Here is a 68,869-nt window from a genome sequence, read left to right as displayed (position 1 = left end):
GTTGTGGCCTCTCCCGTTGCGGAGCACAGGCTCCGGACGCGCAGGCTCAGCGGCCATGACTCACGGGCCCAGCCGCTCCACGGCGTGTGGGATCCTCCCGGACCGGGGCACGAACCCGTGTCCCCTGCATCGGCAGGCGGACTCTCAACCACTGCGCCACCAGGGAAGCCCCATGTGATTCTTTTGCTTTCACCTCATTGGCCAGAACTTGGCACGTGGTCCCTTGCTCTCACACGTGAGTTCCAGGAAATCAGACTCTTGAGATGGAGATATGCATGGAAGAGGTTTATTGGACGCACTCTTGGATTCAACCCCTGTGGAGGGGAAACAGCTGAACTGGGCAGAGGGAGGAGGGAAGACAATACAGTCACAACAGAGGCTTGATGATCCCACAGGCAGCTCTAGAGTCAGAACGGCCTTGCAGACTCATCCCAAACAAGGGGCCCAGACCTTTATACACACACCAGCTGGCCACCAGATGCAGGCTGCCCTGGGGAAGGTGGCAGAACCTTGGGTGAGGCAGCTCTTCGGCTGAAGTAATTGCCAGACAAGAGACTCAATTGCAAGCTATCAAAAACGGCCACTGCATCCCCACTCTACAGACAAGGAACTTGAGGTACATTGAGATTAAACAGCTTGCCCAAGGTCACCGAGCTGGTAAATGGCTGTATCAGTTATCCATTGCTACGTTAATACTGCATTTTCCCAGAAAAATCATCCACCAAAAGTCTAATAACAGGCTAATAATAATTATTGGGTGAGTCTATGGGTCAGCTTGGTGGTTCTCTGACTTGGGCCAGGCTAGGCTGATTTCAGCTGGGCTTCCTCATGCTTTTGTGTCCATGGGGCGGCTTTACTTGGTCTGGCCTAGGAAGGCTCCCCTAAACATGGTCCTCCACAGGCTCTCCTCAGGTTGGTGGGAAGGTTCCAAGAGAGAAGGAAAGTGCACAAAGCCTTTTGAGGGCCAGGATCGGAACGGGTCCATCACTTCTTCCACTCTTTTGGCCAAAGCAAATCACCAGGCCACGCCCAGAGTCAGCCTGGGAGGATGCTCCACGGAGGCATGGGACCCGGGGATGACCTACCACAGTGATGGAGTCAGGATGCAAACTCCAGAGACCACACTCTTAACCCTCATCCCACGGACATGTCCCTGTCCAATCTTTAGTTAGTATCTATTTCAAGTTCCATCAGCTGGTGCAGCCAGCACCTTCATGGGCTCCGTGGAAGGGACAAGGTCCTACCTTCAAGGAGCACACAGCCTAGTTAAGGAGACGTGACACCCACCACGGAAAGTTTGGTAACAACAAAGGCAGGACGAGTGGCAGGGGTGATGAAAACAACAGGAATTAAAGGTAGGAAAGGGGGCTTCCCTGGTGGCGCAGTGGTTGAGAGTCCGCCTGCCGATGCAGGGGACACAGGTTCGTGCCCAGGTCCAGGAAGAGCCCACATGCCGCGGAGCGGCTGGGCCCGTGAGCCACGGCCGCTGAGCCTGCGCTTCCAGAGCCTGTGCTCCGCAACGGGAGAGGCCACAACAGTGAGAGGCCCGCGTACCGCAAAAAAAAAAAAAAAAAAAGGTAGGAAAGGGCGTGGAGACTGGAGGGTCGGCGGGCATTGATCTGGGTGGTGCAGAGCGTGCAGAAATGGGTCCTATGGTGAGTCAGGAGGGACAAATATCTCCCCTTCTTCCTCCCTCCGCGAGGTACTGATGGAGGGGAAAGAAGATGGAGGTGGGATGGGGGAGGGGGCCCTGAGGAAGGTAGTTCTCTAAATCACCTCTCGGTTGGCCCCTCAGCCATTAGGATTTTCTGTTGGCCTTGGACATGCACTGAGTCCAGATGCCAAGCACAAGCATGTTCCATTCTCATGTGAGTTTACTACCCGATTTTTTTTAAATCTATTTATTTATTTTTGGCTGCGTTGGGTCTTTGTTGCTGCGTGCGAGCTTTCTCTAGTTGCGGCGAGCGGGGGCTACTCTTCGTTGCGATGCGCGGGCTTCTCATTGCAGTGGCTCCTCTTGTTGCGGAGCACGCGCTCTAGGCGTGTGGGCTTCAGTAGCTGTGGCACGCGGGTTCAGTAGTTGTGGCGCACGGGCTTATTTGCTCTGTGGGATCTTCCCGGAGCAGGGCTTGAACCCATGTCCCCTGCATTGGCAGACGCATTCTTAACCACTGCACCACCAGGGAAGCCCTACTGCCTGATTTTAAGCATGGTGGCTTCCCAGAAAAATCTGCCGAAGAGAGGACCAAGGCAGGTGACTTTATAAAGGCAAGGGGATGGGGCTTTGGGACGGGCAATCAGGAAGAGGGCTTGGGAGGAGACAGAAGAGGGGAGAGGCTGAACAGATGCTGTGAGGAGTGATATTTTGGGGACAGGGGGTGATGTGTGAAGATGCTTTTTCACCGCACCGCGTAGCATGAGGGATCTTAGTTCCGCAACCAGGGATCGAACCTGTGCCCCCTGCAGTGGAAGCGAGGAGAGGGGAAGCTCGGAGTCTTAACCACTGGGCTGCCAGGGATGTCCCATGAAAATGCTTTTTTAAGGAAATCTCGCTGGTGGTGAGCCGCAGGTCCTTGTGCTGCAGGACGCAGCCCTGAGCAAAGGCCAACATCACTGCTCAAGGCAGTTTCTTTGAATGCTAAGCTGACCTTTAGGATGGAAACAAGGCAGCTGGTTTCTTCTGGTTTTCTTCCCCCACGGCAGGCTTACCCACAGTAGGCTTACCCACAGTAACCCACTTATCTTCTACAGGAGAGCGGTGAGAAGTGCAGGCTTTGGGGTCAGACAAACGTGAGTTCAAATCCTGGCTTTTCCTCTTGCTCACTTTGTCCTCTTGAGTGTGTTATGTAACCTCTCCGAGCCTGTTTCCTCATCTGTTAGAATGAGGATAATATCTAACTCATAGGGCTTTTGTGAGGATTAAATGAAATTACACATGTCAACTGCTAAATTATTCCTGCGCCTAGTAATTGCTTTATTAAAAAGCTAGCTGTTATTATTATAATGATCGTAAAGTGTAGTATTATTATCCTCATTTTACATACGAGGGTGGAGACTTGGGGAAGTCAAGTTCACCTGCCCCAGAAGCCCTTCTGAAGGGCCCTGCCTTTGAACAAAGACAGTGCCATGACTGAAGGTCAGCTAGGCAGATGGAAAGGATCAATGCAAAATCAGAGTGGAGATGAGCATAAAATGGGGGCGAGGTCGGAGGATACATGTGCCCAAATGCTCACAGAGGTCTTCTGGTGGAGGCTCATGGTTGGACCAAATGCCCGCTCTGAAGCCTTGTTGGATGTAGGGATTGGATCCCAGCTGTTCCACATGCTGGCTTTGTGTCCTTAGCCAAGTTACTTTACCCCTGAGACTCATTCTTGCATCTAGCGAGCGGGATAATACCAGCAGCCCTGCTCTGCTGGGTTGTGCTGAGGAGAAGATTGACTAGTCTACACTGAGCACAGCGCCGGGCACGTAGGATGGCTCCTGAGACCTAGGGGCTGCCCACGTGACCCCAAGCTGAGAGCCTGGGTCTCTGAAGGATGGGGAGAGGATCCAAGGCTTCTGGATGCTGCTAAAATGACCCGAATTGTGGTTCAGTTATCCAAAGAGGGGCCTGTGATACAGAGAAGGGTATTCCCCAGAGCATGAGGAAATTACTTTAAGCTTGAGCAGGCGGTATTTGGGTCAGTGATGAGAAAGAACTTCCTGAAATTCAGGTTTGTCAAATTAAATTAGAAAAAACAATTTGGGGCTGTTGTGCCCGCGTCTGCTCTAGGAGTAAAATATCTGCCCATCTTCCTGGGCTGGGCAAGAAGTGTCATAACGAGATGTGCCCACACAGTCTCTCTGGGCAAATGAGCCTCAAAATACACATGTCACAGCAAGGGCCGGCTGTGAGCCTGGAATCAGTGACAGGGGCCAGAGAGCTCATAGAAGCTGACCATGGTTTGTGGGCAGGGGGTAGGGCGAGCTGTTCTAGCTTTGAAAACATGTGCAAGGACTGACCCAAAGCCTTAAAGTTCTTCATTCCGTGTGCTTTTGAGTCACTCTGGGGCTGAGCAGGTGGACACCCAGTGTCAGCCCAGACCTGAGGGAGGAAACCAAATGACTGTTTGGAGAAAGGGGCTGTCACTGATCAGAGCCACTGGAACAAAGGCACAGACTGGGCAGCAGCCTCGCTGGCGGTGGTCAGGCAGCAGTGAGGACCATCTGCCAAGGACATTAGGCAGCCTTTCTGCACAGGGAGGAGTGTCAGGTTGTGAGACCACATGGCTGCCATCCAGCTGGGAAAGGCCACTCCTGGCCCCCAGACCAAGTCACATCTACCTGCACTTCCAGGAATTGCCACTAGGGGAGCACACGGCTCCCAAGGACAATGAGGCAAGTCAAGGCCACAAACTAAAACGCCTCCAGAGATTATTCACTTTTGCTACCTTCTCATCATTCTTGAAGGCCTGAGCTCCCTGGGAGGAGAAAGGAGTGGGGAGCATTCCCACAGGTGCGGACTCGGTGCCATCGCCTTGGCCTTCCTGCTGAGGAAGTGCCGGGGATCCTGAGCCACGGAGGCCCTCCTGGTCTTGCTGCGATGCCACAGCCCCTCCGGGGACCCATTGTGTCAAGAGCAGGAGGGGGCCTGGTCAGAGCACAGACCCGGACATTCACACACCTGACTCCAAGGTCTGCCTCAGGAGATCCCAAGAAGGGCCTTTTTGGGCCCCCAGCTCCGCTCCTATGCACTTTCCCCATCACCTTCCACCAGAGGCAAAGGCCACACTCACCCAGTGCCCCAGTCTTGGCTTAATGTGAGAAAAGCATCTGATAAGCTCCCTGAGGCAGAGGGAGCCCTTTGTCCCCACCAAGGCAGGCACTGCTAAGCCAGGGCGTTCTCTCTCCAGAGCCCTCATCATCCACAGAATCCTTCTGGACATAATATTCTAGGACACCCACTACTGATCCATCAGAATTGGCGCACAAGGTAAAACTTAGGGGGCATGGTTGTCTTAAGGGGCCAGAGGCCTTTAGAAGGAGTGCCACGGAAGAAATGCTGAAGGGGCGGTCATGAACCAGGAATGCACAACTAGAGTTAGGGAAGAATTCCAGCTACTTAAAAAACAAAGACCTTCCTTTTGGGCAGGGGCGGAGAGATGACAGCGTAGGCACAACTACCTGCAAGTCCGTTCTATCTGGGTCCTTTAGCAAGTCAAGGCCGTTCAACTCCGCAGACACCAATGCCAGGCCTGCACAGGCCCCTGTGCTAGGGGCTCCCTGCCCTCAAGGAGTCCAGTGAAGGGTGTGTGCACGTAAGCCAACAGCAGCAGAATTAGGCAGAATATGAGTGGTGCCTTCCAAAGCAACACAATGGCCAAGGCATTGAAAGTGGGGAGGAAAGTGGTCCCTCTGGTTGGAGGATCATCAGGGAAACCTCCTGAAGGAAGCAGGACCTTGAAGGAGGCAGAAGTGGAGATGGAGGCACAAGGGGTCAGGAACGTTAGTTATGCCAGCTGGGGGGAGTGCTTGAGCAAAGGCGTGGAGCCAGGGAAGCTCAGGCAGAGTCAGAGAATGGGGACACGTCCAGGGCCGGAGCGGGGGAGCAGAAAGTGAAAGCAGGAAGTATGGCTGGGGCCATGCCTTGGAGGTCCTTGCATGCCAGGAAGAGGTTTGTCCTCCGAAGCCACCACCCAGAAATCGGCAACTGCGGTGGGATGTCCCCAGGACAGGGGAGGCTCTCAGGAGGCTTTGGGAAGCCTGCCCTTTCCCTCTTTCTTTCTAAGCACTTCTCTGTGTCTTTGCTCAAGCTGTTCCCTCCTCCAGAAATGCCCCCTCCCTCCTACTCTGGTCAACAAACTCCTACTCAACCTTAGAGTCCCAGCACAAAGTTCACCTCCTCTATGAAGCCTTCCCTGGCTCCCTTACATTCCTTATAAGTAACTTATAGATCCATGTTCCGTTCCCCATTAGTCTATCTGTCTCCCCATTAGTTTGTAATTTCCTGGAAGTCAGGGGCGATCCCTATACTAGGAATTATACTATTCTTATACTAGTCCTCAAACTAGGAGTGCATATTCTGTATACTCCTAGCACCTTGCACAGAGAACACTGCCAGTAAGTGGGAGAGGGACGGAGGGCATCAGTTCTGGTCTGAGGCGCTGTCAGCTGTGCCCCGTGGCCTGGCCTCCTGGTTTTATCTGCTTCACATGACCTGGTACCTCCCAGCTGGAGCCCTCAGCTTCCCCCGCCCCCAGCTCTGGAGGGAGGAAGACACACCTCCCATCAGCTTCCTCACTGCCAGTGCCTGCTAGCACCTCATTAACCCAGCTGGCCCCCGCCCTGCCCTGAGAGGTGTGGGCTGGGCAGAGTTCAGGGATCAAGGGAGTCTCCCTGACCTTTCTGCCCAGGAGGAAGGACAGCCCCAGAAGTCACCCTCGTGCTGTACTGGACAGAGGCTTTTGATCCTCAGAGCTCTGCTCTTGGACAGACAGACACCTCACTAGCTGTGGGGTCCAGCTGGGGACTTGATGAGGACCATCTGCACTGGGGCAGAAACAGAGGCACAGAGGAGGGATAGGACTCAGGCTAGGGGGAACTCCCTGGCGGTCCTGTGCTTAGGACTCCTTGCTTTCACTGCCGAGGGCGCGGGTTCAATTCCTGGTCGGGGAACTAAGATCCCACAAGCTGTGTGGCACGGCCAAAAAAAAGTGGTGGTGGGGGAATGTGAGGGAAAGCGGGGTGGGAAGAAAGACGCGTACCCAGGTGCCCCCCAGTAGAGGCCAACCCGCCAACCTGCCAACTCTTCCAGCTTCATTCAGCTCCCTGAGCTGTGTTCCCCTCTGAGACTGTCGCAGGCAGGGGTCTTCTCTCCACAGCATGGAAGGGACGAGGCAGGCTGTGAGATGAACCATCTGACGAGGCCGGAATGGAACAGATAGAACACAGGAGTCCGGTCTCCCACCCCACACGTTCCTGTGGCCACTCCTCCGGCTTCTTTCCCTGAGAACCTCTCCTCCCAGAGAGGCTGGAGACCGACCGGCCCTGGGGCAGTGGCGGGTGGACATTGGATATCAGCCTCGAGACAAGTGAAAGGGTTAACGGTCCTGTGTCCACTGGCCCAGTGTAGCCAGCTCTCTCAGTGCCTGTAAGTCCGGGCTTGCCTCTGGTGTTCTCTCAGTTTCCATTCCTCTCTTACTCCTTCTACTTGGGAGGACACCCTTGGCACCAGCAGTGTGTGGGGTGTCATTTAATACTGCCAGTAATCAGCACCTCCTGTTTACTGGCTCTCTTTCCCTCATGGCTACTCTTGTCACTCCTAGATGCCTCTCTGTCTCTCACAGACACACACACGCACACACACACACACACACACACACACGAGGAATGGGAAAAAGGGCTTCTGTCCACCGCAATTCCTGCCCCACACAACTTCTCTCCCTAAAACGGATCCGGATCAACTGGGAGGCAGGAAGCAGGAGGTAGGATGCGGAGAGCTGGAGATGCCAACAGCTCTTCTGAACTAACAGAGCAATCGCATAACAGCAAGCTCAGAACAAGAGAATAATGGGGGGCAAATAGGAGGAGGGCAGACAAAATTAAAAAGTATCAAAGGATAAAGATTCCTCTTCCAAATCAAACAGAGTCATCAGAGTCGAGGATTGGAACACTTCAGATCATTTGTGGGTTTAATAAGCCAGCAAAGAGAGGCGAGAGATTGGACACCCTTTCCCCAGTGATACAATGACAGGATGTCTGTACACTTCACCGCATAGCCATTTTTAAAAATATATATATTTATTTATTTATTTTAAATTTATTTTTGGCTGTGTTGGGTTTTCGTTGCTGCACACGGGCTTTCTCTAGTTGCGGCAAGCGGGGGCTACTCTTTGTTGTGGTGCGTGGGCTTCTCACTGTGGTGGCTTCTCTTGTTGTGGAGCACAGGCTCTAGGTGCGCGGGCCTCAGTAGTTGTGGCTCGTGGGCTCCAGAGCACAGGCTCGGTAGTTGTGGCGCACAGGCTTACTTGTTCCGCGGCATGTGGGATCTTCCCGAACCAGGGCTCGAACCCGCCTCCCCTGCATTGGCAGGCGGATGCTTAACCACTGCGCCACCAGGGGAGTCCCCACGTAGCCATTTTACAGGAGGAAGAACCAGGACAGGGTGGAGGGCTGGAGGCACTCAGACCTGCTCCCCCCACCTCTCCCCCCACACTGGGTCTTCAGCTTCATGATTGTGAGAAGACAATGACCACACATCCATGGACACTTCTGATTCCATGTCCAGCGTTTCTGTCAGATGATGTATCCTGATCTGGGAATGTGAAAATGTGCCCTTTATTTTGCTGCCGGCTGTAGGTGCCGGGACGCCCTCCTGAAGCCTTCAATGTGGCTGTTTGCCAGTGAAGAGCGAGGGTGCCCCCATCTGATACCCCCGTCCTCCCACCCCCAGACTTGATTAATGGGAGAAGTGTTGGGTCAGCCTCAGCCTGGCACCAGACGCCATCCCTAGAGCAAAGGTGAAGTCCAACCTTCTACCAGATGGCTGGAGCCGGCAAGCAGAGATAAGGGTCACACTTTGGACTCCACAGCCGGGGGGGGGGCAGTGCCCCCGGGGTCCGTGAACCCCGACACCCCTTCTGCTGCGGGTCCTGCTCCCCTGCCTGGTTAAAGGAGGAAGACGGGGCCGAGACCAGGGCAGTGGGGGGCTAGTCAGTCACTCACAGCACGCGCAAAGCGAGGTGGGCACCTGCTGCGGGTCACTCGGTCATCACCGCCGCCCGCCGCGGGGAGGGGGCGCGGGGGGTTGCAGCGCGCGAGGGCGGCGGGCAAGCCAGGGTGGGTGCCAACTTCAGGGGCGAGGGGAAGCGGGGAGGGGTCCCTGCGGAGCGAGCCCTCCTCGGCGGGGGAAGGTGGTGGCCGCAGCCCGGGCAGAGCCGCTCGGTCCCCAGGGCCCCACGGGCGCCCAGTGCGCCGCGGGTCCGGTGCCCGCGGGAGAGGGAGGAGCCAGCCCGAGGCCCCGCCCCTCCGCCCCTTCCCTCCCGGCCCGGCCCGGCCCGGCCCCGCGCTGCGCTGCCCTGGTCCCGCGGGCCGCTCGGTCCCAGACCCGGCCGGGCCGCGAGGCGGGCATCGCGGGGGGAGCAATCGGCGACCGGGGTGCTGGCAGCGCGGGCAGCGGGCGCCGGGACACCTGCGGACACAGGTGAGTGGCGGGAGGGCGGGGGCGGGGCGCCGGGGCTGGGGGCGCGGGGCCGAGAGAAGGGGAAGCCGGGTCAAAGCTCGGAAAGGACCCCGGGGAGGAAGAGGGACTCAGGGCCCTAGGAGGGAGGATTATTGGGAGGGGGCCCGGGAGACAAGGAACGTTGTCCCCTGCTCATAAGTCAGAGGAAAATTAAGGGGCGGGCTGCGCGGGATTCTGGGGCCCACCTGGAGGGAGACCAGCACCTGCTTAGGAGGTCTCTCCTCTCCAGGCCCTGCCGCCCCAGAGAGCGGGTCCTCTATCCAGGTTTAGCGGGAGGGGATGGAGCCCCGCGCGCGCGGCTCCCAGCCCCACGGAGGAGGTCCCATTGGCTGGGGAAGACCAAACAGAGCCTGCTCCCCCTCGGCTTGTCTGTAAGGCCAGCAGCCGGATAGCTGTCTATGGCCTGGAGGGTCCAGGTAAGGGGTGGGGCAAGTTTTTCTCTAAAAGACCAGATAGTAAATATTTCAGACTCTGAAGCGGCTGTGGTCTCTGTCACAGCTAGCAGGAACGTAGTCACAGACAACTGGCCAAGGAGACGATGTGGCTGTGTTCCCATAACACTTTATTTATGGACATGGAAATTTGAATTTCACATAATCTTCGTATGTTGTGAAATATTCTTCTTCTTTTGACTTTTTGCAACTATTTAAACATGTAAAAAACATTCTTAGCTTGTGGGCTGTGCAAAAACAGGCGGCAGGCGGGGCTGTGTCCAACGGGCCCCCTCCAGCTTGCCACCCCAGACACTCATCCCCCACTCCCGTGTTTGGAGGAAGGGAGGGTGTAGCTAGGTGCACGCGGCATCCTGGATGCCGAGGGACCCTTGCTCCCAGCTACTCTTAGGACTTCAGCATCCTTTGAGGCCAGGGTAGGAGCTGGTACCCCAAATGCACAAATGTGAGGGAAGGGGCATGGTTCCAAGGGGCTTCCTACCCAGCATGTCGGGGTGTGCCCGACCCCCACCAAGTCATAGATGAGGCAGCTGTGCTCTCCAAACAAGTAGTCTTGGCCTTCCCCCTCCCTGTCCCCCTCTTCCCCTCCCCCTCCCCCCTCTGTCTCCAGCCTGGCGTCACCCACTGATGAAGGCTGGCCCTTCCATTCCTTATTTTCTCTCTGCAGCCTCAGCGGGTCCCTTTCTCCTGAACATTGGAATTATGACCCTTGGGAGGTGACCCAGGAGAGAAGGGATGCACGCCTTTGGTCCTCCCAATGAGGGTCGCCTCCAAGGACTGGTGGCCTCCCGCATTGAGACCTATGGGGGCCGGCTTCGGGCCTCCACCCCGAGTACTCCTGGTAGCCTCTGTCCCCGAGGAGGCCCCGTGCTGGTGAGTCCAGACTGTGTCCCAAAGGTGACCGGGGTGGGGCAGGGGGGAGGACACCCAGGCTTTCAAGTCTCTGTCCCCTTGCCAGGCCTTGGACTGCTCTATTCTTAGCCCGCACCCCTGCCTTCTTTCGTGGGTTGTGAGGGAGAGGATGGCCGTGCTGGGCCAGGCTCCCGGGACTCCACACCCATCCCAGACAGACGGGCAGGTGAGGCAGAGAGCCGGGAGGGGCCAGGCCCTCAGTGCTGTTAGACTGGTCACAGGCACGGAGCTGGTGGGGAAGGTCACCAAACCCAGGCTTTGGCACCTCCCCGACTCCCACCTCTACTTGGGAGGAACCGGTGGGCTCCTTGAAGCCTGCCTCCCTCTGAGTCAGGCCTGGAAGAAGAGCAAAGGTTCAAGGTGCTCCTACTCTACAGGTGGGAGGGGAGTGAGGGCCTGCCCACCTCCACCCCAGCTCCACCCTCCTGGCGGCCTCCAGTGCTGACCAAGGAAATGGGCGTGGAGGCTCAGCAGTCTTTCCCTCAGCTTCCAGGCTCTCCCTCCACCTTGAGGTCCGTTCTGCTTCCGGCCGGGGGTATCCCCTGCCTGACTGCAGGAGGGTTTGGCCCTGGGAGGCAGCTGAGGGTGGGAAGGGAGAATAGGATGTCTGTGGGGTAAATCAGGCCACGGGCAGATCAGGGAATGTGACCAGGCCTGCCCAGGAGGAGACTCCTGGCCCAGGCCTCAACTTCTCACACGGAAGGGCAACCACTCCCAACGGGCTGGGACGTGCCCCGGGGAGGAGGCCGCACATGTGAGGGCCCCCGTCCCCACGTGCGCGGGAGGCTGTGAGGGCCCCAGAATGCGTGTGCACCGGGCGCTGTGCACGCATGGCCGTGGTGCAGGGAGCACACACGGGAGTGGGGTTGGAGGGGGACACTGGGACCCACGCAGAGCCTGGGCACGTGCGTGCCTGTGCTCCTGCTCTGCACGAGGCCCCACTGTTACCCCCTGGGCCCCCTGGGGACCCGGGCCCGGCAGGCCCCTGCCTGGCTCAGCGGCCTCCCTGGCAGTGGCTGCTGTGACTCAGGGCCAGAGCGGCTCTCACCAAACTGGTTTGAGGGGAGAGGTGAGCTGGCCCAACTTGCCGGCCTAGGGGATGCTGTCCGTAGCCAAGCCAGGCCCCACAGCTTGTCTGGGACTTCTGTGGGGAGAGGACAACCCCAGAACTCCCCCACTCCTCCTCCAGGATCCCAGTGGCCGACACCTCCAAGGCTATGTCCGCTTTACCAAGGGTTCTGGCCCGGCCCGAGGCCTGTCTCCCCTAAGGCTGCGAGAACCAGAGCCTGAGAAGAGGCATGGAGGCCCCTTTGGGGCTGGGACACCTCACTTCCCCAAACTCAAGGTAAGCGGTCCCTCTCCTCCCATCCCCAAGCTCACAGCCTGAGCTGCGACGTCCTCCCGAGACCATCAGAGCTGAGAACACGGGAGCCCCTCCAAGAAGCAGTGTGTGGCTCTGTCTAGAGACCCTCTCAGGGGAGCATCTCTAAGCCAGGCGGCCTCGTAAAGATGTCCGCTTGATGGGCAAGTGTCAAAATGTTCCTGAGACCACTGGTTCCCTAAGTCCCATTCTGGTCTCCACCTGAAGGTCCCTCTGAAGGGTTGTGTCTCAGGAGAGCCCTGGAAGCTATCTTTCTGGTCAGGAAGCCCAGGTCAGACCCCTCTGTCCAGGGACCTTTCTGCAGACAAGGTGCCTCTCCATCCGTGTTCCGGCAACACCCTGTACCCTGTAATCCCAGCCAGGATTGATCCTCGTCCCTCGGGCCTGCGTGTCCTCACTCAAGCTCAGGGCAGCTTGCCAACACACACACACACACGCACACATGCACGCACGCACGCACGCAGCCCTTCCCGGGCCAGGAAGTGGCCAGGACTAATCCCTTCTCGGCGCCCCCAGGAAGTCACCAGAGCCCACGAGCTGGAGGTGCGGCTGCACACTTTTAGCATGTTTGGAATGCCCCGCCTGCCCCCAGAGGACCGGCAGCGCTGGGAGATCGGAGAGGACAGTGACAGCCGCCTGGCCATTGAGAAGTCCTGGAAGGAGCTGGTGCCTGGGCACAAGGTGAGCCTGGGACACAGTGTCTGTCCCCGTGGGGTCCTAGACACACACACACACACACACACACCCTTCACCTCTGCCCCGGCGGAGGGAAAGGCCTTGGGAAGTGGGGTCTGCAGGGACAGCACTTGGGGGCATCTTGCTGTAGCTTCAGATCCCGGCCCCGCCACGTACTAGCGAGACCTCGGTCAAGACAGCAAACCTCTCTGCGCCTCGGTCGCCTCCTCTGTGACTCGGGGATAACACCCCCTACACACTGGAGGACTGGGGGACGGTTAAAGGCTTTCTGTGCAGTAGATCTGGTAGCATTCAGCAGATGGCAGCTGCTGGTCTTGTCATCATTCCCCAGCTGAACCAGCCCTGTCCCCACCCAGGAGATGACCCGGGAGCTCTGCCACCAGCAGGAAGCGCTGTGGGAGCTACTGACCACGGAGCTCATCTACGTGCGGAAGCTCAATATCATGACGGATGTGAGCCGCCCTCCGCCCCCCGCCAGGCCCCGCCGCATCCCCGGCAGCCCCGCCCCCGGGCCCCATCCTTGGCCGTTTACCGTGTCCCTTGAATCAAGCCCCCCCCCCCCCGTTCTCCAGACCGGAAGGGACACGGCTGTTGGGGAGAAGGGGCAGGACACCAAGATCCCCCTGACCTGAGACCTGCCCGGGGTCTCGGAAGAGAGGCTCGCGATACTGAAGGTGGGGGTGGGGATGCTGTGAAGGGCTGGCTAGGCTGGGGTCTGAGAGGAGGAGGTCAGGCGCTGAAAGCCCTCCCTGCATCCAGCTCCTAGCCGCCGGTTTGCTGAACTTGCAACGAGTGGGGCTGCTGACGGAAGTGAGTGGGCGCTCGGGGTGTGGGACCCAGCGAGTGGGGGGCGGGGTCACAGAGCGGAATTGCCACCCCCGTTTACCCTGCCCTCCCCACTCCCCTCCTTGCTGTAGACCCCAAGCAGGGTGCAGGTCCCACCCAGCCCCTGCCACTCGGGCTTAGCCGTCCCTGCCTGCCCACCGCCCTGCCTGCCCACCGCCCGTGCTGCCCGCAGGTCACCTGCCGAGGCATGTTCCGCTCCCTCCTCCAGGTGTCAGCTGAGACCCTGTTTGGAAATGTCCCCAGCCTGATCCGAGCCCACCGGAGCTTTTGGGAAGAGGTGCTGGGGCCCACCCTGCAGGAGACGCGAGCCTCGGGCCAGCCTCTGGACCCTGTCAGCCTGCAAAGCGGCTTCCTGTCGGTGAGGCGGGGAGAAGGGCCCCATCTGGATGGGGCAGGACTGGGAGAGCCCCAAGGGGTCCTGTCCGCTGGAATGCTTATACCACTGGCACCCTGCCGTGACTAGAGGGGGGGTCCAAGGGCACGACCCCCACCCCTAAAAACCACCTCACCTCTTACCTTCATTCCACCAGTATGACCTCTGTCCCGAAGGCTCTTTGGGCTTCTGGAGCCCCCAGAGGGAGGGCAGCTATCTCAGGGAAGGGCTACACCTAAGCTCTCATCGACCATGAAATCTTATGTCCGGGGCAGAGACCCATCGACAAGTGGCAGGGGGCTAAGCAACTTGTCCCTCAGGGGCCTGGGGGGAGGGGATGTGAAAGGCTGCAAGAGGCCCAGGATCTGACTTCCTCCCAGTCCACTGGCCAGGGAAACGTGGCCTTGCAGAGTTGGATTCGGGTAGAGAGGCAGGGGGACAGTCTCCTGGGGGCCGTTGGTGGCCCTCTTCCCCAGGAGCGGGGCTCTGGGCAAGCCTCAGGCCACCACCCCGTGGCTGGGCTGAAATGGGATCCGCAGTGCCCTGAAAACGCTCCAGCTAAATTATTGATGGAGGGTGAGGTCCAGAGCAGCGGGGCATGGCGGGGGCTGAGGATGGAGCTCAGAGGGTGGCAGCGGGTCGGCCCCTCGGGACCTCAACTCCTCCTTGGAATCCAGAGAGGGGGGCTGGAAGTGGTGGGGGGCTGGGATTGGCGGGAGCTGGACTAAGGATCTAGGCCAGGCTCCGTCCCCTGCCCGCTCCCCGCCCCACACCTGTGCCTCCAGTTCAGCCAGCGCTTCCAGCCCTACGTCCTGTACTGCCTGCGAGTGAAGCAGACCATGGCCTACGCCTGGGAGCAGCAGGACAACAACCCTCTCTTCAACACCTTCGTGCAGGTGGGAGAGAGGCTGCTGGGAAAGGGGGATGTGGCGGACCTGGATCCAAGGCTGAGGGTATCCCCGGGGCGGGGCAGGAGGGGGGCCTGCAGCCCCCTGACCCCTGCCCACCTTCCCTGGCAGTGGTGTGAGAAGCACAAGCGCTCGGGGAGGCAGATGCTGGGGGACCTCCTCATCAAGCCCCACCAGCGCATCACCAAGTACCCACTGCTGCTCCAGGCTGTGCTCAAGAGGAGCCCCGAGGCCCGCGCCCGGGAGGCCCTGACGGCCATGGTAGGGGCCACCAGGGCTGTACCCTCGGGAGTTGGGGGCTGGTGAGTGGGAACGGATCTCCAGGGACCCTTGAGGTCTCTTTCCTTACATGTATGTGCCCGCGTGGCACTGATGTCGTCGTCTGGGTGGGATGTGCAGACGAGGAGCTGAGCTGTCCTCCTTCCACAACCCCCTCACCTAGATCGCAGCGGTGGAGTCATTCCTCCGACACATCAACAAGCAGGTGCGCCGGGGCGAAGAGCAGGAGAGCTTGGTGGCCGCAGCCCAGCGCATCGGGCCCTACGAGGTCCTGGAGCCGTCCAGCGAGGAGGTGGAGAGGGTGAGAGAGGCGGAGGGAAGGGGGGTCCAGGAGAGCAAGGCCCCCGGGAGGACGGATGAGGCCGAGGCCTGCAGCGGGGAGAGGCAGAGGTGCCGCGGGCTGGGTGCGCCCACCCTTCCTTCCCGAGGGTGAGGGTCCCCGGGGCCGGGTGCAGAGGAGGAAGACGACGGCACTGGGGTGCTTCCTGTCCTCCAAGAGGCAGGATACCCAGTGCCCTGCCCCTGTGCGTTCTGCGTCCCTCAGAACCTGCGTCCATTCTCCACGCTGGACCTGATGGCCCCCATGCTGGGGGTTGCTTCTGAGCACACCAGGCAGCTGCTGCTTGAGGGGCCTGCGCGCATGAAGGAGGGACGAGAAGGGAAGGTGAGGGGGCTGTGGGAGGAGCGAAGAAGACGGGAGAGAACTGGAGAGAAAGCAGGGAGAGGCGGTGGGACACAGGCTGCGCCAGAAGGCTGGAAGTGGGAGGAGGGGGTGTGTGTGTCTGTGTGTGTGTGAGTCTGTGTGTGTCTATGTGTGTATCTAGTGTGTGTGTGTATGTGTCTCTCTGTGTGTCTATGTGTCTCTGTGTATCTATGTGTCTCTGTGGGTGTCCGTATGTCTATGTGTGTGTCTGTGTGTATGTGTGTGTGTCTGTGTGTGTATCTATGTGTGTGTATGTGTCTGTGTGTGTATCTATGTGTGTGTCTGTATGTGTCTGTGTGTGTATGTATGTGTCTATGTGTGTCTGTGTCTGTGTCTATGTGTGTTTGTGTGTGTATCTATGTGTCTGTATGTGTCTATGTGTGTATATGTGTCTGTGTGTGTCTGTATCTATGTGTGTCTGTATGTGTCTATGTGTGTGTGTCTATGTGTGTATCTATGTGTGTGTCTGTGTGTGTGTGTGTCTTTGTGTCTCTGTGTGTATTTATGTATGTATCTGTGGGTGTCTGTATGTCTATGTGTGTGTCTATGTGTGTATCTATGTATGTCTGTGTGTGTGTCTGTGTCTGTGTGTGTCTGTGTGTCTGTGTGTGTGCCTTTGTATGTGTGTGTGTGTCTCTGTGCGTGTCTGTGTCTGTGTGTGTCTGTGTGTGTGTGTCTATGTGTGTATCTATGTGTGTGTATGTGTCTGTGTGTGTATGTAAGTGTCTGTGTGTGTCTGTATCTATGTGTGTCTGTGCGTCTGTGTGTGTTGGGAAGAGGACGTGGTTCTGGCTTTGCTCTGCTTGCTGGCATGGCCCTGAGTCAGCCACTTTCCTACCTATAAAGTGAGAGATGGGCCCAAAGCGACACGGCTCCCAGCTCTCCTATCTCAGCTCTGCACCCGCCCACACACCCATGCGTGAGCCCCGACCCCTGTCCCGCCTGCCCCCTGCTCCAGCTGACCCTCATCTCTCTCTTCGCTTGCCCCCAGCTGGATGTGTACCTGTTCCTCTTCTCTGATGTGCTCTTGGTGACCAAGCCCCTTCGCAGGGCAGACAAGGCCAAGGTTATCCGCCCGCCCCTCATGCTGGAGAAGCTTGTGTGCCGACCGCTCCGAGATCCAAGTATGTCTCTCCTGGGGGAACTTTTCCTTCTCCCTTCCCATCGGCTGGAGAAGGAGAGGTTGGGAAGGGGATCAGGTAAAGTCCAGCCCTGGAAGCAGACCTTCTCCTCCACCCAGGCAGCTTCCTGCTTATCCACCTCACCGAATTCCAGTGCGTCTCCAGCGCCCTCACTGTGCACTGTCCCAGCGCTACAGACCGTGCCCTGTGGCTGGAGAAGACCCAGCAGGCCCAGGTATGTGAAGCCAGGTGTGGGAGCAGGGGGATGGCGGGGCCGCGGAGCTCAGATCCAGTGCACAAGAGTGGAGGATGGGGAGAGAGAGGGTGGGGTGCACACAGCTTCAGACCAGACCTCTTGCCCCTCCGATGCACCCTCGAGAGGGAGACACAGCCTTGACCAACCTTAAGAGCATGGAAGAGGGACTTCCCTGACGGTCCAGTGGTTAGGACTCCATGCTTTCACCGCCGAGGGTGCAGGTTCAATCCCTGGTCAGGGAACTAAGATCCTGTAAGCTGCATGGTGTGGCCAAAAACAAAACGTATAAAAAAAAAAAGAGCACAGAAGAAAGCCTTTGGCCAGGTAGGGCACCAGTCCCTGGGAGAGCCAAGACAGCCTCCCCTGAAGGTTTCGAGGCTGTGAAACAACTGCTGAACTTGAGCTTCCGTTCAGCAAACATGAACGGGGCACCTGCTGGGTGTGCACAGGCTGGGTGCTGGGGAATCAGAAAAGAATATAACGCCATTTCTGCCCTCACAGACTACATGCTGCGGCCTAGGTAGACAAACAAGTATACAAATAACAGAAACATGTGGACGGAATGGAGTTAGGACAGGGAAGGGAGTGGTTCGCTCTGTCTGGTGGGTTGGTTGGGAGAGGGACTGTGCAGACGACAGGGATGCTTCAGAGGACAGAGAGGGCTTCACAGAGGAGCTACTTTCTGAGCACCGCGGGCGGGCATCTAGGAGCACGTCAGGGGACCAAGGTGGGCAGGAAAGGCATTCCAGATGGAGAGCAGAGTGTGCGAAGGTCGGAAATCAGAAGCAGCTGTGTGTGTTGAGTGCACCATCAGCTGAGTGGTTGACATTACCAGGGCATCAAGCACAAGGGCAGCACAACGGCAGAGAGGCCAGGAGGGAGGTGCCACCAGATCATGCCCATCCCTGGATGCCGTGCTGGGGAACTTGAACTTTGTCCTGTGAGTGACACAGGAGCAGTAAAAATGTTAACTAGTGGAGTGGAGTGATTGGGGGGGGGCAGATTCATGCAACAAAAGCCGAAGGAGTTCAAAGGAAGGGAGACCCGAATGGAGCCATATTGGTTACTGCTTGGTGCCTTAAAGCAACAGAAACATTCTCTCACAGTTCTGGAGGCCGGAAGTTGAAAATCAACATGTCAGCCAGGCAATGCTTCCTCTCCATAGCTCCATGCTCTCTAGGGGAGCATCCTTCCCGGCCTCTTCTAGCTCCTGGGGGCTCCAGGTGTTCCTTAGCCTATGGCAGCATCACTCCACTCTCTGCCTCTATCTTCACGTGGTCTTCCTCTCCATGTGTCTCTGTGTCCCAATCTCCCTTTCCTGTCTCTTAGAAAGACACCGGTCATTAACCCAAAATCCAGGATGACCTCATCTTGAGATCCTGCACTGAGGATCTATCCACATCTGCAAAGACCCTTTTTCCAAACAAGGCCACTCACATTCACACATTCTGGGGGTCAGGACCTAGACCCATCTTTCTGGGTCCACTATTCAACCCACTACAGGAGCAGAATTGCCAAAGAAGAGGGAAGATTTGAGTTGGACTTTAAGGATGGGGAAGACCCTGGGCAGAAGACTCAAGGGAGAAATTGGGCTGGGTTTATTCGGGGGACAACCAGCATGTCTGTCTGAGTCTGGAGGGAAGGGTTTTGTGTGGAGCCAGTGATGAGACGCCAAGTTCTAGGGGACCCCAGGGCCTGTAGAAGAGTGTGGACTGGACGAGACTGAATTGAATTGGGTTGGCAAGTTGACACCAGAGCCACTATAGATTCTTGAGCTAGGGAAGGCCATGGTGAAATCCGTGTGTTTTGTCTTGAATTGTCAGGTGGCATGTGACAGGTGGGCTGGGGGCGGGAGAGATTGGGGGCGGGAGATTTCCCGTACTAGTTTGGGTATGAAACATAGAGGTTGAGTGCCATGGCCTTAGGGACATGGTGCAGAAAAAGAAGAAAAGAAGAAGAAAGAAGAGACAGGTGAGCCTTAGGGAGACTGATAGAAGCCTCTACCGAACCCATGGTTCAGACCCCAGCTCTGCTTCTTACTAGCTGGGTGACCTTGGGTGAGTTATGTGGCCTCCCTAGTCTTCCGATTCTTCACCTGCAAGATGGATATAAATAATAACAGTCCTTGTCTCGTAGGGAAGATTCAAAGAAACCATTCAGATTAAGCAGGCAACATGGTGCCTTGGTAACTCAGGTCCACAAGGACAAAGGATGACTTGCTCCCGAGGTTCCTGTGTGAAAGGCTGCTTTGGCAATGACAACTGAAATCATTAGAAAGGGAAACCTGTTTGTCTAGTTGTTGCTTCCTGGGTGGCGTGGTGCATGGGTAGCAAGGTTTAGTTTTAAACAGAAGCACTTTGGAAATGAGGTAATGGGAGACAGCCAAGTGGAGACCTCTTAGGGGTTTGTGGAAATATGGAAACACAGACTAGAGTTCAGGCGAGAAATGAGGGTGAACTATGAAAACTGCTAAGAGAGCAGATCCTAAAAGTTCTTTTCGCAAGGAAAAAAAATGTTTGTAACAACGGTGACGAATGTTCACTAGACGTTGTGTGGATCACTTCATATGTACACAAATGTTGAATCATTATGTTGTACACGTGAAACTAATATGTCAGTTATACCTCGTTTTTATAAAAAGAAGAGGCATTTTGAACAAGTTAAGAAATCATAGTGTAGACGATTTCTAAAGAATGCAACTGCACTATTTTTAAAGAGTTTAAATCAAAGTAGTGCTTCTCATAGGACTTGCTTTAATGAGTAGATTATAATGATTTGTCGTTTGCACATCAGGTAATTAGGGCTTTGAAACTTTGGAGGATGCGTAAAAATAGTCTTGTTCTTTAAACAATTTTAAGCATTTCCCACAGTTTTACCTATAGCATCGTATCAAGATGTGGAGAGCTTATTCGAGAAAAGGAAAACCAGAGCTTAGTCTCTGTTTAAACACTATATTTAAATATTCGGAATTACAAGAGTAAAAAATAAATAGGAGGTTTATGCCATTAAAAAAAAAAAAGAAAAAAGGATGAGAGGCAGAAGCTCAGGGTCTTGTGTCCTCCAGCCCTTCGGGGCTGTCATTTCCTTGGATACCTAAACAAGATGGTGACAGCGCCCAGGAAGCCAGAGGTAGGGGACAGGGTGTGGGTCATCTGCCCTGACCCGTGCTCCAGGCCGGATCAGAGTCCCCCCTCTCGGTGCAGTGGGGCCTCCTCTCTACACCACCGCCCCCCAGCCCAAGAAGAGACCCGCCACCTTCTCCTTGGAACCCCCAGGGGAACCACTAAAGATTGCCGGTATTTTTTTTTTTTTTTTTCCGGTACGCGGGCCTCTCACTGTTGTGGCCTCTCCCGTCGCGGAGCACAGGCTCCGGACGTGCAGGCTCAGTGGCCATGGCTCACGGGCCCAGCCTCTCCGTGGCATGTGTGATCTTCCCGGACCAGGGCACGAACCTGTGTCCCCCGCATCGGCAGGCGGACTCTCAACCACGCGCCACCAGGGAAGCCCAATTGCTGGTATTTTATTACACAAATTAATTTAGCCCCCGGGAGTTTTACTCCACGCTAACTGAGGTAGAGAAGGCATTTCCGATACCTAACCAAGCAGCGCACAAGCTCCTTGCGTCCCCTTGCAAAACCAAAACCCCTGAAACTTGGAAATGAGTTTGTCCTGCTACTGCCTCACACCAAAGTCTTAGGGAATCCTTTTCGCAGTTACCACCAGTCCTTGTAAGCTGAAGAAGGCAGTAGAATACCTACTGATCCAAGGGGTCAGAGTGGTTTTTCTCCGCCTTACAGAATCGTACATATGTAGATTTATTCCCAGCGGGTCTGGCTGTGTGGCTTCAGCTTTTAGAGAATATGAGCTTCTCAAGAGGAGAGAGACTGAATCTTGGGAAATGCCCATGTTTAGGGGCTGGGAAGAGGAAAAGGAACCAGTGCCAGGAGCAAGGAGCTATCAGAGACGAGGCCAAGAGGTGAACGGAGGAAAGAGGCGGGCTCGGAGGGCCCGCAGCCCAGCCCTTACTCATCATCTGCAGCAATTCTCTCAGCTCCGGCCCCACCTGGGAACTGCAGGGGTGATGGGAACCACGTTGCAGGACAGACGGGAGGGTTATGTTTGTAAGCTGCTTGACACGTGCCCGGCACTTAATAGGGGTGTTTATCGTTGTCATCTTTAGAAGATGCCAACATCTTCTAAAGGCCAGGGGTGCCTGGCCGAGGGCACCTTCCAGAGATGGTTTTCGTCCGTGATGGGAGACTTGGGGAGGGCAGCGGGTGAATTTGGGAGCCGCTCCAGGGGCAGCAGGGAGAGGAGGCATTTCCTCCCAAGGCTTCAGTTCCCCACCAGGGCAAAGGAAGAGGAAGCATGGCGTGGGGGGAGCCCTCCCTTTTCCCGGCTTTGTGGGGATGTCACATTCAGGCCCAAGCACCAGTTTCCTCTTCCTTTCCCACCCTGCCCCCAACACGTCTCTCCTCTTACCCAAGCTGCGAAAATCCTCCCAGGTTTGCTAGAGAGCCTTTGGGGTGGCCGGGGGTGCTTCAACCAGCCCCGTCCCTGGTACCTGAGGTGTCAGGTCCTCCATCTCCACCCCACCCCTTGCCTCCCTGATTCTTCCCAGGTGGGCCCACGGGAGAGTTTAGTAGAGATGCTTGCATGGGACAGACGTTCCTTCCAGACCACCCCCCAGCCGCCTTCCTCCCAGTTCTTTTCCTCCACACACCATCTCTATCCTGGACATCCCAAAGATAAACCTGAACTTGAGTCATATGGGGCCAAAGGGCATCTCAGCAGGCTGCCCCAGCCTCACCCTGACCCCGGCCCCACCCTGACCCCAAGAGCGGCTCCTCCCACCCTCACTCTGCACAGCTGGCAGATGCGGAAAAGGTCACAGGACCTGGCCCGGTGTGCTGGTCTCCTGCCCCCAGACACCATCATCCCTGGCTCTGGCCAGCAGAGCAAGTCTTGTGAGACTGCTGAGAATCTTTGCATGAGACAGTGACTGGGAAGCCAGGGCAGGAAAACTGGAAACACAAGCCTGAGGTCATCTTCCTGTCCCTGTTCATCCTTTTCTCCAACATGTCTCTTGTACAGACCCAGCTACCCCCCACCCCGTTGTGTTTCTGGAGAGGCTTTGGGAAGGTCCAGAGTTGCCTAAGAATTGCTGGTTCATATACCTGAAGGGGGAAGGGGGAGGGGATATTCAAATTACTTAATAACCAGAATGGAATGGGCATCAACCAATCAGAGTAGAGCTTGGGGGGGGGGGCGTCCTAGAGGCCCCCTGCTGTGCCAGATGTTATCCCTCTGCTGCTGGATCTTGGAGGGCAGGGTAGTCCTGGCGAAGGAAGGTGGGAGGCTTGGGCAGTAGCCCTTTGCTCACCAGCATAAAAGTACTTCAATATGTGCACAATGATAAGGCCATTCCAGCCAGTGCTGGTATCAGCGCCGCCCCCAGTAGCCTCCACCACCTCTTTTTGCCAAGCCTCCGCCTTTGGGCTCTCCAAGGGTTCCCTTGCCATCCCTCCCCTCCCCCAAGAGAAAGTTGTCCTTTGGCAATTCCTGACCCTTTCTAAGGCTGCCCTTGAAAAATAGTGCAGTTACTGAACTAGGACTCACAGAGAAAGACCCAGTCCCAATTCTGCTTCTCTCTACCTGTGCGCCCTGGATCAAGTCCACTCATCTTTCTAAGTCTTGTTTTCCCATCTGTAAAATTGGCTAATATACTGCAGGGTGATGGTGTGTGTCAAATGACCGCCTGCATGTAGAGGTGCTTTATAAACCACTTCTCAGATATCACTATTTTATTCCGGTGGCGCCTGTATGAAAATGCTAAGGAAGACAAAACATAATGTATCCTCTCTCCATTCCTCTTGGGATGGTCTTGTTGTCAACTCTGAAGGACAACAGAGTCCTCAACCCAGGACAAAGCCTGCCCCTGCCTGCCCTGGTGGTAGGAGAAAGAGTAACCTGAGGGCCCAGCATCATTCAGAGCAATTATGCCACCATCACCACCAATCAGGGAGGACTTCCTGAAGGAAGAAACAGACCAGACCTTGGCTTGCCAAGGGGATGTGAGAGGCAGGAAGAACGTACAGGTAGGAAAAGGGGCCTTATGTTTACCCCACACATCCTAGGACCAGCTCAAGAGTTCAAATACTGGCTCCATCCTACTTTCCCGCGGCATGGCCTTGGCAGTTACTTAACCTCAGAGTCTCTGTTTCTCAGGAGTAAAGTAGGAGCAAAAAAATCTGCCTCATAGGGCGGTGGTGAAGATAAAGCAAGATAATGTATGTAAAGCACTTAGCATGGTGCCTGGCATACTGCAGGTGCTCAATAAATGAGAGCTCTTAATGAAAGTATCCCCACCCCAGGTCACCCTGCAAAAGCTGAAGGCAGAGGAGTACATCCAACAGAAGAGGGAGCTCCTGGCCCTCTATCAGGACCGGGACAGGGAGTCCCCAGGCCCCAGGCCCGCCACGCCTTCCGCGGAAGGCTCTGAGAGCAGCACAGAGGGAAGGTAAGACCTACAGGGCGTACAAGGCCTCCCAGAGGAGGGGGGCTGCAGGCAGGGAGGGAGGGCAGAGGAGCCCACCAGGCTACAGGTTGACACCAGCCGTGCGAAAGGCCACATGAGACAGCCTGTGGGGTTAGCCAGCCTAGGGCTGGCACAGGGTGAAGGAAACAGGCACGAGAGGCACAAATTCCCTGAGAGAATCAGGTTCCCCAGGCCAGGGATGGAGAGTGAAGTTCAGTGTGGGTTTGTGGAATGTCAGAGCTGCGGGGACCCGGCTAGTTCAAATCCCCAGAAAGCGTGAGAGTTTCACCCAAAATAACACGGCTGTTGAGCAGCACGGTTATAGAGAAGAAAAAGACTCCATCACTGGGGGATAACCTCAGGGGAGCTCAGGAAGCGCTCAGCAAATACTTGATAACAAGTTTCTGGACTGAGTGCAGGGGCTAAAATGCCTTAAAGGAGCTTACAGTCTAGCCAGTGAGATGAGAAAAACAATCAGTGCAGTGTAAGAGTGATACCAAAATAAGTTTGGAGGAGGGTCCATTTCTGGATGGAGGGATCCAGGGAGACTCCCTGGACTTGAACTTGACCCCTCAGCATCTGACTCTGACCATTTGCTAGTAACTCTAGGACTCCTGAGTCCTCGACCGTCATCCCCCAGCTGGTGGTGACAGAAGACACAGATGAAGATGCTCCCTCGGTACCAGATGATACCTCGGACTCTGGCTATGGCACTCTGGTCCCAGGCTCCCCCAAGGCGTCCCACTTCCTGCCAAACCGTCTACGCTCCAGGGCCCTTCGGCGGGACCCTCGCCTTACCTTCTCCACCCTGGACCTCCGAGATACTCCTTTGCATCCCCAGCCTCCTGACCCCCAAGCTCCCCAACGCCGAAGCGCCCCTGAACTGCCAGAGGAGTGTGTCCAGAAAGGAGGCAGCCTTCCCAGGGGAGACCCACCGACCTCGTCTGAGGAAGAAGACAGGACCTCGGTTGGAGAGAATGTGGTAGTGGAAACCTTACATAGCACCCGACTTCGGGGGCAACTCTCCCCCTCCCCGACCCACACTGACTCTGCTGGGGAAAGCCCCTGGGAATCCTCAGGGGACGAGGAAGAAGAGGGGCCCTTCCTGGGACCCAGCTACAGCCCCTCCCCTCATCCGCTCCGGGCCGAGGACATGCTCCGAGAGATCCGGGAGGAACTGGCCAGCCAAAGGATTGAGAGAGTTCCCGAGCCTGGGGACAGCAGACCTCGGAAGCTGACTCAGGTCCAACTGCAGAGGATGCGGGGGCTTCACATCATACACCTGGACACGCCCCTGTCCACATCGTAAGTGCAGAAGGGAAGCTGGCATGGGATGGAGCGGAGGGGAAGGCCAGTATGGAGCCAGAGGGGATGCGGGGGGGCGGGGCGGGTCAACACAGGAGGGCAGGACCAGAGGGGGGTCATGGCGGGGAGGGGCCTTTAGCCTCACTCTTCACCCCATGCCTGCCTACCTGACACCTGCCTCTTGCCTTTGCAGAGATGTGTGAGGGAATACCTCCCTAAGAGCGCTGGTCACCACCTCCACCCCTGGATTCTACCTCAAGGACACTTCCCCAGGCACCCTGCCCTTCCTGCTCTGAGGACTTTGGGGATCAAGAGCTGTGCATTGATGTGTCACAGACACACCAGAGTCCCACATAAAGTTGTACATAAAGATGGCCGTCCAGGGGCTTCCCTGGTGGTGCAGTGGTTGAGTCCGCCTGCCGATGCAGGGGACACAGGTTCGTGCCCCGGTCCAGGAAGATCCCACAGGCCGCGGAGCGGCTGGGCCCGTGAGCCATGGCTGCTGAGCCTGCGCGTCCGGAGCCTGTGCTCCGCAACGGGAGAGGCCACAACAGTGACAGGCCCGCGTACAGCAAAAAAAAAAAAAAAAAAAAAAAGATGGCCGTCCAACCAGCACTAGATGAGGGCGGAGCAAAGAGAACCTGGGGGGTGAGGAGTCACAGACTGAGCACAGGTGACTCCTCTGTTAGTAGGCTGCACGAGGGTGAGGTATCCCCCCGCCCCCCCTCCGCCAGGATCGCGGCTCTGGCCCCGCCTCCCACACGCACCACGCAGAAAGGCCACTCCCTCCAGGAGCGGAGCTTTAATTCCGGGCTTTTAGTGTATTTACAGAAGTCCACAGCTCCAGCGGGAGGGCCCTTTGTTCTGTGCCTCCCCTGCCTTGGGACACTTCGGCTAACTCTGTGTGCTTGTCCAGGCAGGGGGACAAAGGTTCTATTAGTGTACATAATGGATACAAAGATTGCTTATCTACTGTGAAACAGGCTCAGGGACCAACCAGGGGCCCCCAAGCAGCCTTGCTGGGTTCTCCAAGTCCAAAATGGGCAATGAGGCATGGCGCCCCTCATCCCCGCAGCCACCGCCTGGGCTCCTGGCACACTCAGCCGCTCTCACGAGTACACACACTCCACATCACACAGACACACACACTCTGACACACACACTACACACAGCTCACCCGCTGGCAGTGCTCAGGCAGCTGAGAAAGGCTATATACACTGAGGGAGTAGCACCAGGTTAAGTGGCTGCCAGATCATGCCTGCTCCGCCAAGACCCTTCCCCTCCAGAAAAACGGGGGTCCAGAGGGCATCTCGCAAGTCCTTCCAGGCTGCCTGGGGCAGGAAGCAGCCGTCTCAGGGCTGCCCGCAGGGGCCGGGGCGTGGCCTCATCGGGGAAGGCGGGGCTCGGGCGCGATGAGGGCGGGGCCGCCCAGCGCTTCCTCGATGTCCTCCAGGCAGCCGAGCAGGTCCATGTCGCGGAGTACGCGGCCCAGCAGCTCCAGCGTGGCCTCGCGCCGTGGGGTGCGCCGCCGCCAGGCCGCCAGCATGCTGTACTGCGCCTCGCGCAGGCAGCGTGAGTTCTGCAGCTCCAGCCGCTCGATTTCGTGATCACTCAGCCCCAGGCGCCGCACGAACTCCTTCCAGCGCAACGGGGGCACGCCGTCCACCACGGCGTACAGTGTCGCGGGGTCGGCTGCAGGGAGGCGGCGCGGTGAGCCCGGAGCGGCGGCCCTCCCCGCCCGGCCCACGCCCACTCGCCCCGGGCGCCCCGCCCACCCGCCTCCCCGGCCGGGGTTCCCTGCGGGGATGAATGAGGAACTCACCATCTGCGAGCAGAGCGGGGGCGCTGGGGGCGCCGTGGGCGCTGGCCTCCCACTTCTGCACAGGGGTGGGGACGGGGGTGGAGGCTGGAGGCGCAGGGAGGATGGGGCCAGCCCCTTGGTGGGGCGGGTCCATCTCTCTGGGGAGTGATGTGACTCTGAAGTTGGACCACAGGGAGTCACAGGGGGTGAAGGTGGGACTGGAGGCAGGACTGAAGCTCTGGATGGGACTGAAGCTTGGGGCCGAGGCCAGGGGCTCTGGCTCCCCCTGAGAGAGAGAGAAGGCACAGCATTAGCGGGGAAGAGGAAAAACAGCCCCAGCCCTCCGTCTTCTGGATTCCGGATGGGAGTTGGGGCTAGAGGGAATCAGGGGAGCCCCAGGACGAAGGGTGATTCCGGGTGATTTGGGTGTTACAAGATGACAATGGACAGTCAGGGAAGACGGAGAGTAGTTCCCCGGTTTAATCTTACCTCCTTTACAGGAGCCGACTGCCCACAAACTGAGAAAAAAGAGACAAAGCGTCACAGATTTCACTTCCTCTCTCAACCCTGGCGCCCATCATGGGGCTGGCGGTGGGTACTTGTGGTGACATGCTTCAGGGCCTATGTGGCCCCAGGGACGAGAGAGCTACTGATGCAGTATGAGCTCTCACCAGCCGTCCAAGACCACCTCGTGCCAGTGGGGTCCTCGCCAGCGAACTAAGGGGACACTCCTCATCTCCCTCCATGCCTGTGCATCCCTCCCTCCCGCCTCCTCTGAAGCCTCCTCCTGCATTCCTACCAGCACCCTTTCCCTTCCCAAAGGCGCCACTCACTGATGGAGTACAGCTTGGGCTTCCACCGCTGGTATCGGCATGCTAAAACAATGAGGAGGAAGGATGCCAGGCAAAGACCAAAGATGATCACCAGGGGCAACAGTACTGTGGTGCCTGGAAACAGAGCAGATTGTGGTCAGAGGAGAGGGGCTCTGGAGGTAGCAGGGCGGGATGGATGGGGAGGGGCATGACTAGGAAAGGGTCCATGGGCATGGGCACCAGGACAATTCTCCTCACCTGGGTCCTGAGAGTTGTTACTAGTTACAGGTAGAGCTGGACATAACTTCTCGCACTCCGTGTTCTTACAGCTAAAGGAAGAGAGAGTGCTGGTGAGCAGGGGCCCACCGTAAGAGGAATACAGGAAAAAAAAAGAAAAATAATAAAACCACACAGATGGTTGGAAATTCTTGGCTTTACAAATATTTTAGCCATCTCTTGATATAATGGAAATTAATCCTATCTTGGGAATTGATGCGGAGGAAAGAAACATTAGTTAATCCCCAAATCATTTCATTTTAGAGCTGGATTTGATCTTGAAGAAGCTATGTAGAAAAAGAGTTAAAAGCAGTCAGAGTCAGGTATAAATTCCAGCCCCATTCATTGGCTAGCAGTATGACTCCAGGCAAATCACTTCACCTGTAAGCCTCAGTTTCCTCATCAGTAAAACAGGGATCCTACCCACTGTCAAGATTGAGGATTAAGTGAGATAATTATGCCTGACATATAGTAAGCCCTCGATAAATGCTGTCATTGAATTGTTATTTTATCACTGTTTTACTGATGAGAATCCAGTGAAAAAAAGAGGTTAAAGAGCTTTTTCTCTAGATGACACTGCTGGTGACACCTAACTTTGAGAGAGGGGTCTAGCATGCATGTGAACAATTAAAAAACACATCTTGCTGGGGGCAGCCAGAGAACACTCTAGAACAAGCGCATCTTCCCGTTTTGGAGCTGGCACTGGGCAGCATGGACTAATGAGAACTACATCAGGGGTCCTAGAAGGAACTTGAGGAGGTGAGTTCTCAGCAGGAATCTGAAAGCAGGGAGAGGTCATTTTGCCCACCTCACAAGCTCATGGTGAGAACCACATGGAAGGGGTGTAGAAGTGCTTTTAAGGGGAAGAGACTAGTGGGAAAAAGAACATAGTTTCTTGTCAGACACTTTGTGGCTCTTTTTTGTGGTTCTTACAACTTTGCCAATCCGATGTCATTATCCTTACTTTAAAGGTAAAAACAACGAAGGCTCAGAGATGTTAAGTCACTTGCCCAAGCTCACACAGCCAATACGTGGCTAGCCTGAGATGTAAACCCAGGGCAATTCAACTTTAGAACCCTCAGTTTCCTCTTTGCAAGCAAGTGTGCAAGAACAGCCTCTGCAGAGCCAGAGGAGTGAGGAGGTGTGGTCAAAGGGACTGGGGAGGAAAGTGCATACTGCATTAAACCTAAGATCAATAATCAGAGACATCACGATTTACATCCTACACACACACACACACACGCGCGCGCAGGTGCCAACTGAACCACGATACACCGTCAACTGTTGTAAGATGCAGTATGATTTCAGAGAGGTGAAAGTGTATTCCTAGAATCCATAGTAGGGCCTGTTGCCCAAGAATCTGAACGTCTTCCCAAAAACATCTGAACGTCTAAAAAGAACTTCAAGTCCTTGCGGTATGCGCCTCTATCCCCAGAGACTTCATGAGATTTTAGGAAGAAGCTGGGGGCAGGGAGGACTGGCTGGTATCTTGACATGAAGTGTCCCCCATCCAAACAGCCTGGAGGAGCCAGAGCCCCTCCCCCAGTGCCCCCTCCCGTCCCGATCCAGAGCCCAGCAGCCGGCAGAAGTACTCACTGAGCACAGGAGACGCACTCAGCATCTCTCAGAAAGAACCCCACGTGGCAGTTGCAGATGGTGTCCTGTCTCTCCTTGCCTGTAGGGAGAGATGCGGCACAGCTGAAGGAGGATGGCCCAGCACCCCGAGGGCCGGAGGGAGAACCAGGAGGGGCAGGGGTACAGCAAGCTGGAGACCGCCCTCCGAAGACGGGGTGACCAGCCGGGTCGGGAGGGCCATGCTCACAGGAGTGGTGCACCGTGCCGTTGGGGCAGAGGCTGCAGTTCAGACACTGGAACAGAGTTTCACTCCAATACTTCCGATACTGGTTCTTCCTGCAGCCACACACGGTATCCTGGTCCACTGCACAAGGAGCAATCTCCACCTGGTACATTTCTGGTGCGGGGAGTAGATGGGGTATGAGCTCCCACTGTCCCCACCGGGTGTGTCTCTCTGGGTAACGCACGCTCACACCCATGCATTCGTTCACTTGTGCACACGCATCCCTGCCCACCCGCAGCAGCACAGCTTCGTACCTTCCCCTGGAGACAAGACGCGCACACCCCCTCTGAACACCCACCTGACCCAGTCGGTTTAGAGCCCCGCCCCCTGCTGAGACTCACCTTTCCGGCACTTGGAGCAGCTCAGGCATTGTCTGAGGTGGTTCTCCGAAGCGGTAAAGGTGCCGCGGGCACACACCCTGCAGTCCGTGTCCAGCCCCGGGCCCAGACAATCATTGTACAGGTGGGTGCCTGTGATTGGGGGGTCGGGGTTAGGCTGCAGCCCGGAGCCCCAGCCCCAGGACGGCCCGGGCACCTCCCCGAAGTCCCTGGGAGAGGAAAGGAGGGAGAAACTCCGAGCCCTGGAGAGGCAGCCAAGTCAGGGACCCCGCGTTCTGGAACATCTGGAAAAAGGAAAGGAAGAAGCAGGTCCCCCTAACTGAGGAGTTCCACGGTTATCCCTTTCTCCTACCTTTGTGGCACTTTGTGCAGCAAATGGAATTATTTTGAGGGTGGCTATATTTCCCTTGGGGACACGAACTCTCTCTCTTCTCCCGGTCCCCAGGGTGAGGGACCAGCCCATGAATCCCCGCGGGGTACACATCCACCAACAGAGCCCGGAGCACCTGGGGAAGAGTCAGATGGAGGAGGCCCCGTCAGGAGAGGGAGGGGTGGGGTCTCAGAGGGAGCGAGTCTAAAGCCTTCCCAGCTCCAGTCTTTTCTCAACGGAATATTCTCCCCAGGCCACTCCCGCTCACACGCCACATTCTCCTCTAAGCCTAGGCTGTCGGCACTGTGCCATCTTAACTGTTCTCTGGTTGTCCTGTGTATTCATTTCTGTCCTTCCAACTCAAGGCTGGTAAACTCCAGGCACGGGCTGTATCTTTTCCTTATTTCCCCAAAGCAGCTATTAGTGCTGGACACAGGGCAGATGTTCAAGGAGTTTTTTGGGTTGGGAACAGGCCCTTCCTTCTGACGAGTAGCCCTAAAGGTTGGGGTGGCGTTTCTCCATCTGGGTGCTGCATTCACAGTGTATTCACTTTGTGCACATTCACGGAGGTGAACAGTTAGAATCTGTGCACTTTCCTGAATTACGTTATGCCATTAAAAAGGTTTTTTGTAACATCAGATTGGAGTGGAGGTGAGTGATGTCCCTGTGGGGACCATTCCTGGACAGCGGGTAGAAACCAAAGGAAGAGTTTCTTTGTAAATCTGTACCAAAACCTCACTCAGGATCCTGCCCTCAGACTCCGTGCTGCATCCCCTTCCACCAGTAAACCTGCACGAATACCCCAGGTTGGCCAGGGCAAATGGGGAGCGGAGAAAAAGGGAAAGCTCGGGGTCAAGGATGGGGGTAGAAAGGTGGTGAGGCTTAGGTGGGGCGGGAGTGGGCACAGGCATGGAGGTTACCTGCAATCGGAGCCGGCTGGAGGCTGGGGATCTGGCTCAGAGACCACCGAGCCAGGAGCTGAGGGCGTGCCAGGGAGTCCCTCTGCCCTCTGCACAGCGGGGTGTCCCGGGAGCCTGTTTTCCGGCCCCAGGCCGGGCCCAGGCCGGCCCCCCCGCCCCGGAATCACTCGCCCAGCCCTGGCTTGAGAGCAGGGACGGCACAGCCAGGAGGCTGTGTTGAGCTCCAACCCAGACTTTGCTGTTTCACCTCCTACCAGCCTCTTCCTGGCCTTCCCTGGGCCTTGATTTTGTTTTCTCTGCTATAAAGGCCGCCTTATGTGAAGATAAGAGGATGTCCTCCAAGGATGTTAAACTTTGGGAGCAACAGGCTAATCAGATCCCGGAAACCCCAGCCCAGGACAGGAGGGCCTGGCAGCCCAAGGCTGTAGGCAGGTCACGCCCCAGTCCCCCGCTAGGTGTCGCTGCAGCGGTCCGGAAGCCCAAGCCCCCGCCCCAGCCCCAGACAGGGGAAGCCACACTCAGAAACCCAGCTGCCACCCCCCAGGGGCGTAGGGCGCCCTCCCCACCCAGGGGCAGCACCCTTCCCTGGCCACTCCAGCGCTGTGCCACCTCCCCTGAGAACAGGGCTGAGGCTTCCAGAGCAACAGGAAAAGTGTGGAGTGTTTATGGGAAAGACTTCCCAGTCCTGAAAGTGTGGTTCCTTTCCCCGAAGAAGTGCTCACAGCACCTAAGGTCGCTGGCGCTTGGAATTCCATCCAGGCGGCTGGGAGCAGAGCCAGCCGGCAGAGCCAGCATCAGGGAAAAGAACGGCGGCGGGTCGGGGTGGGGGGGCCTTCCCGGGAAGGAGGGAGAGGCACCTTCTCAGGCCACGTGCCTCCCACCGCCATCTCCAGCACCTTGGGGGTTAAGTCAGATCCGGGAAAGGGAAATCTTTTCCCAGCAGCTCTGCCCGGTGACTCAGGCCAGGGGAGGGAGGGAATCTAGGGGAGGGAGAGGGAACCAGCAGCTTCCCCAGCGCCTCAAGGGTCATGAGTCAGCAGAAAGGCTGAAGGGACCAGCCCGCAATTGGGACCCGATCCGATCCCTTCCTCCTGTGGGCCAGTCTCTCCTTCCAATCCCCACTCAGAGCCCGCTTTCCTCCCCTCCTCTTCCCAGGAGCCAGGCAATGGGCCTCAGTCCCTCTTGGCCCACTTTTTCGGGAAATGGCTCCCTATCCCATTCCATCCCAAAGGGAAGTCTCGGCCCGACCCCTTGCTTCCTCCCATCAGGTCACTACCCGCCCCTCCCTGAGGGCCACTCAGCTCCTTCCCACCCCTCAGCATCCTTCCTTCAGACCCAGCCCCGCCCAGGCTCCTCCTCCGGGTTCAGCCAGTCTCTCTGCGGGTTTGTCCTTTCCCTGGCTTCTCACGTGAGCCCCCCTGACACTTCCCAGTTCCAGAAGGGAGCAAACCGAGGCTGCCCTCCCACCCGGGTTCACTGCCTTCCCACAGCCTCACTGGTTCTGGCCAGCTGGGTTGGGCTTGGGCACCTCCCTGGGGTCCTCAAACAATCCTTAGGAAATGTGGCCAGTTCTGAGGCTCCACATCCCCCTCCCACAAGCCCACTGACAGCACAGGCAAAACTCCAGAGCCCTGAGCACCCAGTTCCGGGAGGTAGAGACCAAGACGGGATGTAAGACAAGCAGCACCATTTCCCCGCATCCCCCCCAGTCCCCAGCAGCCCCCCGAGCCAGCCCACTCCGACCCCAGGAGCCAGCAGGCACCATTCCTTGGTACTGGCTGGCTCCAGTGCTCAGCCGCTGCATCTTGCAGCAAAACAGCGGAAATAGGAGGTGAACTCTGGCCCAGACCCCAGGCAGCCTGAGTGCCTGTGGCCTGGAGCAGGGGAAGCGCAGGAAGCTGGGGTGCCTGTGGAGAGACAGTTGAAGGGGTGGCCCAGCACCCCTCCAACTCCCCCATAACTTCCGCCTAGGGAGGTTTTTAAGTGTGACTTCCTGTGCTGGGGCCGCAGCTTGGGGGCGGAGGAGCGGACAGCAGAGCGACCCTGTGGTCTAGCTCCCATTCAGCAGCCTCACTGTCCCGTCCTGCGTTAATCTGTTCATTAACTTAAAATGTCTTGTGTTCATTTGATGTCAAAATCTTTGGGGAGCTCATGACAGCTTCTCCTCCAAGGCCCAGTTGAGACCCGGCCTCCCTCTCTGGAAGCCCCCCATTAATGAGGCTTCCCCCCACTCCAGCTCATGAGATACACACCCACCCTGTGAACTTTAAAAATATGAGTAAACTATACCTATTTTGGGCTCTTTCCATAACTACGTCTGGTGAGTAGATATGATCTCCCCAAACAGACCATAAACCATGCGATGAGAGATGAGAATGAGTGTTTTGGTCAGAGATAATGTCTAATCCTCCGCACCCAGAACTGGAAGTGGGAAATAAATGTGGTTTGATTGGGTGATTTCATGACTATCTGTCTTCCACTCCAGTCAAGGCCAGTGAAAACCAAAGTGGGAAGATGGGAGTCAGTGCCTCGCTGTAGGCATATATTTATCTCCAGGGGAGAGTTCCCCCTCTCCTTCCCATACACATGCACAATCGCAAACACCCTCACAGCAGAGGCTGACAAGCCTTCCTCTCCTTTTGAGCATCTCTGGTGAGTGAAGGTTTTGTGTCACGAACGACACAAAGGCAGACATGAGTCTGAGAACCTCTGCTCTAGCCTGTTAGATGCCCACTTCACTTGGCTATTCTCCAGACCCTCAACATGCCCCAAAGGAAATCCATCGACCTGTGACCTGGACAAATGTCACACCATCAACTTCTCTTTGCCACCCTTCTCTCCTTAAGGCCCCCATCCCTCCTGTGCTGCCATCCAGTCTGTAGTCCATCTTGCCAGACCTCCCCTGTCATCTCTCAATCCTTTCCAAGTCCAGGGGTTGCCTCACACCCGGATCACTGCAACTGTCTTCCCGCCTTTTTCCTGCTCCAATCCATCCTACACGCTTTCTTATCTGCATTCAAGCTTCAACTTGCACCCACAGGTGTGGGAATCTTCCTTTCCGGGGCCGGACCTCAAACATCATTTCCATGGGTCACTCTTTCCCTGAATGAGAACTTGCAGAGGTACCTCACTGCTATTCTGGACACATGCCCAGGCGCAGCAGCCCTGAGAGAACCATTTATGAATGAATGAATGAATGAATGAATGAATGAATGAATTCCTCTACCTGGGACCACAGTCAGGATTCTCTCTCCATCCCTTCCCCCACTTCCTCCAATTTTCTCTTTCTCGCGTCTTCTTGTTCCTCAACAGGGTCCTTCCCCTGCAGCCAAGGTGCTCAGCTTCCTGCCACCACCAGCCCCCAACACAAAATCCCATCTCTCCGTTCCTCCACTCTACCTCAAACCCGTCCCCTTTCTTTCCAGCCTGCTGCCAGTGAGTGGCTTTAAATCTCAGCTCCAAAACCTCTCTTCTATGAGGCATTTCATCCCTCATTCCATCCTTTATTCATTCAACAAACAGTTAAAGAGCACGGTAGAGGCACAGGCCCCGCAGGGATGCTGAGGTGAATACATGGCTTGTGCTCTCAGTTGGGTCAGAGACGGGCGACTGTGGACTCTGCGTCTCTGCAGGGAGCACGGGCGCTGGAGCTGAGATCCGCAGAGCAGAAAAGGCAGCAGCACGGCACTCACACCCCTCCCGGTTCTGCCTCCCATGGGTGATCCAGGGCACCACATCGCAATGCTTTTGCGGGCATTTCCCCCCCCGAGTGCTCTCAAATCATTATTTTTTGCTGTAAGCTGTCTCGGCTCCAAGACTGTCAGCTCCTTGAGAGCAGCAAGATCTTATGTGCTCTATTACAGCCTCTCCTGCATTCTTCCCCCACCTCCACGCCCCCCCGCCACACAATCACAGCTCCCTGCATTGCCCATTGAGTGGCGGGCAGTTGGAAAGCCTGTGGACAGCCTCACCCAGCACTGCACAGCTCCTGTTTCCCCTCCAGCTCCAGGCTGAGCTTGGTCCCTTAGCTGTCACACCGTAACCCGGGCTGGATCAGCTGCAGCCCCAGACACATTCCTTTATCTGTTCAGCCTCCCCCGTGCCTCTGTTTTCCAAACGCAGAAGCCACTGAGTAATTACAACCACTACTGATACTATTAACAATAGGAAAGCTAAAGTTTATTGAGTGCTTTCTGTTTGCTATACCCTGTTCCTGTACTAGAATAGAGACTCCGTGAAGGCAGAGATTTTTGTTCACTGCTGTAAGTCCAGCACCTAAAAGAGTATCTAGTGCCGAGCAGGCACAAATGAATGGAATACTTAATATATATCTATTTCATCTTCAAAACGACATTACCAGGTAGTGACGATTCTGTCCATCTTAGAGATAAAGAAGCAAGGCATGAGGGTTATGTAGCCTGCTCAAGTCCAGGCAGCTAGTCCCTGAGGGAGTCAGGACAGGACCGGGTGATTTACTGCCAGGAGACAAGAGAAGGCAGGGCAGCTGGATGGGGAGCAGGGGGAGCCAATGGGAAGGACAGCCTGCAGAGGAGAGAAAGGTGGGCCTGGGGCCACAGGAGGTGGCGGGGTGCTGCGCAGGGAACTAGGGTCTAGAAACGTGGACTAGAGCAGAAGGAGCGGGAGGAACTGGAGAGAAGGGTTCAGAAAGGAGACTCGAGAAGTCTGAGGAGACAGGACAGAAGAGAAAGGGATGATTTGGGGACACAGTACAAGACCCTGGGGGGAGGAGAGGTGCGGGAGGAGAGGTGGAGAGAGGAGAGGTGGAGAGAGGAGAGGTGGGGGAGGAGAGGTGGGGGAGGAGAGGTGGGGGAGGAGAGGTGGAGGGAGGAGAGGTGGGGGAGGAGAGGTGGAGGGAGGAGAGGTGGGGGAGGAGAGGTGGGGGAGGAGAGGTGGGGGGAGGAGAGGTGGGGGAGGAGAGGTGGAGGGAGGAGAGGTGGGGGAGGAGAGGTGGAGGGAGGAGAGGTGGGGGAGGAGAGGTGGAGGGAGGAGAGGTGGGGGAGGAGAGGTGGGGGGAGGAGAGGTGGGGGGAGGAGTGGTGGGGGAGGAGAGGTGGAGGGAGGAGAGGTGGGGGAGGAGAGGTGGAGGGAGGAGAGGTGGGGGGAGGAGAGGTGGGGGGGGGAGGAGAGTTGGGGGAGGAGAGGTGGGGAGGAGTGGTGGGGGGAGGAGTGGTGGGGGGAGGAGTGGTGGGGGGAGGAGAGGGGAGGAGGAGAGGCGGGGGGAGGAGAGGCGGGGAGGAGAGGTGGGGGGAGGAGAGGTGGGGGGGGGAGGAGAGTTGGGGGAGGAGAGGTGGGGGGAGGAAAGGTGGGGGGAGGAGAGGTCAGGGAGAAGAGGTGGAGGAGGAGAGGTGGGGGGGAGGAGAGGTGGGGGAGGAGAGGTGGGGGAGGAGAGGTGGGGGGAGGAGAGGTGGGGGAGGAGAGGCGGGGGGGGGAGGAGAGTTGGGGGAGGAGAGGTGGGGAGGAGTGGTGGGGGGAGGAGAGGGGAGGAGGAGAGGCGGGGGGAGGAGAGGGGAGGAGGAGAGGCGGGGGGAGGAGAGGTGGGGGGGAGGAGAGGTGGGGGAGGAGAGGTGGGGGGAGGAAAGGTGGGGGGAGGAGAGGTCAGGGAGAAGAGGTGGAGGAGGAGAGGTGGGGGGGAGGAGAGGTGGGGGAGGAGAGGCGGGGGAGGAGAGGCGGGGGGGGGGGAGGAGAGTTGGGGGAGGAGAGGTGGGGAGGAGTGGTGGGGGGAGGAGTGGTGGGGGGAGGAGTGGTGGGGGGAGGAGTGGGGGGGGGAGGAGAGGGGAGGAGGAGAGGTGGAGAGAGGAGAGGTGGAGAGAGGAGAGGTGGGGGAGGAGAGGTGGGGGAGGAGAGGTGGGGGGAGGAGAGGTGGGGGAGGAGTGGTGGGGGGAGGAGTGGTGGGGGGAGGAGTGGTGGGGGGAGGAGAGGCGGGGGAAGGAATGGTGGGGGAAGGAGACGTGGGGGGAGAAGAGGCGGGGGGGAGAGGGGGAAGAGGCGGGGGGAGTGGCGGTTGGGCCGGGGAAGAGCAGGAACCCTGAAGAAAGTGACCAACGCAGCGCCCCCAGTTAGGTGGAGGCGAGGGGCTGGGTTTCTGCGCAGGACGACTGCAGGACGTGGAGGGGTCAGGGATACACTGAAACAAGCCTGAAGCAAGAGAAAGGGACATTTTCCAGTGACGAAAACAACTGTCTACCAACTTCCCCAAACTGAGCTGTGGAAGGAGAAAGCAAGTGCGCTGTTGTCTGGGTCCGTGGGAAGGGCTTGGGGAGCAGGTCCAGAGCTCTGAGGAGCGGGAGGAGGGTCAGGCCCGCAGACAGTGGCCACAGATCCAGGGTGAAGAGTGCCCCCCGGGTGGGAGGCCTGGGCCTGGGGAGGCCATGGCGTTGCCGGGTCCCTATCCGGCTACCGATCCCCCTCCCAAATGCCTCCAACACACAGCATCCCAAGCCTACCCGCCCCAAGCCAGGGCTTCTCCCGGACTCAGTTTCCCCACTTCGCTGGCGTCCAGTCCCTGCCCTCCAGCAGGGTGTGCTCAGCCGGGCTCACCGGCAGCCTCGCCTCTCCACGGCCCAAGAATGCTGACCTGCCAGACACAATTCAGAACCATCTGGACTTTGAGAGGACAGACCTTCTTTCTCCCACTCCTTTCGGTTTCCTAACAAACTCCCCCGCCCCCGCCGTGGGCACCTGCCCCCATCTTCCTGGCAGCCCGGGAACCCCTTTTCCTCCCTGCCTTTCAAACGCCTCCCTTGCTCCCGACTCAGGGCAGCGAATGAATGGGGCAGTGTCTGAGGTCAGGCCGCGCAGGCCCGAGGCTGGGGCCCGGCCCTCGGCTCTCTCCCGCCCCAGGCGCCGCTCGCCCGCCAGCCCACCCCGCCCTCCGTCCCCCGTCTCACCAGTGGCAGCAGCAGGCCAGGCACGGTGGGGAGGCCCATGTCCGGCCAGCTGTGGCCTCTCACTCCCCCATCAGGGCTCAGGCAGTGGTGGACAGAGGCGACAGTGGCAGCGACAGAGTCCCAGGATGAGCAGGGTCCGGAGTGGAGCCCGGGCGTCGGGCAGGGGAGTGGAGGGTTGAGACTGGGGCGCGGATCACAGCCGGGTCCCAGGGACCTCAAACCCGGAAGGCCGGCACTGCAGCCTGAGTTCGGAGAACTCCGAGAAAAGTCAAGCAGAGAGGAGGTGGGAGGGGAAGGGAGAGTGGGGTGTTGCAACTTCAGGGCAGGAAGAGCCGGGGTGGAGGCGGGTGGAGGCGGGTGGAGGCGGGAGGAGGCGGGAGGAGGCGGGAGGAGGCGGGAGGCGGGGGGCCAAGGTGCCAACCTTTCGTACCCAGTCCGAGCGCGGGCGCCCGGATCCAGCTGCCCTGCCACGTGCGCGGGTCTGACCACTCCCACCCAGACACCCAGGAGCGCCGGCCCCCTGCCCCTCCCCCATCGCCCGGCCTTTCCCAAACGAACCACAGTAGAAGGACTCGGGGCTTTGGAGTCAGATTCGCTGGGTTCCAGCTCAGGATTCTCTACTTTTTAGGTGGGTGGTGTTGGACAAACTCGGATGCTGGGTTCCAGTTCGCAAAATGGAGAGCCGCTGTCTCGTGAGGTTGCCGCAGGATTTACTGACACCGGCAGGTAAGCGTCTGATGCCGGAACCCTTCCCCTTTCCCCGGAGTTCTCCACTGACACCGTAATCTCTCACTTTCTTAGGAATTTACGCCTCCAACCCAAACCTCAGAGTAAAGCCTAACCCTGACTTGGGGCCCTGCCGCCCGGCACCTCCCTGCCCCTACCTCACCCCCCACCCCGCCCCCCGCCCCAGTTCTCATCCAGTCTTTGCTGGGCGATGCTCCCAACAGCGGATCCTGCCTCTGCCTCCAAACGATGGTGGGACCTCTCAAAAGACCTCGGTTTTGAAATGAGAGCGACAGTACCTGGCCTACCTTCGTGGGGAAGGTGATGTCATGAGGGCTCATGAGATCACATCCGTGACAACGCTGTGGAATTACAGCTCTCTCCGTCAGGTAGTGCTAGTACGCTCCCAGTGCCCCTTTCCCAAATATTCCGATACATCGATCCGAATTGCCCTCGGAGATAATCTACCACAGCCCCGTTGTTTTATAATCGAGAAAACTGAGGCCCAGAGCCACGCAGGTCATGTGCCCTGCAGAGCCAGCCCAGCCCCCAGACTCCTGACTTCAGACTAAGGGCCCATTTTGCTACGACCCATAATTACCGCTTTCCATCGGTCCTTCTGAGTCAGACCCCACCCCCTGATTCTTTGGGTATTTTTTTTAAATATTTATTTATTTATTTATTTATGGCTGCGTCGGGTCTTAGTTGCAGCACGTGGGATCTTTCGTTGCAGCACATGGGCTTCTCTCTAGTTGTGGCGCACAGGCTCCAGAGCATGTGGGCTCTGTAGTTGCAGGATGCGGGCTCTCTAGTTGAGACGTGCGGGTTCAGTAGTTGCAGCAGGTGGGCTTAGTTCCCCAACCAGGGATGGAACCCGCGTCCCCTGCATTGGAAGGTGGATTCTTAACCACTGGACCATCAGGGAAGTCCCTCTTTGGGTATTTTATGCCCTGCTTATCTGTGCAGGACATCTCCCAAATGAATCCCACAACAAGGGTATAACATTCACCCAAATATTCTCTGGCCACAATGACCTTCCCTAGACCCAGTCCAGGCCCCGGGTCCTCCAGCCGCTGACGTTGCTGGAAATGCAGGGAGACCAGACAGGAGTGAGGTCCTAGGGATTTGTGACTTGGAATCAGAGCTACTCACCCCTTTGCCTCTTGATCCACCAGCTGACTCCCCACGCTGCTATCCACCCTCCCTGGCCCTTTCCTGTCGCCCCTCTGTGATCCCAGAAACAGAGCTGTGGATGTGAATGGAGCTTGGACGCCCCCACTTCTGGCTGACTTCACTCCACCCCATCCTCCAGCTTCTGAGGAACAAGAGGGTTGAAGCTGGACTCACAGAGGAAGGAGGTCACCTCCACCAACACACAGGGAGGCTCCAAGTACAGTACGAATGGCCCCAAAGCAGAGCCCTTATAGAAGCAGAGTCACTGAAATAAAGTGCAAGAGTCAAATTGCCCAGTTTCCACTGTAAAGAAGCCAGAAGAGCCACAGGCTCCTCATGTAAGAAATGGGAAGCACGCATTGATAAGCAAACGCACGTAAAGTGTTTAGCAAGGGTTTGCCGTATACTAAGCATTCAATCAGTGGTAGCAATGTTAATAATTTGTATTAACAATAATAACTTCAGTGTCCTATTTTTTAAAATTTTTATTGAAATATAGTTGATTCACAATGTTGTGTTAGTTTCAGGTGTCCATGTCCTAGTTTTAATGTTACAAGGAATTTTTAGTAGTCTGTGCCAACTGTCAATGCCATTACACATAGCCCGGCACAAAAGGAGAATTTCTTTCATTGTTTACGATAAATGCCTATTTACTCAGCAGGTTTAAAGTCTTGAGACACGTGGTATTCAACTGTTCCAATAAAATTGTGTTTAAAAAAAAGATGGTGAGAGGTGCATGGGTCTAGGGATATGAACGCTAACCAGTCTCTTGGAGGAGGTGAGAGTATGAGCATAATCCCTCCAGGGGAAGAAGAAATCATGGCGAGGGAGACAATGGGAGAGATGGAGAAATAAGACAGGGGCAAACTAGGATTGGCTGTTAGGGCTCATGAAACAAAGGGTAAAAAGTATAAAGAGGGCTTCCCTGGTGGCGCAGTGGTTGAGAGTCCGCCTGCCGATGCAGGGGATGCGGGTTTGTGCCCCGGTCCAGGAAGATCCCACATGCCGCGGAGTGGCTGGGCCCGTGAGCCATGGCCACTGAGCCAGCGCGTCTGGAGCCTGTGCTCCGCAACGGGAGAGGCCACAGCAGTGAGAGGCCCGCGTACCGCAAAAAAAAAGTGTATAAAGAGCTTGAGATAACAGAGTCCCATCTCTCCATCACGTGTCACACACACACTCACACACACGGGCCCCACAGTAGCAGAGTCATCAAAAGGGCACTGAACTCTCAGTCGGGGTGACATGGGTTCTAGCCCCTGACATTCCAGCCCCATGTGTCACAGGAAAACAGGCTGAGTCACAGAAGACCTGGCTTCCAAGCTGGTTCTGTAAGAATGAGGAACTTGGGCAAGTCACTTCACCTGGTAAGCTCAGTAAGGAACGGGAGGCAACTGGAACTCTCTTCTCTACCAGTCTGATCAACCTGGGACAGAGAAACTAGGAGCACCTCTCCTGGATGTGCTAATTTTGGATAACTACTCATACGATGCAAGTGTGCAGATTACTGCCAATTTCAATAAACACTCTAGAAAAACGCATGCCCTGTATTACTGGTACCTGCCCTAGTCCCTTCTCGGCCCCCGTAACGGGCACCTGTTTGCTTTTAAAATCCACTTTATCTTGAATCATGTAAGACAAATACATTAATATTTTTATGGAATTTGTGATGCCTTGAATAATGGTCAGAAGGTGCATGTCTTTGTGTGTTGGTGAAGAAGGAAATAAACTATTTTTAAAGCTAAAAAAACAAACAACCCTAGTGTCCAGGAGTAACACAAAGATGAGGGATGGAGGAGAGAAGGAAACAGCTCAAGGTGGACATGCTTTTGGCAGGAGAAACTCCAGCGCAGGCTGGGGGAGAAGGGGAAGGACGGGGAGTGTGGTTGATTGCTGTCATCCACAATAGCTCCAGCTTTGCCAGGCAGGTCCTGCCCACGCAGCCAGCGGAGACGGAGCCAGGGAGGGCTGGGGCAGGACTGACGTTAGGCTGTGGCCAGAGAGCACAGGAGCAGGCTGAACCTGAGGGCTCTGAGAGGAAACCGTTGTGACACCAGCATTTTCCCCTCATCATCTTGAGTCCAGGAAAGGGAAGTCAGGAGTCATCACATCACTTCCTCGTCCCGACCTTTCCTACCTTCCCGCTCCCTCCACCATCCCCCCCCCTTCCCAAGATTCACGTGGCTCCTCGGGACAGGGAGATTACAATTGAGGGGAGTAAGACCAAGGCAGCAGGGGAAGTGGTCCCAAAGAGGACGAGGAAGGCTGCCTTCTGAGTTCCAGGTCTGATGCTGGAATGGGGGAAGGAACTGGGGGTCTGGAAACCAGGGCTCCATTCAGACATCTCTCCATTTCTCCTTTGTTAAAATAAAAGCTGGAAAGATTCCCAATGCTGCTGTCTCTGTGATGACGTGAGAGTGAGAATATACAGGCTTTGAGGTTCCTAGGAACCTGGCCTGGTTCTCAGACTCCTCCACCACTACCGGGCAGTTGTTGGGGAGGCAGGCAGGTGAGGACGCTGCAGATGAGGCAGATGAGGACGAGGATGTTGCAGCTGCGTGGTGAGTGGTACTCAGCGAATGGACAGGAGGATTACAGATGGTGGTAACCAAGGCTGGGAAGGAAAGGAGGTTCAGGCCGTGGACAGGGGCACATCATCCCAAGAACTGCACAGCAGGTCTCCTGACGGAAGGGCACCTGTCTTCACCTCCCACCTGAACATGGTGATGGGCACATAGCAGCTCAGCAATGGCCATGGAGAAACTAACAAGACAGTTTGTCTCTCCTAAGGCCCCTGAAGAATGGTCATTTCCGTAGTGCAGCCAGGGGTATGGGAGACCGTCCCTTCCCCCAAGCCGGGACCTCCCAGGTGCTTGGACAGTGACCCAGGACTTGCATCCACTCCCTGACCCTTTCATGGTGCCCCCATCCAGCTCTCCAGACATTCTTTATGCAACAACATTTATTAAGTACCTGCCTACTTGCTCCAAGCAGGATACTGGGCTAGACCCTGAGGATCCATGAATGAACAAGACTCAATCCTGACCACAACAAGCTCAGTCTAGTTGGGGACGCAGACACAAATAAACAGGAAAGTAAAATGCAGCATCTGCACCTCCATGGATGTTATGGTGTGCTATGGGAGTCCACAGGATAGGGAAGTGGTCACGTCTGGGCAAGACAAGCTGGGGCAGAAGCCTGCACAGAAGTAATGGTATCTGAGCAGGAGTCTAAAGGATGCATAGGAGTTCTCCAGCAGGTGGTGGGAGAAGCTTCCAGGCTAAGGAAACAGCTTGAGCAAATACACAGAGTTCCAAAGGACAGGGATGCAGGGCAGAGGCGCTGGGGTGTGGCTCCGAGGGGGGCATGGGGTCGTGAGGCTGGAAGAGTCCTGGGACTCCGACTGGGAATGGCCAAGCCTTTACTACACTGGACTGTTCCAGCCCCTGCCCTGGGAGTCAGGGAAAGGAAATTGCCTAGCAACTAAGCAAGGGGGCTTTCGGGTGGGGTTCCCCACCCAAGTTCAAGAAGAGGAGCCAACGTCTGTGTCCCTGGAAAGCAGCGTGGAGGGCCATTCTGGGGCTGAAGCCAGTCATCTTGGAGGAGGAAACCGTGCATGCCTTTGTGTGCCCTTGTTTGTGTTTTGTTCTGGTTGTCAGTTGTTTCCTAGGAAAGTTCTTTGTCAGAGATCCAAGTTTGGCTTGGCTGATCCAAAGGAAAAGAGGACTTGTCTGCACTCGGGTGGGGAAACCAGAGTGTTCTTGAGGCAGAACCAGCGGGTACAGGGCAGGAACCGAGGCCATGCTGGCTGTGGTTCTGCAGACAATTTCCTCAGCCCCCTATCCAGCCTGCTTCCCTGCCCCACAGCACAGGCAGCTGGGCAGCTCTGAGAGGCAGCCCCAAACATTCTCTAATCCTGCCAAGGTTGGTCCCCTCCCACCGAGGGAAGAGCCTGCCTTGGGGAGGGGACACCGTCCTTCCCTCTCAGGGCTCCCCCGGAGTGTGGGCAGAGGAGCTGGCCTCCGTGTAGCCTGATAGAGCCAGGCGGGGGCCCAGGGTGGCATAGGCAGGTGGAGGGGCTGACAAGGCCAGGGAAGTGGCAGGGCCCGGCGGGGATGAGGATGGGGATGCGGGGTGGGGGCAGAAACGGGAGGGGAGGGAGGAGGCTGGAGTGGAGGCCACCTCCTGGGAACCCCTGCCCCCTCGGCCTGGAGACCAGTATTGACTTTGGATCCTCCGGAGCAGCATGAGGAACGTGATGGCCAGGAGGTCAAAGATGAGCTCAGCCATCTCCACCACGGACAGCACGGAGGAGCCGAACCACAGGCTCCACTGGCTACCCAGGTTGGACAGGAGGGTGACCATCTGTAAGGGGGAGAGGCACACTGACCACTCAGCAGGGGAACCCTGCCCTCCTGCCCGTAGGCCCTTGGCCAGCCCGCTCAGCCTCTCCTGGTCCCTGGGCCCCTGGTCTTGGCTCCCCTCCCCTGGGAGCACATGGCCACTGGTTGGTTTCTTCCAGGGAAAGCTGAGAACCAGGCCACGATGGGGACGGCTGAAACCCAGACCTGTCTCAGGGGCCTTCTCCCCATCATCCGGCACCCCCTGCCCCAGAGACTTCACCCCCAGCGAGCATCCTTCTTCCAACCTTCTAATCCTCACCCTTGCCCTATCCCCTTTCCACCTTCGAGGCCCAAACCCTCCGGCCCACAGAGGCCATCCCTTGTGTTTACAGACAGCCACCCCACTAAGATCCCCAAGAGAATCCCAGCCTCAGCGAGGCAGGACGCACCGTGACAGAGGGAGACTCAGAGTTGGTTTTGTAGTTCAGCTCCTTGAAGAAGATGTTGAGTTTGGCAACCCCATCTCTTTGGCGTTGGGGAGAGGGTGGGAAGAAACGGCAAGGGGTTAACTTCTCTGCCCGCTCGAAAACACCCTCCTCCAATCAACCGTATCAATGATCCCTCTTCCCAGGTCTGTTTTCCCTCGAAAACATTCCTTTCCCGGGGCCGGAACCAGGGTAGGACTGACCTCTTGTTCTTTATGGTGTAATTGTTCTGTCGGGACAGCATCCGGAAGACCCAGTCCTGGGAAACGATTGGGGTGTCAATGGGGTCACCCCAGAGTCTTCAGGCTTACAGGGATGGGGTGGGGTCATACACAACCATAAACATATGCCCAGAAGACCACAATGTTACACACACACACACTTTACCTGGGATGTCACCGAGGGCCATCGTGAGTAACCGGCAGAGAGCTTGTAGGTGGTCACCCTGGGGATGGAGAAGGCGCTCAGTGATGAGGGGTGAGGCTCTCCCACTCAAAGCTGGGCTGAGGACCCTGTATTCTACCCAGCCAAGCAGCCAGCTGCCCAACCTGCGCTCCGGGGGGGGTGGGGGGATGCTCACCTGCATGGCTTCCGGCACTTGGTGAAACAGCCCAGGCGGTCTGAGGAGAAGGCGTCCTGGAGCTTATAGTAGCAGTAGCCTGTGGGTGCAAAGACGTGCTCAGTTCCCTAGGCCCCCTCAGCCTTCTCCACCCCACACCCAAGAGGTCTCCCAAGATCCCTGGCACCCACTTCACAAGAGTATTACGTAGCGTTACAGTGATGCCTCCTGAGTGGCAGCACCAGGAAATGTTGAAGAAGTTAAGCTAAGTCCAATAAAAAATAAAATCAACCAGGGTACACCTCTGTAAAGATACACAGGATATGGACAAACATTTAAAAGTCAAAGAAGGAAATGGGAACAATTTTAGTGTAAGAATAATGAGACACAGCGAGATACCCCTTCACACCCACTAGGATGGCTACAATGGGAAAAGACAATAACAAGTGTTGGTGAGGATGTGCAGAAACTGGAACTCATCACTGCTGGGAATGTAAAATGGTACCACTGTCGTGGAAAACAGTCTGGCGGTTCCTCAAAAGGTTAAACATAGAACTTCTCTATGCACCAGCAATTCCACACCCAAGAGAATTGAAAACTCAACACAAAACTTGTACACAAATGTGCACAGCAGCATTATTCACAGTAGCCCAAAAATGGAAACAACCCAAAGGTCCATCAACTGATGAATGGATAAACAAGATGTGGTCCGTCCGTACAATGAAAATTATTCAGCCATAAAAAGGAATGCAGTACTGATATATGCTACAAAGTAGATGAACCTTGAAAACATTATGCTAATGAAAAGAAGCCAATCACAAAGGATCACATATTGTGATATAAGAAATGTCCAACACAGGCAAATCTTATGGTAGATAGAAAGTAGATTAGTGGTTATGAGGGGCGTGGGATGGTAGGGGCAGGGAGAGAGCCTGTGGTCGCAGGGAAAGGGGAGATGGAGAGGGCTAATGGGTACATAGTTTCTTTTTGGAGTGATGAAAAGTTTCTAAATTGATTGTGGTGATTGATACATAGCTCTATGTGCTAAAAACTGAAAGTAGACTAAAGTTCCACTGTACACTTTCACTGGGTGAGTTATCCGGGAAATGAATTACCTCAGAAAAGCTGTTACCAAGAAAAAAAAATAATGGGACCACGAATTCGCCCTTCCCCCTATTTCCCAAGTTCTAAGTAAGGTTATTTTGTCATTCTTGCTACTTTTAGTCACCGGTCCAGAAGTCCTTCTTCATTTCTGACCCAAATCTCTCTGTCTACCACGGTTTATATTATTAATTACATAATTAATCTTTAATTAGGAAGAGTGGGAAGCAGCTAGGCCCTTTTCTCTGGGAGTAAGCCATCCTCAGGAAACTCAACAGACTGTGTTTTCAGCCAAGTTCCTCTCCCTCATCCTCACAGCTTCTCAGCAAGCAGCAATGTTATTTTTCTCTCGAAGACCTTTTTCAAATTCACAACCACTTAGCCATCACTGTTTGGGGGTCGGGGGAGCAGGGGGCAGAGTCCCTGCTCTGTGTGTCCTGGGACATCGCGTCTTCCCTCGGGAACCTCAGCTTGTTCATCTGAGAAAGAAGCCCGTCAGGCCAGACGCCCTCTGAGCTTCCCTCCAGCTCTGATGCGCTGTGATGCTCTAAGGCCAGAGGGCCAGGAATCGGAAGGCCGGAAGGCCGACTGCAGAGCACAGGCAGGGGGAAAGCTGAGTGCAGCAGAGCCAGGAAAGAAGCCGCATGCAACTCTAGGGTCTGCTGTGCCCCTGCCATGTCCCCTCGGAGGGGTCAGCTGTGCCAGGTAAGGGCATGTGCACAGGGACGCCCGCCCTCTATCTTCTAGTCTCTTGGGGATTTTCTTTCTCTCTAAGCATAGCTTCTCTGCTGAATAACTCAGCTGTAGAAAAAAGGAAAAGGGATTGGTCGGCTCCTAGACCAGGGTCAGGAGGAGAATCTAGTGCCCTCCAGATTCTTTTCATTGTGCCCTCCTGTAGGTAAAACATTCATCCATAAGCCATTCCAATCTATGCATTGGGTTTCTAAATGACATACCCACTCCTACTGCACTGATACATTCTGTACATTATAAAACGTACATAAAATGGAGGATGTTAGGGAATGAGGCAGATGCACATAACTTCTAGTATTTTCTTCCTGCCCCCAGTGCTGCCTCGCCAATGCCCAGCACCGGCCTGGCTGGTGCCCTGGGGAGTGAGCCGGGAAGCTACAGTCAGGACGCAGAACCTGGGGGAGATCTTCTTCAGGTGCTCTTCCTTCCTTTTTGCTGCGAGTTATTTTTAAATGGGGCCATCCCATTACAGACGCACAGAAGCCAAAACAGACAGAGAGAGAACCTGTGAGGGAGGAACAGAGATAGAGGAGAGAGACAGAGATTGAGAGGAAAACAGAGAGGGGTAGCATCTAAGGGCCGGAACACAAGAGTGGGCAGGAGAACCTGCCGGAGACCGTGGGAGCCAGAAGCCACAGCCAGGGCACTGAGGGCGCAGGGCTCCTGGGATTGTCCTGGGCTCAAGTGGGGTGTGGGGCCGGGCCTCCCGCAGTCTCACCCCAGGAAGTATGCTTCCTGTAGTCACAGAACTCCGCACCCCTGTGCGGCGGGTAGAAGATGTAGGCACAGCCACACTCCCTGACCATGTTCACCTGGAAGCAGGAATGGATACACACCTGCAGGAGGGGAGGATGAAGGGGGAGGGAGTCAGGCCTGCCCTCCCGACGCAGCTCCAGATGGCAGGGGAGGGGAGCACAGACCAGTCGCTGCAATGCGCCTCCATCCCTCTCTCCACCCAGCCCCATCACCCATCACACGCCCCCTGTGGCTTTGGCTGACCTGCACTGCAGGCCTGGGAGACGGTCACCATAGAAACAGGCTGAGCCTCACCTGCTGCGTGTACTTGGTACCGAAAAGGTTCTCCACTGGAACATCGCTGCCATTCTTGGTGCAGTCGCCATAGTCACCCCCAAGTCTGTCCATGGTTTCCTGCGAATGCAGAGACAGGGAGAAGTCAGAGGTCAGAGGTCAGAGGTCAGACCTCTGGTGGTCAAGGCCTCTTCCTGGCCTCTGTCTTCCCTCAGTCCCAGGCTGTATGTCCTACCTCACCTCCTCTCCTATCTGCCTCACCACTTCAAAACACATGCCCAGGACTACTTCCAAGGACACTGGGCCCGGAGCATCCCCTGGAACCCCAAGCATGCCCCGCACCCCTTCTCGGTGCTCTCGCCTGAGGTTCACCCCCCGAGATCCCTAGTTCCTAACGGCCACTCGGCCAGGCCCCTCACCCCTGATTTCTGCTCCTGAAGACCTCCACGCGCTCGAGGCTCGCCCTGCACGACCTCTTTAGGTCCCCTGGCTGTCACCCCCCAGGCCCTCTCCCCGTCCTTCATCTGAGGCTCTCTTCCCAGGCCTCCCAGTCAGCCTCCTTGCCTTACTCATGCTGATGGAGGTCTCCATACCAGGCCGCAGGTTAAAACCTCCATCATCCATAAAGGCAGGCTCATCCTGCCCGTGTACCATCACCCTGGCCCCGGTCACCGTGGACAGCAGAGGGATGAAGTCATTCTGCTCTGTACGCAGCGTCAGGGACAGACCTGGGGGATGCGGAGGGAACAGAGTGAGGGGCGTCTGGGAGAAGCATCTGGGGGTGGAACCCCACCCTCCCACCCTGCCTAGTCTCTAAGCCTCCAAGGGCAGCAAGTTCAGGAAGACCTGCAAATGGATTTGGCAACCCCTGAGCTGGGTTCGGGGTTGGGGTGAGGGGGAGTGGAAGGCAGGACTGGGACAGGATCCCTGCCACACCTGCAGTGCCCCACGTGATGCCCACGGGGGAGAAAAAACAAAGAGGATTTTCCAGGCTACAGATGGGCATGCTGCAGTGAGGCCCCGAGCATCACTAGAACACAGGCTCAAGGTGGGTAAATGTGGGTGCACAGGGCAGGGGAGGGGTTGGGGCTGAGGTCAGGGATGGCGCACCGTTGTTGACCCCAGGCATGGAGGACATCCAGAGGTTGGAGCTGTTCTTGTCATTGAAAGTGTAGCAGTTCCCGTACATCGGGTGGTGGAAGCGGGAGTAATTCCTATGCAGGAGAGAGAGAGAAAGAGGGGTCAGAGGGGAAAGTGCAGGGGGTCAGGGAGAGCAAGACTTTCAGAGCCCTTTGTTTCCTGTTCACCTACTATGTGCCAACACAGTGCTGGGAGCCTTGCCCACAAGCCCTCAGTCACTCCACTGGGCATCATCGCTACTTCACAGAAGAGGAAGCACAGGCTCGGAGAGATTGAGTAGCTGCCCAAGGTCACACAAGCAGCAAGGATGAGATGGGACACGAACCCAGATCAGCCACCTTCTAGCCCAGGCTCCTTCCACCCTACTTCCACCCAGGCTCCCTCCCTTCCACCCTACAGTGAGGCCAACTGACTTCACTGGCCTTGTGACCCTCCCGTCACTGTGCTGCATTATGAACTCCTGCAGCATCCCTAGCTTCTCACATGTCTAACTCTTCGTTCCCCATTTGGATTATAATCTCCTTGAGGACAGGAGCCACATCTCATTCATGTCCGAATCATCTCTAGGGTAATGGTGTGGTTCTTGGTACACTGGAGATATAGGAGATCATTAGCAACTAGCTGACAAATGAACGGGAGGGAAGGGGGGTCTGGGGGGAAGAGAGTGAGACCAGTGAGCACAAAGCTTCAAGGAGGAAGGTCAGATCCGAGGGCGGGAAGGGGGCCCCTCACATCAGCATGCCTCCCACTGGTAGGTCCAAAGCTGGGCTGGGACAGGCTTGGGAACAGAGAGAAAGGAATCTCAGATTTGTGTTGCAATAGGAACACAATATGACACCAAATCACAGGTCCCCCAACAGGGAGGCTGTGCGGGGCTGCAGCCAGAGCCCACACGGGAACAGAGGGGATCTGTGTTCTAACTACCCTGCCTTCTGGGAGCCAGTGAGGGGAGCAGGGAGAAGAGGGGGACGAGGCTTTGGGCCGAGAGAGGCAGTGGAGGAAGGAAGAGAAGTAGGAGAGGGAAGAAGGCTGGACAGAGATCAGGAGCGGGGCGCTGGCTGTACGGCCTTGAGCAGCCATTTTTCCCTAAGCTTACTCTCCTCATCTGTAAAACGAGGAGATGGAACTAGATGATCTGGAATGCTCCATCGGCCTTGAAGAGCAAAGGCGCAGGGGTGTGAAGTACTGGTGCACATTCTGGGAAGGGCTAGGAAGTCAGCATTTCCAGAACAAAGGCTGCCCTCGGGGAGGGAGGAAGGAAGAAGCCGGCCAGTCCTGCAAGGCCTGTGAGCCCTGCTCAGAGGAGAGGGACAGGGACAGTGTGGCAGATGCACAGCACGGGCTGTTTGCAGCAGGTGGAATCAACAGAGCAGACAGAGCACCATGGATCATTCTTAAACTCACAGAGCTTAGTTTAAAAACTAAAAAGTGACATGAGATACATGACACAATGCCATGGATGTCCACATTACATACGCACTTGGTAAAAACACATACAAAGAGAAACACATTACGAGAATATATATATGAGAAGCAGTATAACGTGATGGTGAAGAGCACAGACTCCAGAACAAAACAACGTGTACTTGAATCCTAGCTCTAACACGTGTTAGCTGGAGGACCAGCCCAGGTACTTGATCTCTTTCTGCTGCAGTTTCCTCATCTGTAAAATGGGGATAATCATACTACTTACTTCACAGGGATACTGGGAGGATTAAATTACACTCAGAACGGCTTAGCACTCAGTAAGAGCTATATAAATTTGCTATTAAGAGTAGAGGGATTCAGGGACTTCCCTGGTGGCACAGTAGTTAAGAATCCACCTGCCAAGGCAGGGGACACGGGTTCGAGCCCTGGTCCGGGAAGATCCCACATGCCGCGGAGCAACTAAGTCCGTGCACCGCAACTACTGAGCCTGCGCTCCAGAGTCCGCGAGCCACAACTACTGAGGCTGCGTGCCACAATTACTGAAGCCCATGCGCCTAGAGCCCGTGCTCCGCAGCAAGAGAAGCCACCACAGTGAGAAACCCGCGCGCCGCAACAAAGAGTAGTCCCTGCTCGCCACAACTAGAGAAAGCCTGCGCGCAGCAACGAAGACCCAACGCAGCCAAAAATTAAATAAATTAATTTTAAAAAAAGAGTATAGGGATTCGTTAAGACATCTAAAGTCAAAAGGACAGATGTAACAAGGGGAGGCTGGGGAGAATTTGCAACCCTCACACACTGCTGGTGAGAATGCAAAACAGCGCAGCTACTTGGAAAACAGTCCGACAATTCCTCTAAATGTTAAATACAGAATTACTATGTGATCCAGTAATTCCACTCCTAGGTATCTACCTAAGAGAAATGAAAATATACATCCATACAAAAACGTGTACAAGAATGCTCATAGCAGCATTATTCATAATAGCCAAAAAGTGAAAGCAACCCAAACGTCCATCCACTGAAGAAGAGATAAACAAAATGTGGCTTATGCATACAATGGAAAACTATTTAGTCAGAAAAAAGGCAGGAACTGGGGGGATTCCCTGGCAGTCCAGTGGTTAGGGCTACATGCTTCCACTGCAGGGGACACCAGTTTGATTCCTGGTTGGTGAACCAAGATCCCACATGCCTCTCGACGTGGCCAAAAAAAGAAAAGAGGCATGAATTACTGATACACACTGCAAATGGATGAACCTTGAAAACAGGATGCAAAGTGAAAGAAGCCGGTCACAGGGGACCACACATTGTGTGATTCCATTTATATGAAATGTCCCCAGTAGGCAATCCATAGAGATAGAAAGTAGATTAGTGGTTGCCAAGGCTTGTAGGAAGGGAAAGAACAGGGAGTCAGGAAAATATTCTATAATTAGACAGTGGTAATAGTTGCACAATTCTGTGAATATACTAAAAACAAATGAATTGTAGCCATTAAAAGGATGAATTTTGTGGTATGTGAATTATATCTCAATAAAGCTGGTTTTTTTAATACTTATTTTTTCTTTTAATATTTGTTTATTTATTTTTTGGCTGTGCCGGGCCTTAGTTGCAGCACACAGGATCTTTGTTGCGGCATGTGGGAGCATTAGTTGTGGCATGCATGCGAGATCTAGTTGCTTGACCAGGGATTGAACCCGGGCCCCCTGCATTAGGAGTGTAGAGTCTTAGCCACAGGACCACTGGGGAAGTCCCATACTTATTTTTTTTTTTTTTTGCGGTACGCGGGCCTCTCACTGTTGTGGCCTCTCCCGTTGCGGAGCACAGGCTCCGGATGCGCAGGCTCAGTGGCCATGGCTCACGGGCCTAGCCACTCCGCGGCATGTGGGATCCTCCTGGACCGGGGCACGAACCCGTGTCCCCTGCATCGGCAGGCGGACTCGCAACCACTGCGCCACCAGGGAAGCCCCACTTATTTTTTTTATTTAGGCTGCGCTGGGTCTTAGCTGTGGCTCACAGGATCTTTTAGTTGCGTCATGCCTGTGAGATCTAGTTCCCCAACCAGGGATTGAACCCGGGCCCCCTGCATTGGGCGCGCGGAGTCTTACCCACTGGACCACCAGAGAAGTCCCTCAATAAAGCTGTTATTAAAGAAAAGATTATAGAGAGAGGGGAAAGGGTGTTGGATACGGGGGCGGGGAGGACTGAGAAAGCCATGATAAAGAGCTTGAACTCAATTCCGAAGGCCAGAGAGACACTGAAGGATTTTAAACAGGCCTGACTGGAATAGTTAAGCACAGTGAAGTGCAAGCAGAACCCTGAAGTATTAAAGCTTCCTGTGGTCGCAGAATAAAGGGAGGATTGAGACGCAGAGTGACAAATTAGGAAGGTTATAATAATCCCGGTGAGAAATGATGAGGCTCTGAACTGAGGAAGTGACCTAAGCGTCAAGACTGAGATGAACGAAGGACTTTCTATTGATGGGGAGGCAGCAGCCTGGGGCAGGCAAAGTGAGAGGGTGACGGAGCAAGTCGGTGGCAGGTGTGGGCTGACCCAGGCTCAGGTGCTGGTCTCACTTCCCCAGTGGCAGCTTCTGTCCTCAAACAAACACAGAAACAAGAGACAAGAACAAAGGTGTGCGCTGGGCAGAGTGTGTGCTCCAGGTGAGGGGTGGCGGCAGAAGCAGGTGACACCTGGCCCTAGTGACAAAAAAGGGCAGGGGTCCCTGTAGAGTGGAGACGCTGCCTCAACACCCTTCCTCAGCCAGGCAGAGGCAGGGAGATGGTGCCTGAACACCGAGGAATAGGGAGGGGAAGCCGGGGGTAGGAGGGGCCAGAGGTTACAGAAGGGGACCTCCCTTTACCCCTAGCCTCTCCCAGCCCTCAGAGAGCTGGCAGCTGCCATGACCTCTTTGCAAGGACATTATGACAGGAGATGTGACTGAAAGAATGCCTGGTGGGCAGTGCAGTAGAGTGGGGAGGACCCTTGGCTCAGGCTGGCCTGGTGGCCTAGGGCAAGTCACTTCATCTGTGTGAGTGTCATTTCACAGGAGTAATGAGACCCACCACACTGCAGTGTGTAAAGTGCCCTCAACTCGTCATCTCTTGCACTTGGAGATAGATGTTATCATCATCTTCATCACTTAAGAAAAAGTGCCAAGGGACTTCCCTGGCAGTCTAGTGGTTAAGACTCTGAACTTCCACTGTGGGGGGCGTGGGTTCAATCCTTGGTCAGTGAACTAAGATCCATCATGCTGCATGGTGTGCCCCCCAAAAAAAAGAAAGAAAGAAAAAAAAGAAGAAAAAGAAAGAAAAAGTGCCAAAAGGGCAAGGATTTTTCTTCTTCTTCTTCTTCTTTGATGTATCCCAAATGCCTACAACAGTGACTGGCACGTAGCCCAGACAGTCAAAAATATTTGTTCAATGAATATTGAATGAATCTCATTTCCTCCACTTTACAAAGAAATAGGCTCCGAAGAGTGATGTGAAATGCTCAGAGTCACCTGGCCTGGAAGAAACGGAGCCAGAGCAGGAACTGAGGGTTCGTCCCCGACTCAGGCCATGCTGTGTCCACTATACCACTACTGCCGCGTCATCTGAGCAAGCGGGCCAGGGGACCAGATGACCTTCCAGGCACGCTGGAGTTTGATGCTAGTGAGAAAGAGGCCTTAGAAAAATGGAGAACCGTGCTTCCAGCCCTTGGTTTCTCAAAGCCGGACCTCAACCCCAGCCTTCCCAGGGCATCCATTTGAGGCTGCTTCACTCAGACCCAGCCCTGCAGGGAGCAGGAGAAATCCTGCAGGACAATTCCTGGGGCAGAGGTTTGGACCTGAAGTCAATGCTTCTCCCTCCTCCCCACCCGCAGGCATTTATTTAGTCAACCAGCATTCCGGGGTGCTGGCCATGCTGGGCCTCAGGCTGGCGCAGGGAAGGAGATCGCGTCGGGAGCACGAAGCCAGGCCGCAGGGACAGACTCACGCCTCATTGCAGGAGAACTGGTTGAAGCGGCAGGCGAAGATGAATTTGCCCAGCGCTTCCTCCTCCAGCAATGGAGAGTCCCGCCGTCTGGATAGAATGTTGATGTAGTGGAAGCGGTACCACTCCCTCACGGCATCCACCCCTGATGAGTACCTCTGGTAGAAGCAGTCCGATTTGTTCTGGTTGCACTAGACACAGAGACCAGAGAGTCAGAGGACCAGCAGCAAGGGTAAGCAGGACGGGGCCAAGGTCAAGGGATGGATAGTCTGGGGTCCTGAAGACGGATAGACAGGGGTGGGGAGCCAGGAGTGGGAAGAAACAGAAGCCGCGAGAAGAGTGGACCCGGAGAGCAGGGGATTAATGGAGGAGACTGGGAGCTGCACACACCTCGGGGTCATTTATGCAGCCTCCGAGGAGGGTGGAACAAGGATTCTTCTCCCCATTTCACAGATGGGAAGACTGAGGAATCAAGTGGTTCGTCCCAGCAGCAGAGCGGGGACTGGAACCCCGGTCTCCGGGTACCATGCTCCGCTCTCACTAAAGGGGCCTCTCTTTCTTCTCTCTGCTTCTCTCCCATTTATTTTTAAAGTTTCCTTGTTACTGTCTCCCTATTCTCTGTCTTAGGCCGGCGGAGCCCCAGTGCCCCATCACACTGGAGGGTCCCAACTGAGTCCCACTGGGGGGGATTGGTATTCAGAAAGCGCATTTTCCACAGTAGATCTGACTTCCCACCCCATAAACGCTCCCACAGGCCCCCAGCGAGGAGCCTCCACAAGCTGGAGCCCAGAAAGATGCCATTTAATTTTATTTTTCAAACCATATTTAAGTATTTAACTTATTCATTTTGCCAGCAAGCGGACTGGGTCCGCCTTGTGTCACTGGCAGCAGAGGCGGGTAGGAAAAGGGAGCGGAGCGGAGTCCCGGGCTCTGGCTGCACCAGAGGGGCGGGGCGAGTGGGCGGGGCCTTACCAGTTGGAAGCCGACCTTCCAGTCCTTCCTGTTCACCTGCGGGTTATTTTCCTCCAGGCTGGAGCCGGATCGGCGGACTCTGCTGGCGGCGTGGGGCGGAGCCGGGACCGGCAGGCGCTGCAGGGGGTGCGGCAGGGACTCCCGCAGGTCGCGGCGGCCGCGGGCGTGGGCCACGAGGGTGTTGGAGGAGTTGTACTTGTACAGGTCGAAGAGCGTCTGCTCTGTGATTTGGTCCAGCTCCTCCAGCACCCCTTTAATTTCCGTGTACCTGGGAGAGGCGATGGCAAAGGGTCGCACCAGGAGGCGGCGGCCTCGCGACAATCCCCGGCCCCCCTGGGCCTCAGTTTCCCTGTGTGTAACCGGAGAGGTCGGTTCATCCCGGAGAAGCCTGCGGGGAATAGCTCTGGGGTCTCCCAGGCTATCTCGGGGGCGAGAGGGCGTGCAGACAGGTGTGTCCGCGGAATAATAGGAGGCGACAGTGAGCTCCGGCGGTGACGGCATTTATTGCCGCATGTTTATCGTGAGGGAGGGGCGGGAGGCGCTCTCCTCCCACCTAGCCCTGGCCTGGAAGGGAGCCCGGAACTCGTCAGCCCCTTCCCAGGGCGGGAGCGGGGTGGGCGGGCTGGGCCCAGACACTCCAGGGACCCGCGGTGCGCGCGCCATCCCGCCCCATTCCCCCGCCCCTTCCCGCCCCGGCGAGGGTGGCTTTTGGGTCCGTCTGCCACCTAAATCTGGGGTTCTCAACTGCACTTCTAGAATCTTCCAAGGGACTTAAAAAATGCCAATGCCAATACTGCATACGCCGCGCCCCCTCCCGCCTACCATACTCCAGAGGAGACTCAGTTTTAGAGTTTCGGGTGGGGCCCAAACACTGTAAGTTAAGCACCGTCCAGTATAAATCCTCACATTCCTTCTTCTCAATACAAGGCCTATATCCTGCATCACGAAAGTCCAGAGTAGCAGGGCCTTAGGGATAGAATCTACCAAAACAAAACAAACACCTAGAACACCTAGAAATTAAACGAGGTTGCAAGACACAAAGCCAATGTACAAAAATTAATTGTATTTCTACAAACTAGCAACAAATATTTGGAAAATGAAATCAAATACAACACCATATTAAACAGCATAAACAACATCAAACACTGGGAATACATCTAATGAAAGAAGTGCAAGACCTGTACACTGAAAATCCTGCTGAAACAAACCACCAAGACCAAAATAAAAGGAGTTGCAGATGTTCATGGATCAGAAAATCATGAGGGGGACTTCCCTGGTGGCTCAGTGGTTAAGAATCCGCCTGCCAATGCAGGGGACACGGGTTCGAGCCCTGGTCCGAGAAGATCCCACATGCCACGGAGCAGCTAAGCCCGTGCGCCACAACTACTGAGCCCACGCTCAGAGCCTGCAAGCCACAACTACTGAGCCCACGTGCCACAACTACTGAAGCCCGCGTGCCTAGAGCCTGTGCTCCGCAACAAGAGAAGCCACAGCAATGAGAAACCCACACACCCCAAAGAAGAGTAGCCACCACACGCCACAACTAGAGAAAGCCCGCGTGTGGCAACGGAGACCCAACACAGCCAAAAATAAATAAATAAGTAAGTAAATATTTTAAAAAGAAAAGAAGGAAAAAGAAACTCATGAGGTCTCCCAGATTGCTCTCTAGATTCAACTCAAGTGTCTATCAAAATTTCAGCAGACATTTTGGAAGAAATTCACAGGCTGATTCTAAGATTGATATGGAAATGCAAAGACCCTAGAATGACCAAAACAATTTTGGAAAAGAAGAGCCAAGTTAGAGGACTTACTCTACCTGAGTTTAAGACTATAAAGCCACAGTAATCAAAACAGTGTAGTGCTAATGTAAGGATAAACGAAAGATCAATGGCACAGAATAGAGTCCAGAAATATAATCACAGATATATGGTCAGCTGATTTTTGACCAAAGCACCAGTTCAACTCAATGGCGAAAATAATTTTTTTTTTTTTGCGGTACGTGGGCCTCTCACCGTTGTGGCCTCTCCCGTTGTGGAGCATAGGTTCCGGACACGCAGGCTCAGCGGCCATGGCTCACGGGCCCAGCCGCTCCGCGGCATGTGGGATCTTCCCAGACCGGGGCACGAACCCATGTCCCCTGCATCGGCAGGCAGACACTCAACCACTGTGCCACCAGGGAAGCCCGAAAATAATTTTTTTTTAAATAGATGGTGCTGGAACAACTGGATACTGTATGAAAAAGAAAGAAAGAAAGAAAAAAAAAAGAACCCCAACCTCTACCTTAGTCCATATACAAAAATTAAGTCAAGCTGAATCATAGACCTAAACAAAAAATTCAGAACCATAAAGACTATAGAAGAAAATATAGAAGAGATCTTCATGACCTTGGGTGGGCAAAATTCCTTGGAATAAAGAATATCTAGGGACTTCCCTGGTGGCACAGTGGATAGGACTCCTCGCTCCCAATGCATCAGGCCTGGATTCCATCCCTGGTCAGGGAACTAGATCCCACATGTATGCCACAACTAAGGAGCCCACATGCCGCAACTAAGACCCGGTGCAACCAAATAAATAAATATTTTAAAAAATATACCTAAAGAAGAAATCCTGAAATATAAAAACTTCTTATGAATCAACAAGAAAAAGACAAATTGTTTTAAAAATGAACCCCCCAAATATACAAATGGTCAATAAACACATGAAAAGGTGCTCAAGATAATTAGTCCTCAAGTAAATGCAAATCAAATCCATAATGAGGTACCATCTAACATCCATTAGGCTAAAAGTAAGAGACTGACAACATCAAGTGTTGGTGAGAATGTGGAGCATCTGGAATTGTTGCTGGTGGGAGTTTAAAATGGTACCACCAGTTTGGAGGACAGTTTGGTAGTTTCTTATAAAGTTAAATCTACATCTACCTTATAACCCTCTGGATATTTCACCCAGTTCCACTTCTAGCTATTTGCCCAAGAGCAACGAAAACATAAAGACTTGTATGTGAATGTTCATAGCAGCTTCATTCATAATAGTCAAAAAGCTTGAAAGAACCCACATGTCCATCAACACTGCTCAGCAGTAAAAAGGGACTGATACAGATAAAAAACAAACAAAAAAAAAACCACATGAAAGAATTTCAGAAACATGAAGCTGAGCAAAATAAGCTAGACACACATACAAGAAAATTCATAGTGTGTGATTCCATTTATATGAAGTCTAAGAACAGAAAAAACTAATTGATGGTGACAGAAGTCAGAAGATGATAGTGGGAGAGGGAAAGGAATTGACTGCAAAGGGTCACCAGCTAATGGAAATGTTCAATATCTTGACTGCCAAGCCTCAAAGAGCACCTAAGATTTGTGCATTTTACTGTATGTACATTTGCCTCAATTAAAGAAAAAGTGAACCGTCAGTGCAGGGCTTCAATCACCAGAGTCAGATTGGTGGGACCGAGTGGGTCCCAAACAAGGTAGTTTTTACAAGAGTCCCAGGAGGTCCTAGTGTGCAGCCCCAACAATCACTGCCTAGTCCATGTCCTTACAGTCCTCCTCCACTATCTCCCTCATAAGAGTCTAGCCGGCTGTCCCTCATCCTCTCATAAGAGAAAATGTAGCTCAGGTGGAAGGTGTGTGTTTGACATTCTGAGATTTTTTTGTTACTGGTCATTAAAAGAACAGCAGTAGGGGCTTCCCTGGTGGTGCAGTGGTTGAAGTCCACCTGCCAATGCAGGGGACACGGGTTCGTGCCCCGGTCCGGGAAGATCCCACATGCCGCGGAGCGGCTGGGCCCGTGAGCCATGGCCGCTGATCCTGTGCGTTCGGAGCCTGTGCTACCGCAACGGGAGAGGCCACAACAGTGAGAGGCCCACGTACCACAAAAAAAAAAAAAAAAAAAAAAAAGAACAGCAGTAAAAGGAAACGTTACTGGAACTGAGATCTAATCAGCTTTCCATGCTCATTGCCTAGCCTCACCACTTTCTAGATGGTTAGCCTTGGAGAAGTTACTTTGGAGAAGTTACTTTATCTTCTCTGTGCTTCTGTTTCATCATCTGTAAAATGGGAATACCTGCTGCATAGCGTGGTTATAAGGATTAAATGAGTAAATATATCAAAAGTACTGAGGAGAATACCTGGCAGAATGGGTACTGTATAACTGTGGCTGTTGTTTTTATTGTCATGACTGTTCTTTAATGCGAACGATAATAGTAACCTATTGTTGAAGAAGAGAAAGCTGAGGAGACAGAGGAGTGCTGCCTGCCACTCACCTGCCCTGTGACTTTGTGGTCTTAACAAAAGTGGAGCCTATCCCTGACTTCAGACTATACGACAAAGCTACAGTAATCAAGACAGTATGGTACTGGCACAAAAACAGAAAGATAGATCAATGGAACAGGATAGAAAGCCCAGAGATAAACCCACGCACATATGGTCACCTTATCTTTGATAAAGGAGGCAGGAATGTACAGTGGAGAAAGGACAGTCTCTTCAATAAGTGGTGCTGGGAAAACTGGATAGGGACATGTAAAAGTATGAGATTAGATCACCCCCTAACACCATACACAAAAATAAGCTCAAAATGGATTAAAGACCTAAATGTAAGGCCAGACACTATCAAACTCTTAGAGGAAAACATAGGCAGAACACTCTATGACATAAATCACAGCAAGATCCTTTTTGACCCACCTCCTAGAGAAATGGAAATAAAGACAAAAATAAACACATGGGACCTAATGAAACTTCAAAGCTTTTGCACAGCAAAGGAAACCATAAACAAGACCAAAAGACAACCCTCAGAATGGGAGAAAATATTTGCAAATGAAGCAACTGACAAAGAATTAATCTCCAAAATTTATAAGCAGCTCATGCAGCTCAATAACAAAAAAACAAACAACCCAATCCAAAAATGGGCAGAAGACCTAAATAGACATTTCTCCACAGAAGATATACAGACTGCCAACAAACACATGAAAGGATGCTCAACATCTTTACTCATTAGAGAAATGCAAATCAAAACTACAATGAGATATCATCTCACACCAGTCAGAATGGCCATCATCAAAAAATCTAGAAACAATAAATGCTGGAGAGGGTGTGGAAAAAAGGGAACACTCTTGCACTGCTGGTGGGAATGTGAATTGGTACAGCCACTATGGAGAACGGTATGGAGGTTCCTTAAAAAACTACAAATAGAACTACCATATGACCCAGCAATCCCACTACTGGGCGTATACCCTGAGAAAACCATAATTCAAAAAGAGACATGTACCAAAATGTTCATAGCAGCCCTATTTACAATAGCCCGGAGATGGAAACAACCTAAGTGTCCATCATCGGATGAATGGGTAAAGAAGATGTGGCACATATATACAATGGAATATTACTCAGCCATAAAAAGAAACGAAATTGAGCTATTTGTAATGAGGTGGATGGACCTAGAGCCTGTCATACAGAGTGAAGTAAGTCAGAAAGAGAAAGACAAATACTGTATGCTGACACATATATATGGAATTTAAGAAAAAAAAATGTCATGAAGAACATAGGGGTAAGACAGGAATAAAGACACAGACCTGGGGCTTCCTTGGTGGCGCAGTGGTTGAGAGTCCGCCTGCCGATGCAGGGGACACGGGTTCGTGCCCCGGTCTGGGAGGATCCCACATGCCGCGGAGCGGCTTGGCCCATGAGCCATGGCCTTTGAGCCTGCGTGTCCGGAGCCTGTGCTCCGCAACGGGAGAGGCCACAACAGTGAGAGGCCCACATACCGCAAAAAAAAAAAAAAAAAAAAAGACACAGACCTACTAGAGAATGGACTTGAGGATATGGGGAGGGGGAAGGGTAAGCTGTGACAAAGCGAAAGAGCGGCATGGACATATATACACTACCAAAGGTAAGGCAGATAGCTAGTGGAAAGTAGCCGCATAGCACAGGGAGATCAGCTCGGTGCTTTGTGACCGCCTGGAGGGGTGGGATAGGGAGGGTGGGAGGGAGACGCAAAAGGGAGGGGATATGGGAACATATGTATATGTATAACTGATTAAATTTGTTATAAAGCAAAAAATAAAATAAAAAATAAAGATGAAAAAAAAAAAAAAAAAAGTGGAGCCTAAGACCAGATTCCAATTCTGACTCATCCACCTAGCAGCTGGGTGACCTTTGCAAAGCCTTTAGGGTCTCAGAGCCTCCATCTTCTCCTCTGACTCTGAGCTGACAGTTCCCTCCTTATCTAGCAAGCTTGTGATGAAGATCAGATCGCGATAGTGGACTTGGCACACTGCAGCACAGTCGGGTGCACCTGAACTGTTGGTCATCGGGCAAAGAAGAAGATGTCTTTAGAGTTTCTCCAAAGAGACAGAACCAGGACCGGAGGGTAGAAGTGACGGTGAGATAAGCTGCAGCTTTACCTAAGGAAGAACTTTCCAGCAGCAGCTGCTACAGAGGTTTAGTAAGGTTCCTGACGTGAAGGAGTCCATCCCTGGGAGGGGGTTGGGAGAGTGTCAGGTCTAAGAGTCTGGGCTTTCTGTCCCTGCCGGGCCTTCCAATGCAGAGCCTGCTTTCCAGATCCTGTGGGAGTGCAGGGTTGGCTCAGAGCCTTCCCCTACCTCAATGCAGCTCTTTGGGGCACTGCCCATCTCCTCACTGCCATGCCCCCTGCTCTGCCATCTCTGGGAAGGAAGATTCCATGACCTTCTTTGCTGTCTAAGAATGCCAAGCTCTTCCTTAGAATCGGCCTCCATCCCTCCGAGGACTGGATGAAAAATATGTTCTTGGGCTTTGTTTGCCATGGATGTGGATATGCCTGGCCCTGTCTCTGGGGTGAAGAAAGCCCTTTGTTAACCAGAAAGGAGGGGGTTGCTGTAGCTGACCTTTGACACTGGATTCTCAGCACCTCCTTGCTTAGCACGAAGGCCTTCAGCCTTGTCCCCTTTTCTGGCAGTTATAGAACAGCCCAGAGCCACGCTCCCCCTTCTTCCTCCCCCTCTGCTGGCCACGCCCAGCTGCCTGCAGGTAGGCATCTGGTCACCATTTCCACCTCCTCCCTGCTTCCCCTGTCCAAGTCACCCATCTTGCCTCTGCCTCTAGTACCCATGCCAGCCAGCAGCGTGGGTCACACTCAGGCTACCACCCACCCCCACCGGGCTGCGTCAACCTGTCCACCCTTCCCTGCCTCTCTCCTGGAGCAGGAGCCAATAGCCTGGATCCTTCCCTCCTCCCTCCTCCTCCCTCCTCCCTCCTCCCTCTGGACTCCTGCTGCTCTTCCCCACAGACTCCCACCAGCCCCCCAACCCTGGATGCCTTTGCCTGGCCCCTCCTTAAAGTGCAATGGGAGAAAGAGCTTTGAGATCAAACACACTTGGTTTGTGACGCAGCTGCTGACCTAGGATGCACTGGCTCCTATGTGGGGGGAGGGAGGGGGGGGCGGATTTTTGAATCTCAGTTTCCCCACCGGTGCCCTGTGTGAACTTGGGCAAGTTACGTAACCTCTCTGGGCCTCAGTTTCCTCAGCTATAAAATGGGAGTAATACTGGTATCTACATTAGAGGTCTGTTGTGAAGATTAAATCATTTAATTAATAGAAAATTTTCATTTGTTTGTACTATAAAGTGCTGTATTAAGTACAGTATGTGTTAGCCATTATCGTTGTTAAGTTTTTTATTATGTGCTGTTTGACCCTGCTCAATCACTTCACCTCCACTTCCTCATCTGCAAAAATGGAAATAATAAGGCCCATCTCCATGGACTTGTCAGGATTAAATGAGGTAGTGCTTGTAAAGCACCCAGTGCAGGATCAAGCACGTAGTAGACATTCAATACCCTTGCCCGGCTTTGAGGAGCCTTTCCTGACTCCCTTGCCTTCCGGGGTGCTGTGTTCTCTCCCCACTAAGTCGTGCAGGAGGGATATTGTTCCTGTGTGGACACCTGCCTCCCAGCCTGCAGGCCTCAGAGGCTGGGGCTCTGGTTTTCATTCCCTGGGGGCTTTTTCCATTACTGTTCAGGGCCCTGCTTCCCTGCAGCACCTTGGAGAATACTCAGGCCTCAACAGACTCACCCCTGCCCTGTCCATCTCTCACCCACATCTTTCAACCACAAGCATTTTACTGAGAGCCTAGTCCTCACGCCTGCCTGCCTGTCCTCCCCTCCGCCACTGCCCCAGGGGATGAGGGTGGGGGAAGAGGAGGGAAAGATGAGGGCAGAGGAGCACGAGGTTGGGAAGAAGAGAAGCAAAGTCCCAGGGACCAGGGGAAGAGAAAGAAGGCTGAGAAGGGGAATAAAACAAGCTCAGGGAGGAGATGTGAACATCTGAGCAGAGATTCCATTTATTCCACGGTCACATCTTGGGTGTTAAGAAGAGGCAGGGTTTGTGATTTGTGATCAGGCAAACAGGGTGAGTCACAGCGGAGTCACTGTCTCTGTGACCTTGTGCCTTATCTCTCTTTGCCTCAGTTTCCTCAAGTGTAAAACAGGGATGATAACAGTACCTGCCTCGTAGGATGGTTGGGAGAATTAAAGGAGATGCCTGTGGGGTACTTAGCTGTGTCTGGTGCGTGAGGCAGCTTCTTAGTAACTGGCCTCTTACCCTGGACCCTATAAGGGGGTTAATCAGTGAAATGGCCCGGCAATGTTTCTCCGTAGGACAGGAGGTCCCAACCCTTACTAGCTCATGACACACCTTTGGACACAACAGAATATGCCACCCCCAATGTGTGACCAATCCCAGTCACCCACAATCGCACGCACACCACATTTGTGTGCTCACACACACGTGCACTCGTAAATCTTACACTCCTTGAAGACAGAGATTATACCTCACAATTTTTATTGTACTTATCACAGTGAGCTGAAGTTATTTGTTTATATGCCTGTCTCTTCCATCTTATCTTTCAAATACCTAGCAGAGTACTGGCCCTCGGCAACAACTGCAGGAATTATTGGTGAACCCATTTGCCGGGTGCCTAGCCCCGTGTCTGGCCTGCCTTGGGTGTCCCAAGGTGTGGCAGGACTGAATGAATACACAGAAAATGTGGGTGTGTGTAAACACCCAGCCCTGCCCTCCTGTCTTCTCTATGGTCACCTCCACACCCTCTGGCTTCCGACCAAAAATTGGCAAAGAAGAGTGATGAAACCCAAAACTTCAGGACACACCCAAGTACGTAAAAGTCAGTCACCTGGGCAGGTGGACTGTACAGCCCAGCAGGGTCACCTGAGCCTCTGGGGGAACAGCCTGACCAGGGCTGTCCTGTTCTCCTGGCTCTGTGACTCTCCACGCCCCCGCCTCCGGCTCACAGAATGCTTTGCCACCACCCGCCACTTTGCTTTCTCCAGAACAAAGCCCCCTGCTCAACCAAGACCACCATACCAGGGCCCAGCCCATGCCAGCTGCCACCGCCCATCCCACCTCCCCTGCCATGGCCCCACCGCAGAACCTCCACCAGATTCATCGCCTGATGCGGAGGAGGGCCTGATCCCTACCCTGCCCTTCTGGAGTTCTCAGCATCTTGACCTCATCAGCACTCCCCTCCCGCTTGTGGGAGGATGAAGGGCTGGAGGAGGAAGTTGTCGGTGCCCCAAGCCTGCTCTGGAGAAGCCCCGGGCACTAGGAAGGCGTCACTGGGCAGAGCGAAGGCCAGCTCGTCAGGTCGGGGGCTCCCTATCCTGCGCAAAGGGAGGTCTGCCTCGGGACAGGAGTGTCGTCTCCCACCTCTGGTTCTGAGCATCTGCCCGCCCAGTGGGCACCCCTGTACCCTCTGAAACCCCCTCCCAGGCTCGGGGAAGCAGCGGAAGGAGACCGACCTGTAGGGGTTGAGGGTGCAGACGGTGACGGCGGGGAAGACGAGCTTCTCCGAGTTGAGGTTGATGTTGAGGCTGACGGGGTAGCTGAAGTACTCTCCGAAGAGCAGGCCGAACTGCCAGTACATCATGCCAAACGTGCAGAGCCAGAGCACGGCCCAGAAGGCCGTCTTCATGCGGTTGTGCTGCGAGCACACCAGGCGGATCGCGCCGTGGATGGTGGTATTGTTGCAGAAGAACTGGAAAAGCTCCCGGTAGGAGTGGTGGAACTCCAGCAGGGCCTCCTCCTCGTCCGTGGACGGCGGGGGGGCCGCAGGTTCGGGGCCCGGCTCAGGCTCCTCGCGCTTGTCTCCCTTCATGAGCCCTTGGGTGGGTCGGGGAGGACGAGAGGCAGACTGAGTCCTGGGCTCTGGGTGCCTCCATCCTCATCTCGGGGCCACGCCCTCAGCCCACCCTCAGCCCACCTTCTCCCCTCTTACCCGCCCCCCTCCCCGGGAGCCAGCTGACCTGCGGCAGTCGGGGCCAGAAGGGCTGGAGCTTCCCTGGAGTGACCTCCCTGCTTCCCTGAGAAGGCCACCGTTTGGTTTCTGTCCTGGAGTCTCCTCTTCTGTCTCCACTGCAGTCTCTGCCCTGCTGGTCGTCTTCCTCCAGCACCTGTGTCGGAGGCTCTCTCTGTCTCTGTCCCCGTCTCTGCCTCTGCTGCTTCTCTTTGGGTGTCTCTCGGCTCACTTCCTCTCCCGGCTCCTCTCCGTGCGCCGCCAGCCTCTCTGATCCTGCCCCTCTTCCTTTTCCTCCCCTCCCTCCGGTCTCTGGCCCTGACCTCGGGCCTGACTCCCTCCCGGCCCCGGGGACTGCAGGGCTCCAAGAGGCCTGGGCTGCCTGCAGTTCCCCCCTCCCGGGTTGTGGCTGGACTGGGACTGGTTCCTTTCCAGTTGGATCTGGCAGCTCGGCCCTCTCCTCCCCCTCACCTGACAGGTGCAGCCTGCCCGCCCGCCAGGGATTGAAGTGACAGCAGCCTCATTAGCATCTCAATTAAAGGTGAGCCGGGCAGGGGGAGGGCAGAGGAGGAGTCGGAGCTGAGAGCGCTGCGGCGGGAGGAGGGCGCCTGAGGGCAGGTGACCGGGCGCACCGGGACAGGGAAGGCGAGAGGTGGCGGGAGAAGTGTCAGGGCCTAGGAGGGGCAGGGAGACCAGGAGACAGAATGGCAGGGGAGGGTCAGAGGTCTTGAACCAGAAGGACCCTGAACACAAAGCCGGGAGGGCAAAGCATGGGAAAAAGGACAAGTTAGGACGAGTGAGACTAAGGTGGGGAGACCAGGAGGACAGGGAAGGCAGGAGAAGGGAGGTGGATGGACCAGGCGAGGGTGAAGGACCGGAGGGAGAGATAGAGGAGAGGCACAGAAGGGGGGTGAGGAGGAGGGAGCCGGCCCCAAAGGAGCCCCTCCCCTGAAGGAGAGCAGGAGGCCCCCCTGCGTGGGCTTCCAGGAGCCAGGGCCCCTCCCTGGGGAATCCCTCCAGAGGCACCCCTGGGTCAGCCTCACCCCCAGGTCTTGGAGAGGAGGGAGAAGGCGTGCCTGCAACCTCCCTCCCTGCTCACTGAGGTGGGAACACCTCCCGGCCCCACCTGGCACCAGGCACAGAGCACCCTTCTCCCTGTCCGAGCGGGTCCAGCCTCTTCCCTCATGACTCCTCACTGGCACCCCTACCTTGTCCAGCCCAGGGAGGGGCCCAGGTGGAGCTGGGGGCTGGGCGGGGCCCTGGGACATTCTGTTCTTTTTTACATCACTGACTGCCAGGCCAGGAATGTGTAACGTCCCCAGTTGTGGTCACGGGGTTGCAGGAATGTGTGCTTGGAGAAGGGGCCAGGCAGGGCACTTGGGCAGAGCCCCGGAGCCCAGGGAGCTCAGGGACAGGGGGCACCGAGGAGCCAGGGAGGGAGGGATGTGGCCCGTGCAGGGAGATGCGGAGGAAGAGGCCAGGCCTGACCCAAGGCCTCACCGGCCCTGGAAGGAAGGAAAAGCTCAATGTGGGGCTGTGTTTTTCCTCCAAAGTCTCTACCCCAAGCAACCGAGCAAGAGAATAGTGAAGCGCCAAGTGAAGAGGGAAGGCATCAGAGAATGAGGCCCAAAAAGAGGGCCCAGGAGGCACAGAGACCAAACCAGACAGCCAGGTGAGAGGTCTGCCACTGTGTCCCTGCAGGAGGTGTCCGCTGGCTTCTCCCGCCTGCTGGAGGCGCGGGCCTGGGATGTGCAGGCGCCGGGGCCCAGCCCGAGCACTGATGTAGCTGGGTGGGAGAGGACAGGTCCCGACGGCATAAGACAAGGATCCTAGTGACGGCTGCGGAGGCCAAGTGCTGAGCGAGCCTGGCGGCGGGGTGGGAGGGAGACGCACTCACCCAGGGGGCTCAGGAAGGCTTCCCAGAGAAGATGGCATCGCTGCTGGGTCTTGCAGAACGAGCGGGCTCAGGGTACAGCCCTGTCTGCGCCCCGTCTCCTGTGGCCTCTTAAAGTGAGAGCTGCTGTCGACCAGGATTCCAAACGCGCCCCATTGATTCCCAGACACGTATAGGGGACAACTCCCCTCGGAAGGGAAAGGCTGGCTTTTTCTTTATTTTCCAGACGAAGAAACTGCCCTCCGCAAAGATAAGCCAGTTTTCTGTGGACACAAAACCAAATAGCAGTAGAGTGCAGAACAGGAGCAGAATTGTTCTTCCGCAGGGGGATGTCTGCTCAGGGGTTTTGCCATACACCCCAAGAGAGACCAGCCACAGATTCTTGGGGAACCGGGGCTCCCCTGCACCTGGTTTTGAACACCAGGAAGGTTCACGCACTCCCACAGAGAGTCCGTGGATTGACCAGCCATCAGCATCCTGGATTATCGCCCAGGCTCCGTGAGAAGCTCTCTCTACCGTCCCTGCCTTCCCAAGGGGCATCCTACCTACAGGTGGGGTACACAGCACCCTGCTTGTCCCATCTCAGAGGTTCAGAGAGACACATCCCTGCCTTTTCTATTTGCTGGCTGGTGCCTGAAATCCAACCACTGGCCCAAGGCCTCACGGCAAATAGTTTTCGTTTTCCTCTCAAGGGCTCGGTGAGCAGGATCGAGAGGCCTGGGCTGGGCTGAGCTGGAGAGCGAGCGCAGTGTCCCT

At 55.2% G+C, this 68,869-nt stretch overlaps 3 protein-coding genes across 3 annotated transcripts; 1 reads left to right on the top strand and 2 right to left on the bottom strand.

The window, feature by feature from the left end:
* Positions 1–9,154: 9,154 nt before the first annotated feature.
* PLEKHG6 (pleckstrin homology and RhoGEF domain containing G6) lies at positions 9,155–25,324 on the top strand. The gene is made up of 16 exons (XM_079714555.1): positions 9,155–9,181; positions 10,340–10,545; positions 11,774–11,929; positions 12,482–12,646; positions 13,018–13,113; positions 13,421–13,471; positions 13,716–13,865; positions 14,666–14,776; positions 14,900–15,049; positions 15,231–15,368; positions 15,612–15,731; positions 16,762–16,894; positions 17,011–17,126; positions 23,522–23,667; positions 24,286–24,990; positions 25,184–25,324. The coding sequence occupies exons 2-16, from the start codon at positions 10,408–10,410 to the stop codon at positions 25,191–25,193; spliced, it is 2,385 nt and encodes a 794-aa protein (XP_079570681.1). The 5' UTR covers positions 9,155–9,181; positions 10,340–10,407; the 3' UTR covers positions 25,194–25,324.
* Positions 25,325–26,373: 1,049 nt separating this feature from the next.
* TNFRSF1A (TNF receptor superfamily member 1A) lies at positions 26,374–38,311 on the bottom strand (the record flags this gene model as incomplete). Its single annotated transcript, XM_079714560.1, has 10 exons — positions 26,374–26,682; positions 26,813–27,077; positions 27,281–27,309; positions 27,625–27,738; positions 27,862–27,932; positions 29,476–29,554; positions 29,702–29,851; positions 30,079–30,207; positions 30,428–30,581; positions 38,273–38,311. 10 exons carry the CDS (start codon positions 38,309–38,311, stop codon positions 26,375–26,377), a joined length of 1,338 nt encoding a protein of 445 aa, XP_079570686.1. The 3' UTR covers position 26,374.
* Positions 38,312–43,118: 4,807 nt separating this feature from the next.
* Positions 43,119–66,286, bottom strand: SCNN1A (sodium channel epithelial 1 subunit alpha). The gene is made up of 13 exons (XM_079715454.1): positions 66,230–66,286; positions 65,726–66,086; positions 55,944–56,211; positions 54,975–55,162; positions 49,549–49,652; positions 49,003–49,166; positions 48,460–48,558; positions 48,128–48,245; positions 45,577–45,655; positions 45,384–45,441; positions 45,200–45,255; positions 44,961–45,036; positions 43,119–44,533 (listed from the first exon to the last, which is right to left on the bottom strand). The coding sequence occupies exons 2-13, from the start codon at positions 66,079–66,081 to the stop codon at positions 44,153–44,155; spliced, it is 1,947 nt and encodes a 648-aa protein (XP_079571580.1). The 5' UTR covers positions 66,082–66,086; positions 66,230–66,286; the 3' UTR covers positions 43,119–44,152.
* Positions 66,287–68,869: the final 2,583 nt, after the last annotated feature.

Source organism: Hyperoodon ampullatus (genome assembly GCF_949752795.1).
Source record: "Hyperoodon ampullatus genome assembly, chromosome: 11".
NCBI lineage: Eukaryota > Metazoa > Chordata > Mammalia > Artiodactyla > Ziphiidae > Hyperoodon > Hyperoodon ampullatus.
Note: the sequence above shows the minus strand (reverse complement) of the source record. Positions and strands in the feature narration are given on the sequence as shown.

Excerpts from the sequence above, each read along its gene's own strand:
- SCNN1A (XM_079715454.1), bottom strand. The coding sequence starts at position 66,081 with ATGAAGGGAGACAAGCGCGAGGAGCCTGAGCCGGGCCCCGAACCTGCG. Across the intron at positions 48,246-48,459 it reads GTACCAAGTACACGCAGCAG|GTGTGTATCCATTCCTGCTT; the intron begins GTGAGGCTCAGC and ends CCCCTCCTGCAG. Across the intron at positions 45,442-45,576 it reads AAGTGCCGGAAGCCATGCAG|GGTGACCACCTACAAGCTCT; the intron begins GTGAGCATCCCC and ends CTCCATCCCCAG.
- PLEKHG6 (XM_079714555.1), top strand. The coding sequence starts at position 10,408 with ATGCACGCCTTTGGTCCTCCCAATGAGGGTCGCCTCCAAGGACTGGTG. Across the intron at positions 11,930-12,481 it reads CTCACTTCCCCAAACTCAAG|GAAGTCACCAGAGCCCACGA; the intron begins GTAAGCGGTCCC and ends CGGCGCCCCCAG. Across the intron at positions 13,114-13,420 it reads AGCTCAATATCATGACGGAT|CTCCTAGCCGCCGGTTTGCT; the intron begins GTGAGCCGCCCT and ends CCCTGCATCCAG.